This window comes from Callospermophilus lateralis, unplaced genomic scaffold (assembly GCF_048772815.1).
Source record: "Callospermophilus lateralis isolate mCalLat2 unplaced genomic scaffold, mCalLat2.hap1 Scaffold_43, whole genome shotgun sequence".
Lineage (NCBI taxonomy): Eukaryota > Metazoa > Chordata > Mammalia > Rodentia > Sciuridae > Callospermophilus > Callospermophilus lateralis.
In genome coordinates, this window is record NW_027514380.1 from 13,260,810 (window position 1) to 13,332,898 (window position 72,089).

General features: G+C 41.2%; 2 pseudogenes; both read left to right on the top strand.

The window, feature by feature from the left end:
• The first annotated feature begins 8,740 nt into the window (after positions 1-8,740).
• Positions 8,741-43,780, top strand: LOC143389035 (CD5 antigen-like; annotated as a pseudogene).
• A 16,080-nt stretch (positions 43,781-59,860) lies between these two features.
• Positions 59,861-65,204, top strand: LOC143389036 (Fc receptor-like protein 1; annotated as a pseudogene).
• Positions 65,205-72,089: the final 6,885 nt, after the last annotated feature.

Genomic DNA, 72,089 nt, shown 5'->3' on the forward strand with positions numbered 1-72,089 from the left:
TTTATTTCCAGTTTTTAATTTGAATTAGTTTCTCCTTTGATTGACCATTCCTTTAGCATACTTCATCCCTTCACTGGTTTTCACTTTTTTTTTTCCATTTTATCTTCACGGAATACTTTGTTGGGAATATTCTGAAGTGCAGGCTTCTTGCTTGCAAATTCTTTTAATTTTTACTTATTGTGGAAGTTTTTGATTTCATCTTCAAATCTGAAGATTAATTTTGATGGTTATAGGATTCTTGGTTGGCATCCATTTTCTTTCAGAGCTTGGTGTGTTTTTTCAGGACCACCTAGCTTTGAGGTTCTGGATTGAGAGATCAGCTGAGATCCGTATTGGTTTAGCCCTATATGTAATCTGATGCTTTTATCTCACAGCATTTAAAATTCCATTCTTATTCTGTATGCTAGGTATTTCCATTATAATGTGCCTTGATGTGGGTCTGTTGCAATTTTGCACAAATTGGGGTCCTTACAGGACCTGTAAGCCTCTTGTATTTGATTTTTCCATTCTATTCTTTAGATTTGGGAATTTTTCTGATACTATTTCATTGAAAAGATCGTGCATTCCTTTGGTTTGTATCTCTGCACCTTCATCTATCCTGATTAATCTTAAATTTGGTCTTTTCATGTAATCACATAATTCTTGGAAGTTCTGTTCATGGTTTCTTAATATTTTCTCCCTGTGGTCAGCTCTATTTTCAAGATTATATATTTTGAAAGACCTAAATTCTGACACATGGAATAACATTAGGGTCTACCTCTACCTCAATTTGGTGAGCAGTTTGTTACAATTTCAGAGTTTTAATAAAAGTTTAAAATTTTTATGGTTGATTATTTCTTTGTTTTTTTCTTTTTCTTTTTCCCCCAGTACTAAAGCTTGAACCCAGAAAATAGGCATAATAGGCAAGTGCTCTGTCACTGAGCTACATCTCCAGCCCTTTCTATTTTATTTTGAGACAGTTGCCCACGCTGGCCTTGAACTTGGGATGCTCCTGTCTCAGTCTCTCAAGTAGCTAGGATTACAGGCATGTACCGACTGCTGCAACCAACTTCCATTTTTCAGCTAACACTCTTCATTCTCTTTAGTATTTTTGTTGTTAATGTATGGTAAAAATGAACATAGTGAATGTAAGCACAAGTTAGTATTGAAAGTGAATAGCAACATTCCATCCCATTTTCTTTAATTATTCCTGCCCCTGAAAAATCTAAGACAACAGGGTATATGGCCATATGATTAGAGAACACAGCACAACACATCATTTTTGAGAAAATGCCTACTGAAAATGGGCCTGAAACTCTGGATAAACGTATTCAGCATTTCTATGCCAGAAGTATTTTCAAAATTGTCAGGTTTGATAAACAGAGAAAAAAAGGAGTTGTTTGGCTTTTGAGCATATCTGAAATAAAGAACTATTATTTTTATAGATGGGCATTATAATCTGAGTTATAGAACAACACTGTTTACATAATTTATTGTGAAAGAGGATTTAAATAGGATGCCAAACTCTTTAAGATTAGAAATTACAAGCAGTTGTATTGATTAGTGTGCAGCCTAGTGTGGTAACCAAGCTACACTAACTCATTTATCACGGTACCTTATTTGTAATGCTTAAGCTGTTTTTTTTTTTTTTAATGTTCAAGATCACTATAGTGTTCTCTCATATTTCTGCATTTAATTTCTAGCTCAGGTATTAAGAGCCTACTCACCTCAAGAAGAGCTCTGATTTTCAAGTCAGGAAAATGCTTGTTTCAAATTCTTTAATCTCTGGGCCCAAGAACGCTCCTGTTTGGACAGTGTACTTGTGTGTTCGTATTCTGCTCACTATCCGATGTATTGTTAACTTTTAGTTTAGTAAGTTTGAGAATGAAAGAGTTTTACCTGCACTTCAGATCAAACCTTGAAGTATCTAAAGTACTTGAAGGGAAAGTACAAGGCAGTTTCTTGTGATCTTATTTAGAAAGGGCTATAAATTAAAAAAAAAAATAGATGCTACTGATTTGCACCTTCCTAAATATCACATTCAAGAGTATGTTAGCAGCTGTTTATAAATACTCAAAGAAAGCCAGAATCTGTTTTGTCTTTTTTTTTTCAAAATACTCTTTTTTTTCTTCCTTTTAAAAATTTGTTTTTGGTCTGCTTCCAAATACACATGCTAACATACCCATATATTAACTTAAGAGAAAACATGTTTTTAAGCAAAATGCTAAAAAAATTTGTAAGAAAAAATTGTAATGTGTCATAATACCTCATGCCTATGCAAAGAACACACAGGTCCAATATTATACAACTCCTGGCTAGGTTGAAATCTAGTTAGAGAAACTGGTAAGCACTTAACCAAACATTCCGTATCCTAAATCCCTAAACTTGGCATTTCTTGATTAAGCAATATAATAAGAGTATATATAGATATTTCAAGATGTTAGGACAATGGAATGCTATTTTCAAGTGTTATATACTCTAGTCAGATCTCCTGTACACAGATTTGTTAGAATGATTGGAGTACAAGGAAAGGCAACACTAAGAAGATCCTATAAGTAGCATATCAAAATTTCCTATACTCACAAGTTAGGATAAAGTGTTATTCAGAAATGTTTAAATCCATCTTTGTGATTGAATTTTTTTTCTATTACATTTGGAATTTTCAGTACATTTAATTGGAATAAATATGGGAAGTCCAACAACTTTTTATAGCAAATCACACTGGATGACATCATAAGTTCCTGCTGCAGGAATTAACATTTCAAAATTTTATAGTTACAGATGAGTACACATATTTTAAGACCTGTTATTCTGTGAAAACGAACTCTTGTACAGTTGCCACTATGGCAGATATACACATTAGTAGTTCATAATTCTTTAGCAAACAAATCATTTCTGGCTACAGTGTGTGTTGGTTTTTTAAAATATGAATACTAAAACCAGCTGTTTCAAATTTTCAAAAAAACCAAACAGTACATTAAGCACTATGTATTTTATTTATGTCGTCTCTCCCACTAGAATATAAGTCTCCCATAGGCAAAGACTTTTCTCTTCTGTTTACTGTCAGATCATGCATGCATCCTAGAGCCCCGGACACACAAATGCCTCTTGCTGGTGGAAAGAATAAACATTGTCAGTGTATGAAGGTCCCGTCTTATTGCAGCATCACTTTGTGGATTTGCAGAGGGATCACAGCTCAGCTTCAATCAGGCTCCATGCGCTTCTTCAGATCTGCTTGGGAAGGGCTCTGGCTCTAGAAAGGAAGAAAAAAAGATGGTGCAAATCATTCACTGGCAGAGAACAGTGCAGCCTATGCAGAGGAGATCCACAGGAAGTCAATATCTGGTACAGAATCAGTGCACAACTTCTGTGGTTCAGAACGAAGCTGCCGTGGCTTCCCAAAGGGAGAGAAAAACTTCTGAGCTGAGAGAGGCCAGCCCTGAAGGGGAAGCCAAGTAACCCTCCTCTCCCTTTCTCACTCCTGGGACAGAAGGTGGTTCTGAAGATCTTACAGAAGTACTGATAAGTCTCCTTTTAGTCTGTCATCCAGGGACAGAAACCACGTTAGGAGAAGTAGCAGTAACTAGTGAATGGGATTTCCAGAAATGAGTTAGAACACTTAAAAGAGTTACTTCTCAGGCAATTATCACCGACTTTCCTTCAAGGGGAAATAATGATTAAATGCTGGATGCTGGTATACAGTGTCTGTTTCTATTAGCTCCTAAGTTAAAAGCCTGAGCTATCGCCATGTCCTACATGGAATTCAGAGTCCCACTCGTGCTAGGCAAGTGCTCTCCCACTGAGCTACATCCCCCAGCCCTTAACTTTTGATTCTAGTGAAGGATGGTGAGTCTCTGAGGCTGAAGTAGTGTGGGGGCATGGGACCTGAGACTGTGTATCGATAACTGGTTACCAGAATATGGGGAGAAGGTGAACTTTCTGGAGTGCAGATCTTGGAAGCTCAGGGAGACTAAATTGTTCTCCAATCTCTTTTTTCTTCATCTTCTACCTACTATTTACCTTTGCTTACTCCTGACATGTCCAACTCATTGAGGCAAGTTTATCTGGCTCTAGATTATTCTCCTGTGCCTGTATTGGGGCATATGATCTCCATCAAAAGTCTTAGGGAGGAAAAATGATTGAAAACCATTCATTTGTTTTAAATTTGCAATTCAAGGCTCCTCATTGGGAACAGGGAGCTACCAAGGCTAAAACAAATCTATAAACGACTCTTGGGTGGGTCACACCTGTTGGGAATAAATGGGTCCTGGCTTTTTCCTTCTATTATCCATTGAATCTTGTTTGCCTCTATTTTACAAAGTGAAAATGTTTTATTTATTTTTTTCTTTAGATTCTGGGCTGCATCCTGATGTGTATGTTTCATAATGATTTTGGCTGTGACTCTGATGTGGTATTTAAGACATCCTCTGTTACCTCATGTCACTGTACACTGTTTCAAATATCTTTGTACATTATGACATTTATTTTCCTCTTGAGGGTATCTTTCTAAAATGGGATTACTGAATCAGAAAGAATTGGAACAAATCTTTTTATATATTGCAAACATTTTTTTCCTGAAAACGATATTTTTTTTGATGCCACTAGTAATGTTCTTGTTTCCAAATGACTTATGATCATTGCATTTTATCATCTACACTTATTTTTGTTGATTTAACTGCATTGTGCCTAGGAAAGTACTGAAATGTAAGTATACACGCCTCTCCTCTTGTTCCTCTCTCTAAGTAGAATCCTTTGCTTGCTCTGCTCAATGTCTGGAACTGATCAAGACAATAATTGGAAGAGAACTAGAAACAGAGCTGAGAGTGCAGTGATTGATTTCCTTGAGAAAGGGTACAGAGGTAATGGTGAAAGAAAAAAAATTCTAAACAAAAGAGTGAAGCTGGTTAGAGATTGAAGAGGTGGTGGAAAAATAGAGCTAGGGGAACTAGGTTTTTTAAAGAGCTTTTTTTAAGTGTTGGAAGGAGTAGCTGTTGTGCTGAGTGCAATTTTAAGAGAGAAAGAAAAAGGAAAGGAATATCAAGGAAATTTGGCTTTGCATGATTCAATGAAATTTCTTCCTTTATGGAGAGTTAGAAAAGAGATATCCTTCACCATGACTACCGTGGCCTCTCATTTATATATAAATAAGTAGAAATATGTACCCATTGCACTGTTATGGTCTTTAACGTACCCTAGAAAAGTTGAAGGGATATTGTAGAGAAAACTGTGAGATGTTGGTAATAGCCACGGAAGACACAGAACAGGGTGGACCTGGGTGTGGTGGGTGAAGAGCTGGGGTAGTATTGTTAGGTGAGTTCATTGATGTGAAGAGAAATAACTCCCTCTGCAGGTCAGATGTTTTGTGTTTAAACTTGACTTCCATGGATATCCAATTTTGTAAGGAATTCAATCTTTCTTAGAAGGAGGATGGTTCTGGGGATCTGTGATACTGTGAAATATACTTGTGTTTACCCTCACTTCCTGACACACCACTCATTGACATCTCTGTAGTTATGGTGTTTTTTCATAGGCTAATGCATTGCTTGCTGGCTGGCAGCCCCTAGGTAGCTTCACGGTGGGGCAGGTAACCTGAAACACCAAGCCAACCAAGATTGTAGGGTTGAGACATTCAGTCCCACATCCCAACCTCAGGGGACAGGAGAGGGGCTAAAGGTTAAGGTGATTGCTAATGGCCAATGATTAAGTCAGTCGTGCTTATGTTTGGAAACCAAGGTAAAACCCTCAAATAACTAGGTTCAGAGAACTACTGCTTAGCTAGGCACATGGAGTTTCCTTGAGTGGCACACCTGAAGAAGGGTATGGTAGTTCACCTCTTATCTCACACCTTGACTGTGCATCTCTTTATCTGTATCCTTTGTAATATCCTTTACAAAAAACTAGTAAATTTAAGTGTTCCCTGAATTCTGTGAATACCTCAAGAAAATTAATCAAACCCAAGGAGGAAAACCTGATTTATATTCAAGTAGTCAAAGCACAGATAAAGTGACCTGGGGGTTGTGATTGTTATCTCTAGTGTGTGTGTGTGTGTGTGTGTGTGTGTGTGTGTGTGTGTGTGATAGTCTTTGGGACTGAACCCTCAACCTTGAGATCTGACAGTATCTCCAGGTCGGCAGCATCTGAACTAAATTGGATTAGAGGATACTTAGCTGATGTCTGCTGCTACAGAACTGCTTGCTTGCTTTCCTGTGGAGAGAAACCCCTATACCTTTTAGGGTCATAGAAGTCCTCTGTGTGGATTGAAGGGTGAAAACAGACTGCATTTTCAACACAGTAGCCCTTTGCCCCAACCCAACAACTAAGACCAGTCCCTCTGGGGACTGAGTGGCTGTTGTGAGGTGCACCAATAAATTAAGTTTGGTTCTGTATTTATTGGTCATGTGTTACCCTAAACAGGAGAAGCTCAGTGAATGTGTAATAGAAAAGGAAGAAAAAGGTCCCAGTTCTGAGTTTGCCCCTGAGGTTGACAGATTGGCCAAGATGGGAATACTGGGGATTAAGTTAACCTTCCGAGGTTCAGTTGGCACCTTCAATGTACCCACCAGTGTCACAGACTTGGTAACAAATCCAGGACTTCACAAGATGTGGGAGGGTGAGAAGTGTGGAGAAGAGCGACGTCTGCTGGCCCACACTGGGAATTCAGCTCTGCGAACACGCCATCTTGCTGAGGACAGAACAGATCTCATTTCTGTAACAGCAGCCAGATATTCCAGTTAGTGTGTTTTTTCATCAAGACTGTTACAAATTTCCAAAAGCTAAAGTTGTCTAAAGCAAATTTTGCAGACATTTCTAGGCCAAGTCAGTCGAAATGACAGCAAAATGAGGCAGGAAAGAGTCAGGTGGACCCACTAAGAACAAGATCATATTAAAGATGAGGATGAAATTAGAAGTTGAAGGGACCCTAAGTGATTCCATTTGATTTTGAAAAGTGACAATAATTTCAATGTGTAAGAAGTTAGCAGAGACAGAAACTAATACACAAAGTATTCATCCTTTTCCCCCATCCTTGCTTTTTACAGAAAATTCATTTTCTTTTTATTGCTCAGTTAAGGTGATCAATATAATCCAAGGAGAGTGTGAAGTGAGTTTTGTAGTGTATTTGAGGGTGTCACAGGCAAATATACAGGATTTTCAGATGCTTATGGAATAAATGTTTTCAATGTGTCGATTAACAACAGCAATAAACAAAACGCAATACTTAAAAATTAAGTTTATGTTAATGAACATTTAATAAGTACTTATAAAGGGGCATATTTATAGCTTAGTTAATTAAATTTCCTAGACAGCTTCCCAGTATATTTATAAATTTAATGCACCATATTTGATTTCTTCACCAGCAAATTGTCTAACAGATCTTTTCATGTACTTAGGTAATCACAAATCAAAGAAATTGCATTTATATAGTGACTACTAAGTTTTTCTCATGATGTTTGCAAACAGTAAAATTCTTTTTATAATTTTCAGCTTAAAAATCACAATTCTGTTGGAAAAAAATTCCCTGCAAGTATCTCTTGGTTTAGCGTACTTAATTGGTCAAGAGAATAGATGATTTCAATAGTGAGACAGATATTCGGAGCATCATTTAGATGGGCTGGGAGAAGACTGTGCTGCTTTGCAGTGTTTGCTCCACGTTTACCCAAAGAAGTTTCCTATCTGAGCTTTGAAGCTTTGACTCCATTATGATATGTATTTCTCTAAGGGTCCTTTCGCTTTCTGCTGTTCAAAACATCTAACAAGTCGGTTGTCATACATACCATTGGGAATTTGTATAAATACAGAGATAAGATTTCTGCCCCCATTGAATTTGGTTACTCTGTGGATTCTATTCTTTGTGATATCAAACAGAAAAGAAATAAGAACTTGCATAAACTATTAAATGAAGGGGAAAATGAGAAATAAATCGAAAGGGAAAATAAAAAATAGGAGTCCTCATTTCCATATCAGATTGAACCCATGGAATATTAAAGAAACTAAGCTCTCTTCATGAAATATGCCAACAGTTTAGAGTACTGGGGTCTGTTTCCTTAAAGTATAATGAAAATTTCTTCTTAACTAGCGAACTTTTGGAGAATCACGTGTAAAACATATATTGGAGCTTAAATAAATATTAATTTTTTTTTCTTTTAAAAACCTCCGAGAATTCTTTTCTTTTTTTCCCCCCCTCGGTGCTGGGGATTAAACTCAACATCTCAATTCTTACTTCTATCTTCATTGAACTAGAGCCCCTTCATCACTAAAGGAAAAATTTTTGCATTTTGATATAATTCAGAGTCACAAAATATCAGGCATTTGCTAAATTGGTAGTTACAGACACCTAGAATAATGATGGCTTTGAAATGTTAGAAATGCGTTTTCTTTCAACTAAAAAGATCTATTTCTGCCAAGATTAAATCTTTCCAGAGAGGTTCACAAAATCTAATTGGTCTTGCAGGTCTTTTCCGCTTGATCTACCTTCTACTGAATTTGACATCAGTCTTTCTCTCAATGTTCTGGGCTCCTCTTAGTTTCCTTTTGTGTCTTGCAATATCTATCACATTTTACCATCGCTCCCCTTTGCCACTGCCTCTAGAGTCAGTCTTTAAAGATCTGTGCTACTGATCAATACTTCTGAGGGTTGCTTATCTGTACTTTTCCAAGGAGCTTCCTTATGAAAATTTTTTTTTATTTTTTATTTTTTATTATTTTTATGCAGTTCTGAGGATCCAACACATGGCCTCCCATGTGCTGAGCAAGTACTCTACCCATGAGCTACAACTCCAGCCCCCGTAAAAAGGGTTTTGATGAGAAAGCAGAGATCTACATTATTGGCATTCAGTTACATCATGACCTGTGGTTACCAAACATCTGCCCAACTGAACTAAGTGATGACACAGCTGTGGCTGGTAGGCTCCACACAACCTCCAGATAAGTTGTAGGAAATACAAAGCTCATGCCTGTTTCTTTTCTAGAGCTCTGGGCAGCGACAGACTGGCAGAAGTTCTCCATTTGACCAAGGCATAGTAGGTTAGAGGTGGCACTGTAGGGACATCAAAGAACAAAGAGTCCATTAGTCAGCAAACATTTATCAGAAAAATATTGCAAGTATTATTCTATATACTGGAGGAAAAATGGTGAGCAAAAGAGATAGCATCCCTCCCCACAGGAACCTTTATTTAGTGAGCCCATGGCAGCCCCATTGCATCTCCTGTGGGGGCCACATTGAGAACAAGGAAGCCAATTTGATGGAGGATGACCTGAGGCCTATGAGAATATGGACCCCTTAACGGATGTCAGCACGGAGGGGTGATTTAGCTGCAGTTCAGAAGCCATGATCCAGAAGCCAACATGGATAGAAAATGACTCCTGAAGACCAGGTCCCCAATTTATTGCCCTCTTGCACTGCATAAATGCCCCTGATCTTGGAGTCATCCTCATAAGTGAGAAGGAAAACCACTGGATCAAGCCAAAAAACTAAGAGATAGCTGAAATTAACTTGAATTGGAAAGGTGAATGTCTATTTACTTATTTGTCAATAGGTCAGATGGAGATCAGAGATAGCAATTACCTTATCCAAATACTAAGAAAGTTGTCATTGTTGAAGACTTTCATATATTTTTACCCAGGGCATCTGATTAAAAATCTCATTGGACAGGGATCTTCTAGAATAACCTTGAGGTCAGTATATTGCCTGGTAATTAAGATTAGCATTTGGATTGGCATTAACACAGATTCTAAGCTATATTATTATTATTATTATTATTATTATTATTATTGGCAGTGCTGGGGACAGAACTCAGTCCTTTTCATGCTAGGTAGCACTGCACTACTGAGATGCACCCCAGCCCCAAGAGAGATTATCAGGATCATCGATTTTCTCATGTGATTTTGGATTAGATAAGTCTAATATTAGAAAACTTACTTTTACATTTCTGCTGACTGAAGGATCACTGCAGATGTAAGAAAGTGGTTCTAATTTTTCAAGGTGGTTTAGGTGAATTCTAATAATAGAGTGTGATTACACTTATAAGGAGTTTTAGAGGTAGCATGGGAGCTAGATCTAAGTATAGAAAATGCCAAAGATACCCTTGCTTAGGATTGATGCCTTGACATTTGAATATCTTAAAAAACATTGGCTTCAATTTTAAGGCTAAGAATGGTATCAGGTGTTGATTCTTTTAGGTTTATAGCAACAGTAAAAATGTCCAGATGCAAACGTTCACTTTATTGTCTTCTTGGTGTTGTACTGAGACAAAGAGAGCTAAAAGACAACTTGTCACGCAACCAAATGTCCAATAAGTTGGGATCTAGTTGAGAGAGTGATTCGAATTGCCAATCATGGTTTCAGGCTTACAGATGAGTAAACTCGGGCTGATAAATGGTGGAAGCAGAAAGTGTGTTAGAAAGTTCAAGGAATTAAAAGCTGTGCTCAGATGTCTCGATGGCAGCATTCAACATTTCAGAAACAGAGCCGTTCTGGCCAAGGACCAAGCCCAGGTCGTGAGACTGGGAGAGGGTGAAGGTGGAAGTTGCAGAATTTAAGGAAGTGAGCAGAGGACAGCACTGAGACTTGGCCAGCTAGAACAGATGGCGTGGGACTCAGTGGGAGGTGGTGTCCCAAGCTGTGTGGAGGTAGACACTTGCCGAGACCACAGTGCTATCTGACACACATCAGTGTGGGAGGCACTCTGCCGGGCACTAAATTATTTGGCACCAAGGTAAACTCCCATCCACAACAATATTTGATTAGTTCCCAAACTTCTGGTGATAGGAGTTCCCCCGGCTCACACCTGGGTGAGATGTTATGCTCCCAATCACCACCCCCCTCCCCATTTGATTGTCCTACTTCCAGTAACCTAAAGGAAGTGGGCAACTTACAGAGCCCCCTAAGCCTCTTTCCTTTTACCTAAATTTCTTTGGATCCCATATGTCAGTTACTAGGCTGTGGGCTCCAAGGGAGGAGAAAACCATCTATCTTAAATGCTCCCCACTTATATTCCTAGCACTTGGCCTGAAATACACAGTTGCTGAATGAATGAATGAATGAATAATGTGTTCACAGCCAGAGAACCCCACAAATCTTTAGAAACCCTAGAAATGGCATCTCTTGACTGTGCTCCTTGTCTATTATGGCCACATGGGCTAATATGGGCTGGGGGAGAGAGGTAGGGTTTCCAGGAAGTGTTGCCACGTGACCTATTAATTGATTCTGCATTATTTATGATTAATTGGCCGTTATTAATGATTTTTTTAAAAAAAATCACTAAATATGAGAGTTGCTTATTGGAAAAAAAAATCTCATTACTCACGGGAAAGACATCCTAAGGAGACTTCAACTTCCACAGCGACCCTGTCAGTCAGGGGGCCCTCGTGGATGCTGAGGAGCACACAGGACATCTGAGCTGTGACCTCCTTCAACCCGCAACAAAGCCGTAATGTTCTCCTATTCTTCAGGTATCTGCAGTGAGGGATCCAAAGAGGACAGGCAATGGCAGCCCAAAGAGTAGAGTCCACAGGAAGAAACCCTGTCAGTCTGGCTGCCTGTGTGTATTTATCTGTCTGTTTATGTCCTGCTGGTCTGTCAAGGTCTCCAAGGAGACAGAATCAATAGGATGCATGGAGGTGAGATGTGACAGGTAGGTGACTGATAGATGATAGATAGATAGATAAATGGATGACAGAGGGCTTATTAAACAACTTTGTTCACATCGTTATGGGGGTAGAGAAATTCCATGACAGACTGCAAGCTGGAGACCCTGGAACGCTGGTCGTACACCCAAGTCCAAGTTGAAAGGCCCTAAAACCAGAAAAGTTGATGGGGTCATTCTCAGTTTGAGGCCGAAGGCCTGATAACCCAGGAGGATGGAGTCCCAAAGCCAGAAAGCCCAGAGTTCTGATGTCCTAGGACAGGAGGAGAGCATTCCAACTCTGGGACAGAAAGAAAGAGAAGAAATCCTTTCTTTCCTTTTTTGTTCTATTTAGGTCCCCAGCTGACTGGACGATGCTCACCCACACTGAAGACTGATCTTCCCAACTTGGTCCACACGCTCACAGGAGTCTCCTCTGGAAATACCCTCACCGATACCTCCAGAAGTAATGTTTACCAGTTAGCTATCTAGGTATTCCTTAATCATGTAAGGGCAATGCCTAAAATTAACTTTTAAATAGCTGCCCCTATGGTTCAGGGGTGCTCTGCCCTGGAATTTCACCCTGTGCTATTCTGGACTTAATTGGAATAATCCTTGAACAGAAGCATTAAGGCTCAGAGGCCCAGAGCCTGAGCTCTGGAGGTGGGCAGACCCAATTTCAGTTGTGATTCAGTCACTCTCTAGCTGTGTGACCTCCAACAAGACACCTGGGCCCTTTCTCCACATTTCTTTGCATAGGATTCACCCTTCCTTTTCCCATGATGATCAGTTTCCATTTCTGCCTCTTACTAAATACACATTGAACTAATTTAATCTTGCTTAATCCACCTTTGTGTTCCTCTTTTCGATGGAAATTCAAAAGTGGCAGCAAAGCCAGTTAATATGTTGACATCTCAGAGAAGCTCCAAGCAGGGGGGGCCTGGCTCACTACCAAAGTGACTTGGCCTTGCACAGGCCCGGCCCCATGTGCTAAACTCATGAAAGAGGTCTCAGAGAGCCCCGGTTAAGAGTTCACATTCTGATCATGTCAGAATAAGTGGTTCCGGGTAGGGCCATGGGAAGAGAGGAGCCTTCTGGGAAGCTGGCCCCAGACTGGGAAGTGTCCCTGAAGTTACTGGACGTCACTGCACTCTGCTGCCCCTGCCTTGGGGGAGGGGTGTTGCAACAGTGGTGACATGAGAGTCCCCTAAGGAGTCACATGCACAGCTCACTCCTGGTGCTTCCTCCCCAGCCTTGGGAATACTGAGACGTGAAATTCCAGTCCCTCTTCTTTGTCCTACCCAACCCCAATGTCTCTCTTCATGAGGACCTGCCAATATTTTGTGTACCCACATGATTTTGTCCCATGTTATCTGGGTGTGAGTGTCTGCTTCCTTTTCTCGGGGCCCTTGTTTTTCTTTTATCAACTGGGATATGCCACTCTTCCTGGAAAAGAAGTTGGGAATGGAATAAAGAGATGATCATTGTGAAATCTATCACAACTATTGCACTTTTGTTAATTTATTAAGTCATGTATTTTATTACAGTTTCCCCTCCTGGATCCAGTGGAGGATACCGTTTACTTCTCTAACTGTTATGGCTCCTTCAATCTGGAGCATTTCCACAGTGTTTGGTTTTTCCATATCATTGGCATTTTAAAAACTATTATCCCCTTGTCTCCATTTTCTTTTCTTTTTTTGAGGATGCGTCTTATTGTTCTTTTTAACATTTTGTTTTAGTTGTAGTTGGACATGATACCTTTATTATATTTTTATGTGGCGCTGAGGATCAAACCCAGCGCCCCGCATGTGCCAGGCGAGCGCTCTACCGCTGAGCCACAACCCCAGCCCCCAGGATATGTCTTAATTTGAATCTGATGTTTCACATGAATTCTCAGCCAGAAAACTATGAAGGTGATGCTCTTCTCCATGCTGAGGCCCATGACACCCAAGTGCTCCTCAAACAATGTCGATTTTCATCATCCAGTTCAGGTGATGTCGTTTCCCCTGATTAGTCGTTTCAGGGGAGATACTTTAAGACCAACAAGCCTCGTGCTCTGCCTCACACATTCACTCTGCTGGTTGCCTAAGCCCATCTTTACCATGAGGGTGAAAATGTGATGATTTCCCGTCCTTCGGCAATCTCTGAACATTTGCCACTTGGTATTTATTCAGCATTTACACTGTAAGCAAGAGTCTTTCTTTTTCCGTCTTATGAACTTTGGTATCAACCTAACTCAATGATGAGACTTCTTAACCAAAAGTGTGGTTGTCTTTCCATGTACTCAAGTCCACTTTTGCCATGCACCAGAGTTGAAAAGAATCCTGTATTATGGAGAGCCCTGTGGAATGTGGCTGCCAGGTGGTTATACAGCTTTATCTTGGATACCTGTGGTAATGGGGGACACAGTTATGTGCTGTTAGAAAGTTCCTATGTGAGTAAAACTCTCTGCTCCCTGGGACCTACAGATGCTCATGTGTGGCCTGTGGTTTGTATGGAAGGTGCAGTCCTGGGGCCTGGGGACACACCTGGGCTTGTAAAGTGTCTGTCAACTTCGACGTTCACAGAGGCACTAGAGGAGAGCCAGGTGCCTTGTGGAGAGCATTCGACAGAGCCCAGGCCTGTCCCTATCCGGGTTGCTCACCTGGCTCACTGGCTCTGACAGACCACTTGGAAGTGCCAGAGAAACCTGCAGAGTTACCTGTGATGATGGTTCTAGATTCTGGAAGGATAATAATATCTACACCTGGATCTTTTTCCTCCCTCCCTTCCTTCCTTCCTTCCTTCCTTCCTTCCTTCCTTCCTTCCTTCCTTCCTTCCTTCCTTTCTTCCTTCCTTCCTTTTTAATGGAGAAGGAAGGGGCAGGGCTAAGGGAACATAAAAGCTCATTAAACTTGAAGCAGTGAAGTGTTCCTAGGAGCACCTGCCTGGTATCAGAAGACCTGGAATTCCTCCTGGCTCTTTCAGTCCCAGGGTAGAGGATGCTCTCACCACTGCCCAGCGCTTCCCGGATCTCTTTGCGTTGAGGTCTGTTTAAAAGCAGGACATGAAGGGGTAACTGACCTGGGTCCTCCGAGGCAGGGGTCCAGCCCCTGGGGGCTGCTTGCTGGAGGGAGTGGCTCAGTGAAACCGGGACCAGCCTTAGCTTGTGGGAGAGGCCGGACCCTGACCTCGGTTGCCTTCTACATTGATTCCGACACCCAGTACTAATCCTTTCATAAACCCTCCATTTCACAAGGATTCTGCTCCTTTTCTTTGACCTAAAAGCTCAAGACCCTTTAAATGAGGCCGGAGACCCTCCACCCTGTGCTGCAGAGGCCCAGCCTCCGGGCCCCCTGGCCTTCACCTCCCTGGGCCTCTCCAGTCCCCTGCTCCTCTGTCCTTCTATCTCCATTCTCACTTCCCTCTCCCAGACGGTCTCCTTGCTCTGTGGTTCTTGACTCTCGGTTCTTACTTTTTACCCACCTTCCTTCCTTTTCCTCCACAGTTCTTCTCTCACGGTCCCTCCTTCGGTCCTTCTTGGACGGCAGGAGCAGTCCCAGGGAGGGTCCTCACCTGCATCTCGCCCCGGTGCAGAACAGGCTGGGGCTGTGCCCAGTCTCTAGGGAGGGGCCTCAGTCACTGAGACACTGCCTCAGAAGCCACTAGGAATGTGGGGACATGCCCACCCCAGACACCTCCTTCCTCACTGTCCTTTGTCTCTTCAAAATACAGGGTGTGGATTGGGGATCTCAGGTGCTCTCCTTCAGGTTCTTCTAAATTAATTTTCTCTCCTTCTCTCCTCTCTCTCTCTCTCTCTCTCTATCTCTCTCTCTCTCTCTCTCTCTCTCTCTCTCTCTCTCTCTGTGTCTGTGTGTGTGTGTGTGTATGTGTGTGTACTGGAGTGTGAATCTGGGAGTGCTTTACCACTAACCTACACTCTCAGCCCTTTTAATTTATTTTATTTTTTTAAACCGACTCTTGCTATGCTGCCCAGACTGACTGGCCTTGAACTTGCAATACTCCTGTTTCAGACTCCCAGGTCACCAGGATTACAGGTGTGTTGCCACTGCTCCCTGTCCTGCCTTGCATTGAGCAAGGCACTCTTCCTGATTTTAGTGGGACTGCTCTTAATGCTTCCTCATTACATTTTGGATTTAGGTAAATATTTTTAACATGTTAAGAAATTACCCATGATTTCCTATTTTCTCAAGAGATTTTGTGCAGAATGGATGTTGTTTCCTCAATGGCTTTTTTTTTATCATCTATGAAGGTAAATCACATTTATCTCTTTTAATTCTATTTCTATGCCAAATCACATTAATCTATTTTTCAAAATAAACCATCTTCAAATCTCTCGTATTAGCCTTGCTTGCTTGGTCATGGTGTATTTAGATTATTTATTAATCTCGATTGCTTAAGCCACTCCCTGTGCTCCAAAATGGATTGTTTGACAGGCTTTGTTCTAAATTTAGACCTTATATAAGATTATCATTTTCATATTAAGTAAAGCTCCTGCTCTGGTTAATCCAGAGTAAACTATTTAATTCAGGGGCTTATGAGAGAGAGGGAGAGAAAAAGTAAATATGGATCTGCTCTGGGATTGAGAAATGTACCAGGGTATTGCCATGTCTTATTGGCAATATCTTGCCCCTGCAGTGAAGGAATTCATTAAAAGTGGCTAAATCCATGTTCTGTGATGAGATGTATATACGGGAACACAAATATACAACTTACCTAGCAACTAAGTATAAGATTTAGTTGCTTTTTGATGCTTAATTTAGTGTTTCCTTTCTTAGAAAATGTTGAATTCTTCTTAATTAGTTTGACCAATTACTTTTCATTACAACTTTCTTGGAATTCCATTATGGATTCTTCTGATCATCTCCTGTATGATGGATGGCCATTCTCCTTCCACACTGTGTGGACTGGAATTGTCACTTCCCTTAGGTCACGACATTTACTGCTATTTTCAGAGCACATTGCTATCTTCTAGAAGGAGAATGGAATGGAGTAAAAAGATGAAATCATATGAGTTAAAGGCCCCAACTCTGTGGAGGAGTCTTCAGTGTTTTGCATCCATTATTAAAAAGATAAAGATAGAATGGAAGTAGAGCCTTTAAATACAAATGACTAAGAATGTGTTCGACGTTCCTAGTTATTTCCACACTTAAAATAGTCTTTTTTTCATTTTTTATTCATACACTATAAATTTAGTCAATATTATGTGTCTTACTTAGTCTGTGTTCTGTTGTTATAACAGAATATCTAAGGCTAGGTGATTTATAAAGAAAAAAGTTCATGGTTCTGGAGAGAAAGTTCAAGATCATCTGGTGAAGCCCTCATTCTGTGTCTTAACATGTCAGATACTGTCACATGGGCAAAGGGCATGACAGAATGGCAAGGGGTGGTTAAAGAGAGGACCTTGCTTAATAACAACTTGCTCTTGAGAAAACTGATCCATTTCAGTGAGAACTAATACAATCTCACAAGAAAAACATTGATTACTCTTAGAGGCCTAAGAACCTCTTAAAACCCATCCCCAGTACTGTATATTAGCAACCAAAATACATGTTTTGACAGGAGCAGACTACATCCAAATAATAGCAGTGTATTTGCAGGTTAGAAACTGTCTGTCAATCATGGTGTTAGGTTCCATGTAAAGACAGGTATGAATAAACCCTGACTTTTGCCAAGATAAATAATCATTAGGGAAAGGCAGAATCTTGGCAATGCTATAGTTTAGGTGACAGGAAAAAAATTATTTATAGTCTCCTTGTAATTTTCAGTGTAATAAAGAATTCATCCTTCTTTAATATGCTTGAAAATATTGCACTTATTAAGGGCATGTAAACCTGACTTATCAGTTATCTATCGGCATGGAGCCAATCACTTTGAAATAATCACTGTTTATTAACTCTTGCAACAACCATTGTTTATTTAGTTCATAATTTCATAGGTCAGCAGCTTGGACCGGGCGTAGCAGAACCGTTCTTGTATTAGCTGGGCTCACTCTGCATTTGGCTGTAGGACAGATAGCTACCTCTGATTCTCATGAGTTGGCTGACTGTCAAGGGGGGTGGGGCAAGAGTGGTGAGCCACAGATCTCTCATCATCCATCAGCCAACTCGATCTCATTTCCACACAACAGAGCTCCCCAGAGCAGCTGTAAATATGCAAGTACTTTCCAAGACTCTGCTCACAGCAGCATGTTTGCTACCATTCATTGGCCAAAGCAAATAATAAAGGCAGCCCAGATTCTGAGGGTAGAGAAAAACGTCATTCCTCAAAGGGAGAAGGTTTCAAGACAAATTACCCATGATATCTGAGCAGGAAAATTTGTGGCCATTTTTGAAATCTGTAATAGGTGACAGAGCTGATGAAAAATATACTTACCACACATTCATTCATTCTCTCTCTCTCTCTTTCTCTTTATCTATCTCTCTCTCCATCCTTCCTTCTACCTACCTATCATCTATCTACCTGAGTCAGGGTGAAGGTCAAGGCTTATTTTCTAACACATTGTAAATGAGAACATTAAGGAGAAGCAAAATGTTCAAGGAATACTTATTTTGTCTTTTGTTGTGGGGGGGAAGTGATATAATTTTCTTCTCGATTTTCCTTACTATACAACTAATAACACCTACTTTGCTTGCATAAACTGTCGACTATGATTTTACCATGCATAGTATTGAGGTTTTGACAGACCTGGGAAAATAATTTTTGGTCCACATGTGAAGGAAAATAAGTCACAGACCATTTATGTAGGAAATGCTCAGAGATTGGGAAATTGCTTTCTGCCCTCGTGAAATTCTAGACGTCTAAGATAAGGCCAAGAATTTGCTAAAAATGGATTAGTAGTAAAGAACTCCTTTTAAGAGGTTTTTATGTGTTCCATTTTCCTCCACCATCTCTCCTCAGACTAAATGACGGAGGCTGCAGAAAATCTCTTTGTGTACAAAGATGAACGTGTTCTTTCTGGAGTTGAGAAGGCTTGGAACTGCTATCTGACTCACATCTGAAATTGTCTGAACATGAGCAAATGGCTGGAGTTCTCTGTAATAACAGCCTGAAAGCACAGTGCTTCATTAGGAATAGCCGGTTCATTCAGAGTTTGGCAGGAAAGATACATGTTTCCTGTGGTCACTGTGAACCAGATGGGACCATCTTGAAGGTGACCTTGTGCACAAGGATGCATAGAGGATGAGGTGACCTCAACAGAGATCTTATCATCAGCTTTTACCTTTATTATTTTCTTCATTCTGTTATTTTGACTTTATGTGAACTTTTTCTAGGTTAAGATGTAAGTAGAGATATTGAATTATAGATCTTTATGCTTAAGCATTTCAAGCTATGAAAATTTCCTCTCAGCTCCATGATAGCTGCTATCCACAAATTTTGACATGTTGTGCTTTTAATATCTAATTCCCTTGAGATTTTTTTCTTTGATCCATGGCTTATTAAAAAAGTGTGAACTTAATTCCAAAATATCATGAATTTTTCATTGATATTTTCACTCTTGATTTCTAATTTAATTCCTTTGTGGTCAGAGAATTTTCTTTATGATGATTAAAATCCTTTGATGCCCATTTTATAGGCCATAAAGAGAATGTGACTTGAATATACTCTGTATACGCTTGAAAAAGGCATCCTGCATTTGCTAAGTGCAGTTTTACATAAAATCTATTAGATCAAATTTATTGGTTGAGTTGCTCACATTTTATACATCCTTACTGATTACTTCATGGTTTTTTACATGCCGTAATTAATTTTGTGGAGGTGAGAGGAAGGAAGATGAGCCCGCAGAGGGAATTATGTAGGTCCCAAAGAGGAATGACATACGGAAACAGACTTCTGTCCAATCACTCCATCGAAATGCTGAGAAACTGAATCCCACCAGTGAGGGCAGGTTGACTTCTCAACCAAGAGATTCTTCAAATTCTGTATACAATCCAGCTTCTCCACAGATACCTACAAGCTCTCTAGTCTTGGTACACATAAGCAGAGCTTGAGATAGGTAGGTCTCCACCCTTTATGTGATCTAACAACTCTGTTTAGGTGCCTGTCTCATTAGAGACAGGACCTCATCACACTCTCCATAGAATTGCCACATCTTGGCATAATTGAGGGTACCTAGTAAGTGTTCAATAAATGCTGAGTGAATCCATGAAACTCTGCTTATTTACCTAAGTCATTGGCCATGACACATTCAAACTATTTGACTCACCCAACATCTTTATCTATTAAGAGAATTTGGCCAGTTTGTCAGGCCTATCAAAAGGCTGATTGAAATGAAACTAAAATATAATTTTAAGCATACATGTTCAGTTAGGAGAGCTTGGACTCCAAGCCTTACAAAGAATTTGGGCCCAAGTTGTAGGAGGTACATGTGGAAGATTCAGGTGGAACTAGAACTGACTCTCAGATCTTTTTATCCCCCTCCTGCACTCTAGGGGCAGCCTTGGGACACTATATACTTTGGTGCAATCTGTCCCCTGTGCATCTCCTGGGTGGGTTGGGTTATGCTCAATGGGATTGTCTCCTTGGAGTTGTGCTCTGCAGGATGCTTCTATATGGATGACCCAGGAACAGGAAAAAATTACCCTGCATAAGCCTTGCCTGAGTAGGTCAACAGCTAGGCTTTCTCCTTCAAGGGAAAATAAAAGGTTTTGTGTATACCAGTAGAGGGCAGTGTACTCTCACCAATCTTTGAACTTAGGCAGAGCCAAGTTTAGAAACAAACATATCATCCTACCAGCTATGGAAGATTTAAAGTTGATTCAGAAATATGTGTGTGTGTGTTTCTACAATTGTGAAAAACTTCAAACAATTTAAATTATATTTATTTGCTAATAAGTTACATATTTATATTGTTTTTAATTAAAAATGGATAAGATGGCATGCACTCTTATCTTGAACTATTAAGTTCCCATCTTTGGGAGCAACCTGTCTTACTAATTGCTTAGATAACATTTTGAAGAATTTTTATGCATAGGCAACTAAGTACACACATTTGCTTCTCTTACCTTTATAAAACAGTAACATGTTACGTTAATTGAAAAAATCTCTGGGAAAAACCCATAGACATTGTAGTGCATCTAGTTTTCTTTAAATAGTAGCTCTTAGAGATCATTCTAATTTGGTATACAAATTATGTATTCATTTTTATAGTAGTATACTATTCTTTATGTCTTTTTTTTTTTTTTGGTACCAGGGGTTGGACTCAGGAGCACTCAGCCACCAAGCCACATCCCCAGCCCATTTTTGTATCTTATTTAGAGACAGAGTCTCACTGAGTTGCTTAGCACCTCACCATTACAGAGGCTGACTTTGAACTCGGGATCCTCCTGCTTTAGCCTCCTGAGCCACTGGGATTACAGGTGTGTGCCACCACACCTGGCAAAAAATACTGTTTCATTTCATAGGTGTAAGAAAATTAACCTTCCCTCTTCTGACGAAAATAAAGATTATGTCTAGTTGTTACCTGTTTCAAAAAATGATGCAGGGAATGAGTTTGATTATTTGCTCTCTGTCATGTGATCTCCATTAGCAAAGGGGTTTTGTCTGTTATTCATTAATGTATCCCAATGCTCACAGAAGTACCTAGTGCATAAGTTGGATGATCAATAAATCATTATGGAGTGGACCCATTATTTCAAATGCTCACACATGTACACACATCCATAATCTGTCTACACTTGGATCTATTTTGACCACAACGTGCCTATTCACCCTCTAACAGAGAACTCGTACCTCACACCAAGAAGTTCTCTTATATTCTTTCTGTCCTGTACACATTCCTCACCCTAGAACAACTTCCTTCTGGTTTTTATACTCTTTCTGATACTATAAATCAATTTCACCTGATGCTGGATATCATATAAATCAAACCATATAGCATATTCTCATTTGTTCTGGTTTATTTCAATGGATAAAAAATGTGAGAAACATCCATGTATTTGCATATATCAGTCATTACATTTTTAAAGTTGCTGGATACTTCATCGCTGTATGAATTTATTACAGTTTATTTATATCTTGTTAAGCATTTGGGTAGTTTCTAGTTTGGGGCTATGATGAATAAAGTCATTGTAGACATTCTTGTACAAGTATTTTTTTTTTTTAGTTGTAGCTGGATGCCATATTTTATTTTATTTATTTTATTATTCACTTTATTTTATTTATTTATTTTGATGTACTGAGGATTGAACCTAAAACATTCTACCTCAGTGGTACAACTCCACCTTGTACAAGTATTTTTTTAATCTGTTTTTATTAGTTACACATGACAGTACAATGATCTTGACATATCATACATTTGAATTAGATGGGATATAATTTCTCATTTTTCTGAGTGTACAGGTTGCAAAATTACATTGGTCGTGCATGTACAAGTATTTTTGAAGACAAAATGTGTTTATCTGGGATAAATATTTGGGAAGGGGATTTTTGGGTCACAGAGTAGATGCATCTTTGACTTTATAAATGCTAGAGAATCCTTCAAAGTGAATGTACCACTTTATTACCATTAAGCAATGCCTGAGCATTCCAGTTGCTGCATATCTTCACCAACACTGTTTTCAGTCTTTTTAATTAAAGATATTCTGGTAGGTATGATGTATATTTCATTATGACTTTAATTCACATTTTCCTGATGACTAATAATATTAAGGACCTTTTCATTATTGACTATCATATATATTCTTTTGTGAAGTGTTTGTTCAACGTTTTGCTCAGTTTTAATTGGATTGCTCATTTCTTATTCTTGATTTGTAGGAAATCTTTATATAGTCTAGGAACAATTTTTTCCCTATTATGGCTTCTCTATTTTTTTCTAAATTGTCTTCTTTTTTAACATGGAAAATTTTGTAATGAAGTCTAATTTATCAAATTATTTTAAATTATTAGAACTTTTTTTTCCTGTTTAAGAAATCTTTGATTACCTTTAGGTCACCAGGACATTTTCCTATGTTTTCTTCTAGAAGCTTTATGGAACTGTGTGCTTAGGTCTGTGATCCATCTCAATTACTATTATTATTGTTATTTTTACACAATTTACAAAATGTGGTTGTGTTAATGGCCAAAAAAATCTGCATCTTAATTGTTATGAACTGTTCAGACATGATAATGGGAAACATATATAGCTTACATAATTGAAGTACATGTTTCTCAGAATCCATCTGTTCATCTCAACCTTTTGTTAGACCTTCATACGTATCACAAATTGGCTGGCTTGAGTGTCTTCATAACTGTTTCTTCTCCATCACACGGTGATGGGATTGCATAGTACTGTTGGTCAGTTCTTAGAAATTTGGTTTGGGTAATAGTGGGGAAGTGATGCAGGCAACCTTCCTGTTAACCTTCCTGAACTTTAGTTTCCTCTTCATAGCTCTAATGCTATTGCTACTATTTTTATGATGATGTTGATGATATTAAGTGAGAAAGAGACCAAGGTTCCTGTTTTCCATTCAGATATTCAGTTGATCTAACATTCTTTGTTAAGAAATCTCTCTTCTCCTTAATGCATTGAGTTCACACCTTTTTTTTTTAATAATCAACTGATGGTATTTCTGAACTCTCTATTATGTTCCATTGATATATTTGTTGATCCTTGCAACAATAACTCATACTGTCTTCTTTTCTCAAAAAATTATTTTGAATATTGTAAGCCTTTAAACTTATATAAATTTTAGAACTCACTGTTTGATATATTCAAAAAAAGCATGCTGAAATTTCAATAGGGATTGAAATGAATCTTGATAAATTTAGAGAGAATAGACATTTTTAACATTGTTGAGTCTACCCATCCATGAGTATAGAATAACTCTTTATAATTTAGGTCTTTAATTTCTCTGAGAAATTAAAGTAGAGGTTTTGTACATATTTCATGAGATTGTTTCCTAGATACCTGTCATTTGATGTTATTATGATGATGTTGTTATGAAATGTTATCTTCAATATCTTTCCTAATATTTTGAGAACCATATGATTTTGTATTTTGGTCTTGGTTTCTCCAACCTTGCTAAATTATTTATTTTAGAAGGCTGGACTTCCTATGAACATAACCATGTTGTCTTCAAATAACAATACTTTTGCTTTTTTTTCAGTTTCTATGTCCTTTATCATTTTTGTCTTATGATATTGCAGTGTTAAAGCACAGATGATACAATGTTAAAGTACAGATGATACAATACCATAAAGGCAAGTAGGTAGAATTCTTTGATTCTTTCTTGATATGCATAGGTTAATACAGGATCACATTGTTATTCTTTATTAACTTAAGGATAGGTCTTTCATTTGTAGTTTATTGAGAGTTGTTCTGTTTTGTTTTAATCATAAATAGAGGTTGAATGAGTGATCAAGAAGATTCTACACTCTGGACTTTGTTCCCCTAGAGTTTGTTAGAATAAAAAGTGCTTAATTTATGTTCCATGAACTATGTGTAGGTTATCTATGTGAACAATACGACTGGGGGAAAGAGGTCAACAGACCTTAGCAGAGTGAGTTTTGCTTGAGTTTTTCTTGTTCTTCATACCTGTTATTTTTCAAGTGAGAAAACTGGGCTCCCGTTGAGATTTTCTAACTTGTCCCAGAGTACTCAGTAAAATAAATATTTCCATAAAATAGCTGTTAATACTTGGTATAATGTCTTAGAGGAAGCAGTGTAAAAGCAAGCAAGACTGAAATACACACAGAGGAGAGGGTCAAAAGTGGATATTTGTGGTCACTTTCTCAGAAATCTGTACCAATGCTCCACTTTCCCTCTACGTTAGAATTTGGCTGTTTACTGAGCAGTTAAGGCAAAGCCAGGTAGATCCATTTGTGGTTGTGTGTTGTGTACCAAGTTGTGGGTGATTACTACCATGATTTGCTGGAGAGAATCAAGATCCAGGGCTCCAGAACTGTGCCACCATATCACTGTGTGACATCTGCCAAGTCACTACATGTCTCTGGACCAGTTTCCCTTTGGAGATAAAGGACTTGAATTAAACCAAGAATGCTTAATCCATGAGTCACAGGCTAGAAGCCACAATCAGGTTCCCTTCAAGGGGTGCAGAAGAGTTAGAAATGGGCAATGGGGAGAACTCTTTACCTCAAAAATCCCTTACATTTTTTTTCTCTCTTCTTCTTCCACCCTCCAAATATCAACAGTATTTTACTTCATTGAATAATGAACCTTGTTCTTCTTCACATGGAAAGATAAATTTTTTAAATTAATTAATTAATTTTACAGTAGAACGTATTTTGACATAGAGTACACAAACGGAGCACAACTTCTCATTCCTCTAGCTGTACATGCTTTGGACCAGTTGATTTCTAAGTTTTCTTCTCCAACCCTGAATATATGGAAGGATCTTCCCTCTGGGCCTGTTAGAAGGCTAGAAATTCTCTTGGTCATTTCAGTAATTTTACTTACCTTAAAATAATAAAGATGAGAATAACAAGTTAAACACATCTAATCCAAAATTCCCAAAACTGTAATGCTCCAAAGTCCAAAACTGTTTGAACTGTGACATGATGCTACGTGTAGGAAATTCTGCACCTGTTTTCAAGTGACAGGTTGTATGTGTGTATGCATTTTGGCTGCAACCTGTCACAGGTTTTAGCCCAAAATGTAGGCACACTAACAATATTGTATAAAATTACCTTCAGGATATTAATTAGTATAGGGTATATATTCAGAAAAGAATTTTGTGTTTAGACTTGAGTTATATCCCTGAGATCTCTCATTATGTATATGCAAATATTTTAAAGTGCAAACAAATCCAAAATCTGAAACACTTCGGGTCCTAAGCATTTCAGGTAAGGGATACACAACCTGTATTGTGAAGTTTAAGTGCGTTGATTCATGCAGAGCTTTTAGAACAATGTCAGTCACCTGTTAAGGACTTGACAAATATTTGCTATTTCCATTACTATCTGCTTCACTGTGACAATGATTTATTGATCAGTTTACGTTCCAGATTTACCCTAGAAGAAACAGAAAAGCCAAAGAAGGAAGTCTACTGGAGTGGGTGGGAGCCCAACCAGTCCTTGGGGACACAGGTTTTCGGATCTGAGCCTCCATAGCTGGATCCTGCCCTGAATGTGGCTCCAACTTTGCTGTGTGTCTCTCTAGGTGGGACTCAGTAGAATGCATTTTTCAGTTGGTAAATGGACATTACCAACTCAAGACATTATTATCAAAGCCTACAAATTTGGACGGGATGTGGTCAGATCTGAGGTCCACTTGCTGGCTGAATTATGCAAGGTGAGCAGCCTAGAGCCTTTGTAATATTCTCCATACAACTGGGGGAAAAGACTGCCCTGTTGTTACCAGCCACCACAAAAACATCAATACTAATTCATGTGCATCTACAATTCAAATCATCCTTCCCTGAAAAGATAAAAATGTTTTATTTCTTTGAGTAGAAAGTTCCCCCAAGATTTCCCTAGCAGTCGTTGTTCTGTTTAGTTGCAGGAACATGTAAATCATGCTGCTATTCTTAGTTACCCAGATGAGAAGACAGTGTTCACTGCGGGCTTGCTCTCTGACTTTCAGATCAGAGCTCTGCAGATGTGGCAAAAATGGTGAAGCTTTTGATAGTGAATCAGGCTTTTGCCTTTTCTTTCATGAATAACTGGTGTGCACAGTCCCCACTGCTAGCTCAAACCTGGAAAAAGTAAGTGTGTGGTAAGAAAGTTTTGTTTCTAGACCCTCACTGAGTTATGTCTCCCCCAAAAGATATGCTAAAGTCCTGACTCCTGACCCACAGGCTTGCAAAAGTAATTAAGATATCATTAGTGTGGAGCCTAATTGATAAGAATGGTGTCCTTATGAGAAGGGGACACGTAATACAGATAGCAGGGGAAAACACCAGGTGACAATGAGGCAGAGACTGGAGTGGTACATTTATTTATAAGCCAAGAAACTCTTGGAGACAGCAGATACTGGAAGAAGCCAGAAAGGATCCTCTAATCCAGAGACAAATGGCTCTGTCAATACCTTGATCTTGGACTTCTCTGGGGAGGCTGCCAGCATCTTGCCAGGGGGTCCTTCTTCCTGCCCAGGAGGGTGTAAGCCACTGGAGAAAATAAATCAGAAATAATTAGTGAAGAAAAAAAGACACAGAGTCAGAAAAATAGTTTTAAAGCAGAGCCCCTGATAGACTCAGCCCAGCGGGAACTGGGGTTGGACAATTAGAAAATGGCTCCCGTGGTTTATTTAAGGGGGTATATCAAAGGCAGAGATAAAGTTTCAACGGTGAAGTCTTGCTTTGTGATGTGTTGCAGTCAGCAGGTTGATGGAAATCTTGGCAGGTCACACCCATCACTGAGGGGCTATGTGGCTACAGCAGGTCACCCCATCTCCGGCGCTGTGTGGGACCAGGCAGAGCTGAACAGAAATTCACGTGTACGTGGGACTGCCACAGGAAGTTCCCAAACACCAGATGTTCCTATTCAGTAGGCTGTGGTGCCAATGTAATCCACACACCGCCCACAGATGGCTCTCAACAGACTTCTAATCACAGATCTGAGAAATAATAAATTTCTATCGTTTTTTTAAACCACTCTAGTTTATAGTACTTTGTTACAGCAGCCACACAAAACTAATACACACACTGTCCTCATTCTGGGTCTCTTTACTTGCTTAGTTATTTAAACCTTTCTTTGAAAAACTCTTGTCTGTCCAAGGCCTCAGAAAAGAATGGAAACTAAGCCTCATTTATACTAAGGTAAGTGAGCTGGAAACGGTGTAAAGTGGAGCTCTCTCAGGCCACTGGCTTCCTTTCCTATAGTAAAGGAATCAGTGGAACAATTGACACATTGCCTGGCTAGGAATCAGTTTACCCCTTTTGGCACCTCAGTTTCAGTCAAAGCTACATAAATGAAAAGATGATATCTTTCAGATTTGACACTTGTTGATTATTTGAGTCTATGAATGAAGCTCCAAGGGTGGAGTCTCAGATTTGTATCTTGATGGAGACAATGATTTTGCTTTATCGAGAGCCTTCTGGCTCAGTTGACATCCATTTTTTATCAATTCAAGCCCTCAGTGTCTCTCTCCAGATTGTTATATTGTTCCTTAAGGACATCACTTCCTTTGATCCCCCCTACAATCTGCCAAAGTGATAGTCTGGCTTAATTTGCATAATTTCTCCTGTAAAGTCTAGCATTAACGACTGCAGTCAAATCAACCATCAGAGCCCTTATGGAAGACTCCATGGAACTCCCACCACATCCTTCACTTGACTCACATTTCTCACCTCCTCACTCCCTAAGAATACTTGAGCTTCTGCCCTTGTGTGATTTTGATGAGGCCCTTCCTCCAGTGTGAAATGCCCTGCCCTCAGGCAACCCTGTTGCTGCTCTATCCATCCTTCAGGGACCACTCCTAACCAGACTCCATGCCCCTTTCTCTGTCTTGCACAAATACTTTTTAGCAGTGTCCCAAGTTTTCTTTTGCTGTAACCTGTTATTTATGAACCCAGTTTTATCCACTGTTCATCACCTTCTTGAGGGCAGATTTGGTATCATATTTATCTTTGTTCTTTCTGTTTCCTACTCTACTGTCTGGTACATGGCGTTTTAAATCAACCTTCACTGATATGCATTGAATTTTCCAAATGCGATCAGTTTTTTCAGGTAGTCAAAAGAAATGTTCTCATTGGCCTTGAAAACTGGTTATTGTGTTTCTTACTTTGCTAAAATCTGCCAACAGTTAAGTGGAAATAAACACAAGTGGGTCACAGAGGTCATAGAGTTGCAAGTCTATTTTCTGTACCTAAAATTCACTTTTTGACTTTTCCCTGGATTTAAAAATAGGAGTCCTGCCTCATCATCTCATTACCATAAGTCTGTGTTCATGAAGCTTCCTGGTGACTCTTAGGACAAAGTTCACCTGAGCTGGGGGACAGACATGGGCCAAAACCCAGCAATGATGTTCAAAGTCCCTGAGCATGGGACCTCTGAATATTTCTTCAATGTCTGAAAAGTTACTTTTGTTCTCAGCTCTCCTTGCTCTACTCTTATGATATAAAAATATATGGTTGGGGCTGGGGCTGTAGCTCAGTGGCAGAGCACTTGCCTCACATGAGTGAGACATTGGGTTGTAACCTCAACACCACATAAAAGGTAAACAAATAAAATACAACTAAAAAAAATATCTTAAAACTATGGTCAATTTATCCTATAAACACAGAGTAGCTGATTTTCTCAGATTAGTTGGATTTTCTAGAAGCCTGATATTTGTCCCTTTCTACTTGGGAACCCTGACTTATCTAATCTGTAAGACACACAGAGCAGAGTAGGGAGGAAGTGTGATGAGGGAGACGCCCATCTTTTCTATCTTCACCTTCCCTTTCTTTCCTTCCATCCCCACCTCAGGCCTGGGGAGGCTTGAACTCTGGAAGAAAATGTATTTTTCTCACTAGGCTCCTAGCTGTGTGCTCATCTAGAACACATTAAGGTCTCACATAGTCTCACCCAAGGAGATGACTGTCCTTGCCACTCCATCATGGCATCCACAAGATAGCAGGTACAGAGGAGGATGCTGAAAAATGGGCCAAGGCAGAGCATATCAGAGACCCAGGTCTTTCCAGAGATCCAGTAGCAGCACAGAGAGAATGAGAAGGCCTGTGCCTGCGCAGAAGCCTGTGGTTTGGATGAAAAGTCTACAGAGTATAAAACAAATTATAATTTGAGGCACATGTAGCTATAATAGATATGGGCCATGGGTATCCACCAAATACCCCAGAAAAAGACTGGACAGAATTATTCATAACTAAGCAGGAACCAATCCAGTGAGTCCAGTGATAAATCCAGGCTACCCGAGTCCCAGGGACACCAGGGAGGAAGCTCACTGCCCAGAGGTCCTTCTATTCCAGAGGAAGGCAGTCTCTTTCCTCTGGTCTAACTCTCGAGATCTCTCTTCTACTTTCACCTGTCATCTTAAGAAACAAAATAAAGATAAAACAGGGCTTTGGGGAATTTAAATTTGGAATTCACTGAGTATGTATGCAAAAGAGGCTGAATTTGGATAAAAGAGATCATTTAAAATTAGACAAGTCTCAGGCCTATTTAATAGGCCATCATTTCCTTTTATTTATGTATTTAATTGCATACATTTTCTTAAGACATCAGCAAGGGTAGAAACTAAAAAATAAGATATACTTGGCCACAGATAAGAATGAAAGTGTCAATTCTTTGTACATCTGAGTTGTGATAAGCCTAACATAATTTTACTCTATCTTCCACATACACCTGATATTAAGACACTTGATGTAAGCAGTATCAAACCACAGATGTCTGCAAGACAAACATTTATTAGCCTAAATAAGTTTTATTTTTATCTCGAATGACAGTCAAACGATCATCTTCTTGTACTTTGTCTCCTTTGCACCTCTATCTAGCAACTCAGGGAGACCCTGTCTCTAAATAAAATACAAACAAAAAGGCTGGGGATGTGGCTCCGTGGTCAAGTGCCCCTGAGTTCAATCCCTGGTACCCAACCAACCCCCCCAAAAAAGAAAGAGAAAATAAAAGAAAGAAAGTCAAAAGAATAAGCCTGGTTCATTCTAAAACTTGGCCTCCCCATGTGACAGTCTTCCTTGTCGTCTCTTAGCTCAGGGCTGACTTCTTGGAAACCTGAAGCAAGGAAAGAGGGGGTGGCTTCTCAATCTTCCATCTTCATTCTCCACTCCCCTGGTTTCTAGCCTAATACAACCTCCCTGGCTCACATGAAGCGACTTACTGCCCATTTCACCGCCAGACACCGCGACGGTTGGGCAAGTCTCATACCTTCTGATTGAGTTCTCCTCTGCACCTCTGGACTGGTACAGAGTGCTCTCCTCCTGAGTCTCTGTGACTCACTAGGGTCTACCTCCATCCCACATCCTCCTTCATGATGTATAGCCACATCACATGCATAACACCCTTTAGTGGCTTTATGTCCTCTGGGATCATGTCCTTTCCAGCTGCAGAGGCTTCGTTTCCCTTTCTTAATGTTCTCGTATAATAAATAAATAAATAAATTATATATATATATATATATATATATATATATATATATTTTGTGCTGGGGATCGAACCTAGGGCCCTGTGCATGCAAGGCAAGCACTCTACCAACTGAGCTATATCCCCAACCCCTGTAAAATATTTTATTGGGGCAAAATGCTTTATCTTCCCCTCCCACTTCTTTCACTCAATTGTCCAAGCAAGAGGGGGAGAAATATATTTCTGTATCATGAGACCTGTGCTCCCCAGTGGGCTTGTCAGCTCACAGGTCATATGAAGGCTTTCATCCTTTAAGTGTGAAGTCAGTTGTCCACATCAGGCTCCTAAAGGATGGAGCTGAATGCATAGGATCTTGGGTTCCAGTTGCCGCTATTTTGAACTTCTTCTAAATTCTGCATCTGCTACTGCATCGCTACAGAAACTAGAGAGGGAAGAATGTTAGTAATTAGCATTTACAAACCCATTCATAATAGATCTTCCATAACACCACTATACCAGCAGGATGTGATCCATTCATTCCAAACCACTTGTCATTCCTTAAATGGATAATGCTGGTGTGCTAAACTATACCTCATTCATCCATATACTCCCCATACCCAGCATGTCACCGGGCACTCACGGCTGCTCCAAACTTTTTCTTGAACATAAGAGAAGTAAATAAGAAATACAGGCTTAAAAATGAATGCCTGCAACAAACCAAGCATTGTGTCAAGTGACTTGAGTATTATAAAGAACCTAAGATATTCCACTGTAGAGGGACAATGACTCTGCTTGAAATAGCAGGGGTTGTGTTAGCATGTGACATTGAATGTTTAACTAATGGAGTTGAATCACTTTTCAAGCTCAGCTTAATAATACAACAAGGCAGAGGGGCCCTGGCAACACTGAGGGTCTTGCTACTCAATCTCTGTCCATCATAGATGTAAAGAACACTTGAGGGGCTGAGTTGTGGCCCAGTGGTAGAGCGCTTGCCTAGCTAGCCTGTGTGAGGCACTGGGTTCCATCCTCAGCACCACTTAAACAAATTAAATAAACAAAATAAAGTTAAAAAAAAAGAACACTTGAGCCAAGTTCAGTTATCAGGATGCCCATCACCACAGGGACCTGTTGCCACTCAGTTTTGAAAGATGGGCACAAGCACAGAGGCAGAGCAGACCTGTTGGACCCTCTGGCCAGCGTGGGGAAGCCGGTGGGAAGGTAAGAAAGCCAACTCTGCAGGTGGACATCACCACTTTGACTCTACTATGGCTCCAAGGGGATCTCTGCATTTATTCTATGACCTCTGGCTTCCATATTCTTTATGAAATAAATCTAAATTCTCCTACTTCACCCCAAAATCATCCTTAGAGACTAAGCATTACCTGACCTTCTAATGAGAGATGGCCACACTTGGGCACTCCCCTTTTTCTATGGAAGGGCAAGTGGCAGGAGCAGAGATGGTTGGAGCTAGACTTGCAGCAGAACCAGGACATGACAGACTGGTTTGTTTGTTTGTTTCAGCATCTTTTTTTGCCAGTTATAGCCACATTCCTTCATCTAGAACATGCTGAATTCAGCAAGTCCAGCTCTATCATTTCTGACCCTTGAGTCCACTGGCTTCTGGTCATCTGATACAGCTCTTGCAGCACAGGGGACCTGCCTCTCTTCCTACTCTGAGCACACTTGTGGCCCAAACTGAGCACTGCTGTCTGGGGGCTTATTACCAGCCTTGTTTCTGTTCATCAACTTCAACCCGAGTGATGGCTCCGCTATTCTCCTTGATCCTTGGTGAGTACCTTTGCTTCCGTAGGTTTAGATTTTAGGGTTTTTCTGAAAATTTCATTAGGAGAATCTTTTCCCTGCCCAGATTCAAGTATCTTTGAAGGATGGCTTTCTCCTTTCTTTCTATACCTGGCAACTATTCTAAGCCCTAAAAACCCCATAATCCATACCCAATTTATAATATATTTTAATTGCCAGATTTTTTCTATTGCCCCACAGTTATGCCAACAGATTTATGACATTTTTCCCCATTCCTCTTTTCCATTGTTTCCCCCAAATATACTATTATAAGAAGACAAATTAATGAGATGCTAAGTAGCAACAGGTAGAGCAAGGAAAGAAGGTACTGATGTAAGACAATCACTTTTCATTGGCTATTTTGTCTAATTTCCTCTGAAAGGTTCTTCACATAATGTTTCTCTCATTTTCTCCAATTTCCTGTTGCCTAGGTGAGTCTACAAATTAGCATAATGATCTGGAGGTTTTAATCCTGGCCCCTGGATTCCTTTCTTCCTTCCTTGTACTGGGACTATGAACCAGGGCGTTAGGCATGCTGGGCAAGCACTCTGCCACTGAGCTGCATCCTCAGCCCTCCCGGCTCTTCAATTTCTTAGCTTTATGAATTTGCAGATTACCATATATCTCTGAAATCTCCCTAATCTATACAGTAAGACTAATGTTATGTTTCTCAGAGTTTTTTTTTTTTCTTTTAAAGGAGGTGTTTCATAAGGTAACTATTACAGGGCATCTAATAGCATCGGATAAACCTCTATCCTAGTTGATCACATTCATTTTTATTGCCTTGATGGCCTAGGCATTGCTGAAGCCCATACAGTCTTTCAATGTAGCACTTGGGTGTCCCATGTAGGGCACTTGCCATATTTAGCATTTCTGCATTTCCCACTGCACCCTACAGCTGATGCTGCCTCTCAGGGTGCATTGCTGGCTCTCCTAAGCTCATCTGCAGTCCCGTGGATTTTTTCTGGTCTGCAGCTGCTGTTGCATCTATTGACCCTGCAGAGGAGCTCCCAGTTCTCACTGGCTACCCACCATTTGCACCTATGCACCAGGCTTTACACTTTTCTTTCCATGTGTAATTTTGTGGGGGGTGTTATGCAACAGCTCGTCACATATGTACAATATTGCCTTGAGTCTCCCAGAGTTGTAGACAAGACTTCACTGAGTCTGAGAGTAGCCATGTGAGAAAGATGGAGGGCATGGGATTCATGAGAAAGAGTCTAGAAACTAAGAGAAGAAAATATTGCAGGTTAACCACTAAAATATTTGGATTTGCCGGGAAAGCCCTAGGATGGAGTTCCAAAGACATTCAGTCACTCTTTCAGAAACATATTAGGGGGTGGCAGGTGAGTTCTACAGTAGCAAATACCAAGATCTCATGGACTACTGAAGGTCACAGGGTTCACGATTCCTTACAGCACTAGGAGGGAGCCTAATGGACAAAAGAATCCAATTATACAGAGATCTTATAGGAAGAAGCCCGATGTTCCAAAGATGTACTGGATACTTAAATGTGGAGATTCCAAACTCAACATTGAGTTGCTTCTGACCTGTTAATCTATAATCAGGTGTCAGTAAACTACAGCCTACAAGTTGAGAATGGCTTTTGTATTTTTTAACAGTGGGGGAAAATTTCTTTAAAAAAAATCTAATATTTCATGACACATGAAAATTACATGAAATTTAAATCTGTGTCTCCATAAATCAAGGTGTATAGGAACACAACTGTGTTCATGTATCCACATGGACATGGATACTCTCATATTATAAAGATAGAGCTAGGGGAGGGGGGATAATAGAGGATAGGAAAGGCAGCAGAATACAACAGACACTAGTATGGCAATATGTAAATCAGCGGATGTGTAACCAATGTGATTCTGCAATCTGTATACGGGGTAAAAATGGGAGCTCATAACCCACTTGAATCAAAGTGTGAAATATGATATGTCAAGAACTATGTAATGTTTTGAACAACCAACAATAAAAATTTTTAAAAAAATAAAGATAGAGCTAAATAGCTGTGTCAGAGACCCTATGGCCACAAAGCCTGAAATATTTAGTATCTGGCCTTTGACAGAAGGAGTTTACCAACTCCAGTCTGAACAGTGGTGGTGTCCTTGAACACTGGCAGATCCTGCCACTCCCCTCCACTCTCTGCACTGCCCCTCTGCTACCTTGACTTTCCCCACCAGGGCATCTTTCCAGCCCCCACCCCCCACTCCTTTCTGCAGAACCAAGAAATCCTTTCTGCATTACCACACTTCTACTTCAGCAGTTATGACCCTCCTATCCTCACCTGGGCTGAAAGCAATGCCACTGTAGTGGGAGAGGGCCGGGCCAACTGTGACAGAATTGGTCTCTGGTTTCTAGTCAGTGTCCAGTGTTCTCTGAGGGCGGTCATCAAAGGACACTGTGACCCAGGACGAGAAGGTGACAGTTGGACGGATTTTGGAGGTTCTCTATCTGTTGCCCTAAGTTTGGCAAGGGCCTTCTAGAGAGTTCTATTTTTAAAAAATAAAGCCCTAAAGAGTTCTATTTTTTAAAATTTACTCAATGATCTCACTCACTTCCTCTTTTTTTCTCCCCTCAGTCATTTGCGCTTGGACCTGGCCTCTTAATTAAGACTTCAAAGGGGTGGGGTGGGGGGAAGAGTCCTGACAGGAGGCCTCTAGGATTAGGAGAGGGGAGATTTTGAAGGTTCCTGGGCTATGAAAAGAGACTATGGTCCCAAACAGGCCGAGTACCTTTCTTTTCCTATCCCACTCTGTCAGTCTTGTGTGGGTGGATTTTCATTCCAGAGCACAGAATGGTTTGAATGGTTTTTATCCAGCCAAGAAACCTCTCTCCCCACTTGGCCTCTGTGGCCAGAGAAGTTTGGCCAGCATCCAAAAAATGAGACAGCTTCATTTCAAGCCCAGAGGCATTTCACTGGCTGGGGTGTAACTCCGGAATGAACTTCTTGTGCCCTGGTGGGTTCCAGCAAATCCAGGTCCTCCTCCTAGACTTCCTGGCACTTTTGAATTAGAAATGCGTCAGCTTCTGTGAAGTTCATGACTTCACCAGTAGAGGGCAGGATGGAGCTCGGCCTCTGCCGGCTGCCTCCTGGAGGAATCTGGGCGATACACCCTTGTGCACCCAAGGAGAGCAAGGGAGCGTGGAATAAGTATGCAGGAGTGGAAGGCTGTGACCGTCCAAAGCCAAGGAGGTTGTTTGTGGATTATCAGCTGCTTTTGCACCGTTCCTCCAGTCTATGCTTTCACTGGATGGTGGTGGCTTTGCCAGAGAGAGGCAGCTACAAAATCTGCTACTGGTGTGGCAGATCCTCTGCCCTGATGGATGCAATTTGATTCCTTAGAGTTCCCCTTCCGGGATCTTGTCCAGAAACTTAAATTACTTGCTCTTTTTTCTTGGTCTTCAGGGCTGTCCCTCACTGCCAGTGTGGGAGGACAACTGTTTTTGTCACAGCCTCTCCCTTCCCAGGGATGTTGCTCTCCCCCCCTGGGTCTCTCTCAAGCTCTGTGCTGATAAAGCAGGTTGGTGTCAGCACGCCACTCTGGGGAGCCCTCAACTCTTTCCTTTCACATCTTTTCCCAGCTCTTCTATTTCCTCCAGCTGAATTTCTTTTGTTGTGGTGGTTGTTGTTATTACTATTGCAATCACTGCTTATTTCTTCTTTCCTGGGAACTGCTCTTGTCTATTTCATAGAAACTGAAAATTCAGGCAAGGCGGGGTGGTGGATGCCTGAAATTCCATTGGCTTGGGAGCCTAAGACAGGAGGATTGAGAGTTCAAAGTCAACCTCAGCAAAGGCGAGGCACTAAGCAACTCAGGGAGACCCTGTCTCTAATTAAAATACAAAATACGGCTGGGGATGTGGATCAGTGGTCGAGTGGCCCTGAGTACAATCCCTAGTACCTCGCTCCCCCAAAAAAGAAGGAAAAAAAGTGAAAATTCATTGAAAGTGAGAATTTTACAATCCAAAATAAAATGATAACCTGTGTATAATTCTGAAGGCAGCTTCTTTCCAGAGTACAAAATAATAACAATCCAAACTCGAATCTAAATCCAATGACCCAAAAGCCATTTCTGGGTGACTCTCTTGAATTATATTTTATTCAGATAACTAAGCTTTAAATTCAAATGTGTAAAAAGTATTAACCTTTTTTTTAACTTTTAAAAATGATTTTAAATTCTATCTCTAGTTTCTTTTTTCAGTACTAGGGATTGAACCCAGGAGTGCTGTGTCACTGAGATACATCTCCATCCTTGTTTAATTTTTCTTTTTGGTACTGGGGGATTGAACACTGGGGTGCTTTACCACTGAGCCACATCTTCAGCCCTTTTTAGTTTTTATTTTGAGAGAGGGTCTCATTAAGTTGTTAAGGGTCTTGTAAATTGCTGAGGCTTGCTTTGAACCTACAATCCTCCTGCCTCAGCCTCCCAAGCTGCCTGGATTATAGGCATGGGCTACTGTGCCCAGCCTTTTCAAAATTTTGAAATTGGGCTGGGGATGTGGCTCAAGTGATAGCGAGCCCGCCTGGCATGCGTGCGGCCCGGGTTCGATCCTCAGCACCACATACAAAGATGTTGTGTCTGCCGAAAACTAAATAAATATTAAAATTTTCTCTCTCTCTCTCTCTCTCTCTCTCTCTCTCTCTCTCTCTCTCTCAAAAAAAATCCTCCTGCCTCTGTATCCCAAAATACTGGGCTTACAGGTGTGTGCCACCGTTTCCAGCCAATCTTCATTCTTTATATCCCTTCCCCCACCACCAATTAAGGAAATGAAGCAAAAACAAATCAATAAACCAGACATAAACTTCTCACTGTAATTTAAAAATCAGTCAAATTGGAGTTTTCTCACTTAACCCCTCATCTGGGTTGATTTCATGTTCTGGGGGAATTTGTGTACAGTTAAGACAGGAAGTGGGAAACCTGCTCCTCAGGAATCATGTCACCCACATTGGCCCTTATTATGCTGTTCATATTCCATTAGGGTACAGACCACAAGTCCAAATGTGACATTTTCTAGAACCCCAGACATGTCTCTCAGTTAATGGTTTCATTACACAAAGCTGTGGCAAATTCAACTCTCTGCTCTCTTGCTTTGAGGCTACTGTAGACTTGGTGAGATTGTTTTAAGCCTCTAAATATAAGCTCTTTGAGGATAGAAGTCCTCTCTGTCTTGTTCATCACTGTTCTCTGAGTTCATAAAACAATACCCAAACATGGTAGGTGTTTAGCAAATATTTAATGTCTGATGCGTTCTTCCCTCATCACTCGACACAGCCATTTCTCTTCTACTTCTGTGCGGTGGTGGAAGGGAAAGAATTTCTCTTCATCTTTTCCATACCCAGAGTTCTAATTCCTCAGAACTTGTCCAGAGGTGCCTCTCTCCCACCTGGACCCCTGAAATCCTCTAGTTAAGTACTTGGAGCTGATCTGTCCTGGGATTTCACTATTGGACAGTGTGACCCCCGGATCATCACTTCCATGAGGATCCTTTCCCTCCTTTGTGGGATACAGGGGTGGACATGATGATCTCTGTGGATTATCCTGGTTCTGACCATCAGAGTCTAAAAATTCTGCTGGCTCTTTGACTAATCTTTCCCTTAATCTTCAGCCTGAAAGGCTACAGTCATGTCTGGGTCCTTGAAGGGGAATTTCTTGGTAGGGTGCAATTAAAGATGTGGTAGAATCAGAACTCAGAAATGGGGTCTCGAAGTGCCTCTTCCTGCCCTTCCCTTCTGACACCTCTTTTCTAGTCCCCTACTCCCCACACCTTCTTTCCAGGGTGTAAGTGTCCCTGAGCATCCTCTGCACTCCTCCTGGATCTCCAGCTAACATCCCGTCTCTTTGCAGAGACATCCAAAGTGCGGCTGGTGGGGGGTCCCCACCGCTGCGAAGGGAGAGTGGAGGTAGAACGGAACGGCCAGTGGGGCACCGTGTGTGATGATGGCTGGGACCTGAATTATGTGGCTGTGGTGTGCCGGGAGCTGGGCTGTGGAGCAGCCAAGAAAACCCCCAGTGGTCGTTTATATGGGCCATACACAGAAAAAGGGCAAGAAATCCTCATTCAATGGGTCAGGTGCAGTGGAATGGAAGACAGCCTGACTCAATGTGACCAAGATGAAGATGTTTACAGATGCTCACACGAGGAGGATGCCGGGGCAATTTGCCAGATTAAGTAGGGCAAGGCTCCAGGGCCCTCTTCCCGCTGCCCATACCCCGCCCTGGCCACTCTTGTTGGATTTTATTCCCTGTCATGGACTTCCACACAGCAATAACTGCCTCCCTGTCCTCTCGTCTCACCCACACTTCCTTAACCATCAACTCTGGAGATAGATCATCCTCACTTAGAATGTTACTATTACTTGGTTGTATTAGTGCCTTTTTTTATTTTTAAGTTTAAATAGGAATGAGAAGGTATTTCTCTTATTTTTAGAAATGAAAAAAATATGCACAGATCCTGCAACCATTAAATCCTTGTTGACTGGTGTATCTTATATCTGGGGCTGGGCCTGAGGTCGTGGGTGAAGAAATGAGCCCCCAAGATGTAATCTGTGCTTTTTTGATAGTTCTAGTTCTCAAGAAGTCTACCTCCAGTCAGGTAGACAGGGCATGCTCAGAGGAAAGCAACACAATCTTAGAGAGATGATAGACTGATAGACACATTCATGGATCTGTATTCCTTTATTTCCATACACAGAGAGAGCAAATATTTGCTTTCTATGTACTTTTAATATTTTCTGTGTCTCTGTGTATCTTTTCTCCTCCTGTGATTTATGAGAGGCAAGTCTATGTCTCCTCCTTCTTTGTCTCCCCACAGAATTTATCAGAGAAACAATCACTTTTTGCCTTAATACAATAAGTTAGAAAGACTGAGGATTGGTGAGGGTTGGAAGCACTAATCTGGAATACTTGGTTAATGTCAACATTGAACCCAAATGTTTTTTACTGGGCTGAGGCTGGGGCTCAGGGGTGGAGCACTTGTCTCGAATGTGAGGCACTGGGGTGAATCATCAGCACCACATAAAATGAATAAAAAAAATAAAGAACATGCCACCTTCCTACTTAAAAAACAAAGATTTTTTTTAACCTTTTATGTGTATATGCTTATGTATCTAATTACCTGTATAATGTATGTATATACACACATATATGCAGATACATGATACATATACATTTATATATAAATAGATAATACATATATTTAATATACAAACAACATATATAATATAGTTATAATGACATAGAATACACACATTATATACATTATATATTATTATAATTCCATATTATATAAAATGATCAATATTTATTATATATTAATTATGACATAAATGGATTATATCATGTGTAGTAATTATGTAATATGCATATTTTATTTATAATGTCTGATATAATATTTAATGTAAATTCATTATTTATACATAGATATATGTATAATAATGTATTAAAATATTTTGTGTGTAATTATAATAATATATGATACATTGTAATTATGTATTAAAATATATACTATATTTATTATATATAAAAAAAACTGTGGATGTAGCTCAGTGGTAGAGTGCCCCTGGGTTCAATGCCCAATACCAAAATACATATGCTATATTTTAATATATAATACATAATGAATTTATAACATGTAAAAACATTTATATTTATAATATATTATAATTATAAATATACTAATATATTATTATTTATGTAACATCATTATAATAATATAAATTTTACATATAATATAATTATACTATACATATAATATGATATAAATGTTTCATTCATATATATATATATTTATTTTGCCTCTGCCTCTTGTGAAGAGCAGTGAGGAGTTGAACGGGAAAACAATTTGAAAGAGTAAAATCCCACGATAATGACTCGCCCTGGGGTGAGCATGTGCTTCCTTGATCCGCTCCCTCACTTCTCCATGAGCATCTCTTGGTCAGTGTCTCGCACTCCAGTGCACAGGGTACTGAACACCAGAAACAGGCCCTGGGCAGTGAGCCCCCTTTTCTGAGATGACCATGTGCTTGCAGGGAGTAGACCCTTCCTGTTTTTGCTCCACAGACCCAGATTTGTCTCCAGTCCCAGAAAGTGTGCAGCTGGTCAATGGCCCTGGGCCTTGCAAGGGGCGAGTGGAGGTGCAGTATGAGGGCCAGTGGAGCACCGTGTGCAAAACGGGCTGGGACCTCCGGGCTGCGAAGTTGGTGTGCCGGCAACTGGGGTGCGGCAGGGCCCTGCAGACCCATAGCCACTGTAAGAAGGCTGCCCAGGGCCAAGGACCCATCTGGGAGACGGAGACATTCTGCTCGGGAAGAGAAGCAGCCCTTCAGGATTGCCCCTCTGGGCCTTGGGAGAAGCACAATTGCACCCATGATGAGGACTCGAGGACTCATGGGTGGAATGTGAAGGTAATGGAAGGTGATGCTCCTACATCCAGAGACCAAGATCATGGGTGAGGTTAAATGGAATTCTATTCAGCATTATTCACGAGAACTACTCCTGCACCAGAGGATCACCGCCAACCTACTGTGCTGACTGTCAATTCTCTTCTTTTAAAATGGCAATTACTATAACTGCCTTTCAGTGCTGGGCACGGTGGTGCACACCTGGAATCCCATCTACCTGAAAGGTGGAGGCAGGAGGATCCCAAGTTCAAGGCCAGCCTGGGCAAAACCCTGTCTCAAAATAAAAAGTAAAAAGGACTCCGAATGTAGCTCCATTGTAGAGCACTACTGGGTTCAATCCCCAATACAACCCCCCCCCCCAAAAAAAAAAAGAAAGTTTGTTGTTTTTTTTTTAAATAACTTTTTTGAATGTGAAATGCTTAAAATGTTTTAAGTGATATTATGTGCTATATTAATATGAACTGTTATCATACTGAATTCCATATGATAGAGCACAGCACATTACTCTGTATCTGTTCTTCAATTTTTAAAAACTACCAGAAAGCCATTCATAAATATTAGATTTATAAAATAGGTGGAGGAAGCAAAAAGATCCTAGCTGAAGGAACATACCTGGCCACAGGGGTTGAAAGTTGATGGAGCGGTGGAGAGCAACTGCAGTCACAGAAACACATGAAGGGTTTCTGATGTGCTGATGGGATTTGGTTGGGGAGGACGCAGATGATTTTTTTTTTTTAATATTTAACTTTTAGTTGTAGCTGAACATAACACCTTTATTTTATTTATTTATTTTTATGTGATGCCGAGGGTCCAACCCAGGGCCTTGCACGTGCTAGGAGAATGCTTTACCACAGAGCCAGGACCCCAACCCATGATCTTATTTTTTTCTCTTTTCCCTTTTTCTCTCCAATCTCCAACTTCCTCTTCCACCCTGCAGATGCCTTTGACCTGAGGTTGGTAGGAAGAGATAATCAGTGCTCTGGGAGACTGGAAGTGCTGCACAAGGGCGTGTGGGGCTCTGTCTGTGACGACGGCTGGAGAGAAAAGGAGGACCGAGTGGTGTGCAAGCAACTGGGCTCTGGGGAACCCCTCACTCTACCCTTCAAAGCCCGGAAAACCTACGGCCCTGGAATTGGCCACATCTGGCTGGATGACGTTCGTTGTTCAGGGCAGGAGGAGTCCCTGGAGCAGTGCAAGCACAGGTTTTGGGGGTATCATGACTGTACCCATAAAAAAGATGTGGCTGTGATCTGCTCAGGTAAGTCCTGTAGGGCTGCTGTGGAGGACAATGCAGGAAGAAGGGTTGATGGGGTGAAGTCTGGGGACAAGGGTGACTCTGCCTGTGCCACAGAGCTACTAATAGTTCTTCATTACCCTGTGACTATTTCTGGGGATAGGACTGAGGCTTTCTGATATGTTTTTTGTTGTTGTTGTTTTGATTTTGGTTTTTATTTTTTTTCCTAGAGGAATCGGGCTGGGATATAATAAAAAATACAGTTTGAATGTGTCTTGAAAATTATTGGATGAACATCTTTATATTAAGTGTGAACAAAAGTGTGAAAGGATATAAGCCACTTTTCAAAATCATCAAAATTGTTTTCAAATCGTATAGCAGAACCAAAAAGACCCAGCTTTCCTCTCAATTCAGGGTTAGTTCTCTTCAGTCCTCAAAGGCTAAGTCTGAAGCATGGCAGATGCTCCTACCTCTTCTTTTTATTGTTACTCCCCAGATTTTATTTCCAGTGGCAGTGAGGCTATGGGCAAGGGCACTTTGAGGATGTTCTTGGGAGTCTTTCTTTTAATTTTTTAAAATATTTTTATTTTCTAGTTGTAGTTGGACACAATACTTTTATTTTGCTTATTTATTTTTATGTGGTGCTGAGAATCGAACCCAGGGTCTCAAACATGCGAGGCCAGCACTCTACCACTGACCCATAACCCCAGTCCCTCCTTGGGAGTCTTATTGGAGAGAATAAGATCTGAAATAGACCCCTATAGGGAGTATGCAGGAAGAAGCCCTGTAGTGTAGCCTCTGGGTCTCTGGGTGGCTGACTCAAGAGAGTCACAAGCTGAATTAGAGAGGGGACCCACCGTGCTGGTCTCTTTGGCTTAGCTATAAAGCTGCAGCTAGGGAAGAGCTGATATTTAACCAAGAAATACGGGGAACAGTTAATGCCTAGGAAAGGACAGATTTAGTGGCAATAGGCCAATGCTTACATCTGCTGCTGCTACTTTGAAATTGTTAAATTTTATGCAGTCACTAAACTACTTTGAACTTCAGGGTTTTCATCGGTAAAATAGACACTGTCCCTCAAAGACTTTTGTGTAAGACATGAACACAGTTAGCCCTCTGTTTCCGTGGCTTCTGCATCTGTCGCTTCAACCAATCGTGAATTGAAAAAATGCATATTTGATGTGTCACCAACTTTATTTCTGGTACATTTTGCCTATTTATTCCATATTGATATTCTTTCAAAATAGAATAAAGGATTCAATTACTCTACTGAAAAAAGAAATCACATCAGTCCTGAACATGTACAGGATTTTCTTATCATTAACAGTTATTTATGTGGCATTTACATTGTGGTAGGTATTATAAGTGACTTAGAGATGAGTTAGAATATTTGGGAGGATGTGCTTCAGTTCGATGAAAATTTTTACAATGTCATTTTACCTACGGGTTTAGAGCATCTTTTTTTTTTTTTTTTTTTTTTTTTTGTGCTGTCCTTGAGGGTCCTAGCACCAATTTTCTGTGGATACAGAGGAACAACTGTACAGTTTGTGCCTCACATGGGAACTGGTTCAATTGGCCCCTGGGTCACTACACCAGATTCTGACCCAGGTGACATCCACCGGTATGGGATACCCATGTAGCTGAGCTCTTTCCTGTTCTGAGCACCAGTCTCCTTCCTTAGCCAATTTAGCTTGAATGGAATAATTCAAGACCTCTCCCCGCTCCTTACTACATGTTCCTCTTCTCTTTACAGGACAGTATCCGGGCCTTGATGCTTGACCTGGCTCCCACTGGCCCCAGGTGCCCCTGCTTGTTCCCCAGGCCCCTGATTATCCTGGTGGTCACACTGGACCTCAGTCTCTCGGGAGTCTGAGTGCTGTGGAGACACCTTGTTCTTGGGGTCAAGCATGCTCCCCGCCACCTGTCCTGAGATATAGTTGTTGATTTCCCTGCTGGGAAAGATGACCTTCTCTTGGCATCGCTTCTGACCTTGCCTGCCCCTTCCTCACCTGCCTGGAATCCTCAGGCTGGCCGCTCTGACCAAAAGCACAGGCCTTGCTAAGGCAAGATCTTCATCTGCTCATTACAGGAATGAAAAAGACAGAGGGAACATTTTAAAGGAAGCGTGTGGAGAAAAATCTTTGGAACTGGGGTGGGGGATGAGACAGAGGCTTTTTGAAATCTTCTTCTCAAATTTCAGCTGATCATAACAGTGAGCCCACACTTCTCTGCCCGTCCTCGAAGAGGGCAGTTTGCCATTTCAAGAGGGTAGCACAGTGGCCATCTGTAGTCCTGAACCTTTTCATAACATCAGAGAAAGATATTTCACCTTCTGATGGTTCCCAGGAAATACTTCTGTCGTCTACCCCAGGACAACCTGCCAACATAGTTGTCGTTTAACCAAAGGAATCCCAGAAATGCATCCAAAGAAAACTTTGATTGATTTCTGGAAAAAGGTCAGGAGAGAGGTGGACAGAAGATGGGGAGAGCTACAGTTGTGTCATATACAAATCAGAAAGTACCATTTTCATCTTATTAATGGAGACCTGTAAACCTAAGGTACAGAATGACACTAAGGAGACAATCAAGGTTTAACTGTAAAAATCAGCCACTCTAGACTCAGAGGCTAAGTCCAAACTTACGCTATGCTGAGGATTACACTGCATAATAAATCAGATCTTGCAATCTCGACAGTTGCTGTTTTGTGTGATGTGCTCTTTCCGCCAACAGGGAAGCAGGGATTGTGGTGGGACAGGTCACTCAGAACACACACCAAGTCTCAGTTTTGTACCAAATTGAAGAGTCTTTATTTAGCTGGCCAGTCAGTGACTGCCCCCCACAGGACCCATAACTATCTCTGCAAGGAACAGCCTGAGCCTGAGCATTTAGGATATCTAAAGACAAAAACCATATCTGGGTTGACACAGCTGCAAGCAAGCAGGCACAGAAACTGAATTGGGCAATTAGCGAGACAATGCAGTGGGCACCTTGGTATTTCCCACGGGACTTTCCAGGTTGGCACAGCAGCAAGCAAGCAGAAGGGAAGTGGGTCAAAATGACCCTAGTTCAGTACACGTTAGAGAATGGTTATTAATGTCTACACAATCAATCTCTGACAAGGTAAATTGCCCAAGAAAAATGGAAACCAAAGAGAACAATTTCACATTATATAAGAATTGCTCATTTGTGTTGCCAAGTATGTTGTGCTAGATAACTATTAATGGGCACAGAGGTGGGGCTTTCCTAATGGAGAAGTATTTCTTACATGCAGTCTGTTTGGTCATTGCCTGTATAGCCTGGCCCATAACAGGTATGTCTTTTATTTTACACAGGATTAGGTAAAAGAGAACCTGCCTGTAAATGCAACCACATGTGTAACATAGCTATCTCCTCTAGGTGGGGAACTTTCTTCCTATTTCCTACTCTAGTTTAAAACTAAAAGTCAGTTCTGCCACTCTTACACTTTTTTATGAAAAAAAATTCATTTTGATTAATGTGTATTACTTGTACTTATTTATGGTCTTCAGTGTGAAATTTCAATACATGCATGCAACATGCACTGATCAAATCTAACCAACTACTAACAGAGGGTGCTAGAGTCTTCCATATTGGTTTAATGATACTGGAGAGTGTTTCCACCTCCCAACTAGCTATTCCACTGTAGCTCAAATAGTTAAATGAATGGGAAAATAGGTAGAGAAACATTGTTTTTTAAAAGAGAAATAAGTCTTAACAGACATTATGGGATCTATCCTGTTTCCTCAAACATACTTTGCCTTTAAACGATCAGCTCTCACAAGTCTTCCTGATTTTCCCTAAGGACTAAGATTCTGTACCTCTAATACATGGGCAAGCTAAACTGCCTTGATTGAGTCATTTTGTTATGCCAGATTTGTGGGACCCCAATAGACCTCCAGGAGCCAAATCCGATGCAATCACACGAGTCTTCATTGCAAGCTCCAGCCTGGACACACAACCATTCCCAACACAGCAGTCCCAGGGAGTGAGTCCCGATCCTTTGTTTAGTGAAATTTTATAGGTTTTGGGGGGGATACTCTATGCGTCATAACATCACACAGCATATCATTCCATACCAAAGGAAAATCAAACAACAACTCTTAACACTGATTAGCACATTCAATGGTGGGAACAAGTTGGGTAGGGGTGATAGGTTAGTACAAGAGGGGGATTCATTTGAACAGATTGGTTTAGGCCACAAGGGGTGTACATGCTAAACTACATGGTTTCCCAACATGTTATCAACCACCATAGACTACTGGGGGGTCATCTGGCATCCCAGGTATTTTCCCTGTCTCATGCTGATTGGTGGCTGCTAGGGGGTTGCTATGGGCCCTTACCTAGCCTGACTGAGTCAGGGACACCTGGTGCCTCAGATCTCTCCTGTTATTTACAGACAAACAACTCAGCAGGGTGGGTATGTGCTTAGGAGTGCTCTGTGGGTCTTTCCAAGGACAAGGGTCACGCCCCCTTCCTTAGACAGGCCTTGAGGTAGAAGCTGCTGTTATTTATTTATTTTTTAAAATGGAGTCACATCAGTTTCTCAATTAAAAAGTCCCTTTATGCTTAATAGAGCAGAATAGGGTTAGAATTTCACAAAAATAACTTTGGTTTCTTCCTAATTTCTACAATAAAATTTGTTTTGTAGAATTCCAACCCAGTAAGACTACTCCTGGGAGCCAACCTTAAAAATGCTTGTGCCAGAGACCGAATGTTTTAGCTAATTCCCCCCCCCACACACACACACACTGTTATGACCAAAAGACCTGACAAGAACAATTTTAAAGGAGGGGAAGTTTATTTGGGGCTCACGGTTTCAGAGGTCTCAGTCCACAGATGGCCAACTCCATTTCTCAGGGTCCAAGAGGAGGCAGAACATCATGGTGGAAGGGTGTGGTGGAGGAAAGCCACAGGGAACATGGGAGAGAGAGAGAGAGAGAGAGAGAGAGAGAGAGAGAGAGAGAGAGAGAAGAAGAAGAAGAAGAAGAAGAAGAAGGAGGAGGAGGAGGAGGAGGAGGAGGAGGAGGAGGAGGAGGAGGAGACACTCCTCTTATCATGCACAAAATATATACCCAAAAGTAATCCTGATGACCCACCTCCTCCAGCCACACCCTCGCTGCTTACAGTTATCACCCAGTTAATCCCTATCAGGGATCACTGCACTGACCAGGTTCAAACTCTCATAACCCAATCATTTCACCTATAAACTTTCTTGCAATGTCTCACCCAGAGCTTCTGGGGCCACCTCATATCTAAACAACAACACAGAGCGATTCCCACACTGAAAGCAAGATCTGGTGGAAGTCTGACAGAGTGTTAGAAAGTCTAATAAGAATTTATCATCCTTGGCAGAGGCTTCCCTTCACCATGAACTCTCTCCCTGCCTGCTGACTGACTGGAGAAAATCCCAGGTACACATGAGAGAGGCTGAGTCCAACTGTGGAAGAGCCTGATTTCTGAATGGGAGGGTAGAACAGAGTCTCTCACCCAAACTCAGCCAACTGCAACACTAATAGAAAACAGATGTGGTTTGTATTAGAGCACTCAGAGATCAGGATGGTATATTTCCAGCACATGTAGCAGGACAAACACAGGAAGATTGTTTGAAGAAATCAATTGCACTGCTTCAAGGCTCACTAAAGTCTTTCTGGTTATCATTTGGCTTTCTTAAAAACCTCTAAACATATTTTCTGTGCTAATCAGGAAATGTGAGATTGTTCCTAATTATATTTTCACTACTAATTAGCTATATTTTTGATGCTTACTTTTAATAGTCTCCTAAGCCTTTTTTCCACTAAAAACTATCCCAACTATGTCCATGGAGAGAGCTTCACAAATATTTTTAAACAACACAGTCCTTCCTCCCGATGACAGTTATTTGGAACATCTGTCCCAAGCTGGATCAATTAGTCCTTTCCAGGATTTGGGAACTGTGACCAAAAGTAGATTAGTTTCTCCAAGTAGCTGATTGTCTAGTCAGTCAGCCTAGGACCTGGAGGAGGCACATACCACACGGATCAGAGAACCAGAGAAAGCCCTTTCACAGAGATAGATAATAATAAAATGTGTACAGGGAGCAGCATACATTAGAGACACAGACATCCTGGACAGCATTTTCCACTTCTTTTCTTTTCCTGGGCTCCGACAGCATTCCTGGCATTAGGCTCTGTGACAGACTGCTGGGAGTTCATAATAATTTTTAAAATGTTTTGGTTGAGTTCATCTTATTTTGGTTTTTGTGCTTCCAACCAAAAGAACCAAAGACAGTTTTCTTATTTTAAAGTTAATAAAGAGATGATTCATTCATCTTTTACAAGGTTGATTGTATCAGCTCAATTATTAATAATAAATAAATTTCCTTTGCATTCATGAAATCATATTTATGGAACTGAAAACATAGGAAACAGCCTACGCCTGAGGTACCACTTAGAGATACTGCTCTTGAGTGCCCCTGGCTGGATGAATGTCCAATCTATCTGTTCTCCATAAGTGGAATTTAAAGCTCATCACCTCCATATTAAAAAATAGATTAATTAGAGATCCAATGAATGTGGAGTATAGAAAATAGACAACTCAGAAGTGACATGTTTTCTGTGTATTTTATGTTGAAAAGGCTCTCTCTTTTTTTTAGTGAGAGAGAGAGAGAGAGAGAGAGAGAGAGAGAGAATTTTTAATATCTTTTATTCAGTTTTCAGTGGACACAACATCTTTTTATTCTATTTTTATGTGGTGCTGAGGATAGAACCTAGAGCTCTGCTCATGCCAGGCAAGCACGTTACCGCTTTAGCCACATCCCCAGCTCCAATAAGGCTCTCTTAAATTTTACTATCTGGTGAAATTTTAATCATTTTTGATGATTAGAAGTTGTAGTACTCTAAATCAGGTAATTAGAACTTGTTGTAATTTAAATCAGGTTACAAAACCTTGCTTAAATCCCTTTGAGAGCTTCCCATTTGTGCATAAGTTAAATGGAAATGTCTCATTCTGGCTTAAGGGGCTTGGCATGACCTGGCCCCAACCTACTCTCCCAATCTTATCTCATACAAGCATGCCTTATTTTACTTTATTTTTTTCTTTTTTTTTAATTGTTGGTTGTTCAAAACATTACATAGTTCTTGATATATCATATTTCACACTGATTCAAGTGGATTATGAACTCCCATTTTTACCCCATATACAGATTGCAGAATCACATCAGTTACACTTATATTGATTTATATATTGCCATACTAGTGTCTGTTGTATTCTGCTGCCTTTCCTATCCTTTACTATCCCCCCTCCCCTCCCCTCCCCTCCTCTTATTTTGCTTTATTTACTTGCTTTGCTTTACTGTGTTTCCCAGATATTGTTTTATTTATTTCTTTTCACAGATTGAAGATTTGTGGCAACTCTGCATTAAACAAGTCCATTGTTGCCATTTTCCCAACAGCTCAGATGATTGTTAGCATTTTGTGGCAATAAAGCATATTTTATTAAGGCACATCCATTGCTTTTCAGACATACTTTATATTGCATACTTAATAGACTACAGTATAGTGGGGACATAATTTTTATATGTATTGGGAAACCAAAAAATTCACTACTCAATTTATTATATATATATATATATATATATATATATATATATTATTATTATTATTATTATTATTACTGTGATCTGAAACTCCAATTCTCAATGTCTCCAAACTATGTCTTTCCTATCAGCTCATTCCAACCACATGGGTTTTCTATCCCTTCCTAAGACACATCAAACTTACTGACCTGTGGTAAATCTTCCAGAAGAACAGGTTTTGGGCAGAGCAACTATCAGAAGCTCTATTTGAACATATTGAGTCTGATACATACTGAATCTCCATGTGAAGAGATTCATTAAAAGTTTAGGGGAAGCTGGGCACTGTGGTGCACACTTATGATCCCAGTGTCTTGGGAGGCTGAGACAGGAGGATCATGAGTTCAATGGCAAGGTGCTAAGCAACTTAGTAAGACCCTGTCTCTAACAAAAAATACACAAAAAAAATAGGGCTGAGATGTGACTCAGTGGTCCAGCACCCATGAGTTCAATCCCTGGTATCAAAAAACAAAACAAAACAAAAAAGTTCAGGATAGAGGTTCGGCCTTGCAGATATGATCTGGGAAATTTTTGTATTTCAGAGCTTGTGAGGATAAATGCTTTGAATACTCTTTCTCTTTTTGTATGAATATGTATTTGTGTATAGGTGTGCGTGCCATAAAGGGAGGAAAATAAAGATATTTGACATATACACAATATCTCTGCTTTTTTCCCCATTTTTATTCCTTTATCCTATAACACAAAATGTATTACTTATTATGACAATATTTAAGTATAGTTGAATTAGCATGAAAGTAAACTGTGGGATAGAAAGAAGTTTTAACTCAAGGATTTTTACCTCCTCTTTAGAATTAGAGGCTAGAGTGTTTTCGGTTTTTTTGCAAGATAATTTTATCACGTTAGGTGGAATGAGGGCCTCGTTATTGTTTTTATTTAGAGATTAAGTGAGGTTTAAGGAGATGGTTGCCAAGTTGGCGAGGGGACTTGTAGTGGTTAATTTTACATGTTGACTTGCTGAGTCGTGAGGTGTTCCGCTGTTTGATTAAACATTATTTCTGGATGTGTCTGTGGGAATATTTTTGGATGGGATTAATATATCAACTGGAAGTCTCCATAAAGCAAATTGGGTTTCTTAAAGAAATCTCTTTAAGACTTCACAAATTGGTAAAGCCCTTCCCTAAACTCATGTTTTCAAAGATGTTTCTCCTGTCTCATCAGATAATCAGGGATTACTGTTGATATTTTCTTTCCTGTATTTTGACCTTGCCAGGGCTAATCTTCTGTGACTCTAGGATGAATTCACCATTCATGTACTAAGTCTCCTTGAAAATTTTCTTCCTGAGGTATATAGAGACAAATTCCTACCTTTTATGGAAATATGAGGAGCAGAAAATATGTACCCCTAATAGTACAGAGCAGAGAGTTTAAAAGACTAGTATTATTTTGAAAATAAAATCAAAGATATAGTGTATGTTAATGCTCAGCTACAAATGCAAAGTGCAATTTTGGTAAGTTTTTTTTGGGGGGGCAGGGAGGTGGGTACTGGGAATTGGACTCAGGAGCACTCCACCACTCATCCCCAGTCCTGTTTTGTATTTTATTTAGAGACAGAGTGTCACTGAGTTGCTTAGTACCTTGCCATTGTTGAGGCTGGTTTTGAACTTGCAATCCTCCTGTCTCAGCCTTGGAAGCCACTGGAATTACAGGCGTGCACCACTGCACCCAGCCGATTTTGGTAACTTTTTCTGTGATAATAAACCTCACCAATATCTCATGACTTACAATGTAAATTTTTGTTGTTTTGCTCAGGCAAATTAAGTGCTGCAAATCATCTGAAGTTTTGCTGGACTCAGCTGGCCTAAGTTGGATTTGGCTCTACAATGTGGGCTCTGTTTAACTTTTTTCCAACTATTTTATTGTTCTGGGGTCTGGATTGAAGCAGCAGCCAAGCCCAACCATGGAACTGCAAGTGGTGTCTTGTTGGATACATCAAATGCTTGAATTCTGACATCTTTTTGCCCAAAATATGTCACACAGCCAGGCCAAAGACCAGTGAATCAGGAACATATACTTCTCCCCCAAAATACTTGAGAAGATCATCTGACAATGAGAAAACCCATGTACTTCTTTTATAGGAAGGGAGCAATAATCTAACCTATTACAGTGCTGTGAAACCAGTTTCTACTCTGTGAGTCACATTTTATCCACTCAAAAAATATCAAGACTCTTCCTCTGAAAGTTTGTTAGCTTCTGTATTAGGGTTCCTTGGAGAAACATAAACAATAGAGTATATTTTTACAATAGATCCCCTATACCCATTGATTCTTCAACCACAGATTGAACCAAGCTGACTGTTCCCTAAACAATACAATATATCTGTTATTATTATTCATAAAGTATTCATATTATAGACAGTATTTTAAGCAATCCAGAGATTTTAAAGTATAAAGGAGGATATTTATATAGGTTGTATGCAAGTACTATGCTATTTCATATGGGGGATTTGAGCATCTGTGGATTTTGATATTCATACAAGTCTGGAATTAAATCCCTGTGGATATTGAGGAAGGACTGTATATTTAGGGAAGATTTATTTCAAGGAATTGGCTATGTGGATTATGGAGGTTGTTAGGTCCAAAATCTGCAAGGTGGGTCAACAGCTGAAAATGAGGAATGAGCTGATGTTGCAGTTCAAGTGTGAAGGAAAGTGTGCTGTCACAGCCAGGGGAGGGGGGTGCCAGTCTTCTGTTCAGGCCTCCAACTAATTAGATGAAGTTCACCCACATTATGGAGGTCAATCTGCTCTATCCAGTGTCCAGCCATCTAAATGCTAATATCAACTGAAAACACTGTCATGGAAACATCTGGGATGTGTGGCCACATATCTGAACACCATGGCTCAACTGAGACAGCATATGAAAGTCACATCACAGCTACCCCTCTAGCAAGCAAGCCCAGCTTGTGAGACCAGGCCAGTGGTACCTTATTCTCCAGACTCTGCATCTCAGCCCGGGTCTCCTCTGTGTTCTCATCACTGCTTCATGGAGCAAAGGGTTCTGCTTTTCCATGGAGCCTTCAGATACTTCCTGTGATGAGAATTCTTCTCCTGATGGTGGGTCCCAGGGATGAGCTCTGACACATTCCTCTGCCCTATGTGATACTCTTCTCCTGATGACCCCCAGAAGCAGATTTAATCCCCATTTACTTCATCAGAATCTCGAGCATCGTGATTTCCTCTTTGTGTAATTTATTTCATTTTCTCTAGAAACCTTTTATCCTGCGTGAAAGCTAGGATGGATACACTGTCCTCGAACAAGATAGCCACAATATAATATGCCATGCTCTGCGGATTCTTGCCTCTGGCATATCCCTTACTGGGTAAAACTTTTTGGCTAAGTTTGTGCTATGCTGTGTGTGTGTGTGTGTGTGTGTGTGTGTGTGTGTGTGTTTCCTTCTTTACATTTTCTTTAATTGCATGTTTTCTTGGCATGTTCTACTCTGTGACAAATCCTAGCTCTATGGGCCATTTCTTTGTGCTCCATTTTGATTCCAAAGCCAGACCAAACCAAACCAAAGCAAACAAAATATTACAAGAAAAGAAAGCCACTGAACAAATTTATTTTTATGAATAGCTATTTTTAATTTTTAACATAATGCTGTGGTTTGAATACAGTTGGTCCCTTTTAAAAGTCATGCTGATTTTTAATCCCCTTCAGACAGTAGGAAGGAGGTGGAAATGCAATCTAACTGTGCTGTTTAGAGTTGGGGTCTTTGGGAATCAAGGAGTTAGATAAAGCCATCAGCATGGAGCCCCTTGGTGGCTTTGTAAGGAGACAGACCAGAACACACACACCTGCATTCTCCATCTCTTGCCATGTGATACCCCTGCACTGACTCTGGGTTCTATCAGCAAGAAAGTTGACACTAAATGCAGCTTCTTGACCTTTGGGGCTAGAGAATTGGGGGTCAGAATAAGCCTCTTTTCTTTATAACTTGTGCAGTCTCTGGTACTGTTATTAGTAGTAGCTAAAAGACTAAGACACACATTTTTTTTTTTTGTGGTGCTGGGGATTGAACCTGGTTCTTGTGCATGTGAAGCAAGCACTCTACCAACTGAGCTACATTCTCAGCCCTAAGACACACAATATTAACAAAACAAATCCAACAGTGCTTAAACAAGATAGTGTATTAAGTCTAAATTACAATTATTCCAGGACTGCAAGGTTTGGTTGATATTTCAATGTCAATATAATTCACTCTATTATAATAGGCTGGGGATGTAGCTCAGTGGTAGAGGACTTGCTTAGCATGCACAAGGCCCTGGGTTCAATCTTTACCACTGCTCTGAGAGAGAGAGAGAGAGAAAGAGAGAGAGAGATTATACACACATGCATCATACATACAATTCATCCTATTACCAAAATAAGAGAGTCAATAGATACATCAAAAATATTTGACAAATTTTAAAATTTATTTATGATAAGAACTCTAAGTATGAATATAAATGAACTTCCTTAATTTGATATTTGAAGCATCTATGAAAAACCTACAGTCTATATCATACATAGTGGTGACAGATGAATAAATTCTGCCCATCTTTGGGACAATGCAAAGATGTCTACTTTCACATCTTCAATTTAACATTGTGATAGAAGACTTAGCTCAGCAAGGAGACAAGAAAAAGAAATAAAAAATGCACAAACTATAAAAGAATAATTAAGGCTCTTATTGTTTATAGGTAGTATGATCATACATGTAAAGATCCTGATGGAATTTATCAAAAAGCTACTTTAAGTTAACGAGATGGGAGGTTACAAAATCAATGTACAAAAACTAATTGTGCTTATACATACCAGCAAAAAATAGAAATTGAAATTTATGAAACACTGTCCATTATAATAATCAGATAGGAATGGCCTAGGGCTCTATTTGACAAAAACGTGAAAAAAAACTGGACATCCAAAAGTGCAAAACACTGTGAGAGATGTTAAAGAACACCTGAATAAATAGACAGCCGTGCCTTGCTTGTGGGTCAAAAGGCTCAAAATTGTTGAAATGTGAATTCTCAGCCCAGTGTGGTAGGACATGCTTGCAATCCCAGTGACTAGGGAGGCTGAGGCAGGACCATGGCAAGTTGAGGCCAGCCTCGAAACTTGGTGAGACCCTCTCTCAAAATAAAAAATAAAAAGGGCTGGAGATGTAGTTCAGTGGTAGAATCTTTGCCCAGCATGTACAAGACCACAAAAATAATTAATTTAATTAAATTAGAAAGGCTAGCAATGTAGCTCAGTGGAAGGGTTCTTTGAGTTCCATTCCTAGTCGGGGGTGGGGGGGAAGAGAAAACAGAAACAAAATAATAAACACTGTATTTCTATTTATTAGTAGAAAAGACAGATCTAATCTATATGAGATCTGATCTGAGTTGATCAAGAATTATATTGTTCTGGGATGTTCGGGGTGACTACATACACACAAACACAAACACACACAAACACATGCACACAGCATGTTGATATGACATGTTCTACTTACGATTGTGATTGTATTTTCATCAATGTATACCTTTGTCAAAAACCACGGCATCATATATTTATAATGGGTTCACTTTAATGTACATTCAACGTATCTCAATAAACTGATTTTTAAAAAGCCTTTCAGTCTGTGGAGAAGGAGGAAAACATTTTTAGCTGAAGAAGTCATGAGGTCACTGGAGCAGGACATGCGTGACCTCAGGGGAAGAGACACAAAGCAGCACCGTGTATGCAAAAGCAGCTTTACACCCCGGGGCTTGCACTAAGGACTCCACCATCTCAAAGAGGAGACTTCTGTGTTGTCCCCGACACTTTAACCTTGGCCATCCTTGTCTCCACATAGGCTTTCTCACGCCTGGGAGCAAAGGTGTGGGTCCACCGTCTGGTTTCAGCCATTCCTGGGGACCATTAGTCTGCTTCCCCACATGCTCTCATTTTCTTTTATTTGTGTGCATCACTGACCACTCTTTTTTTTTTTTTTCCTCCGTCTTCCTCTTTGGACTTGATACCTGGACGCAGATGTCAGTATTGGATGGCACCTTTCCACATTTCTTAATGGCTCAGCTTCCATTTTTTTGGTCTGTCTATTTGCAATCCTAAATACTGCAAGATTGAAAAAATTGGAAATTAAGGTACTTTATTCTCTAATTCATAATCTGAATTACACACAGGCTTCAGGTACCAAGAACTAGTAGTTCAAAGTGATAAGGAAACCCATGAGAGGGGTTCTAGATATCCAGACTTGGGATAAAGAAAGAGAAATATCACAAATGTCAGTCGGGGTAAATGGCGAACTCCTCCCTAGTATTCGGGGGCTGATTTGCATATGCCTATTCTCTCTATTTTATTTCCATGTACTGTAACATTTTGTTACAAATTGTAATTTCTCATGATTTTGTTTCTCAGCTGTTTTATGCTCATTTGTTGGCACACCAAAAGTTCCAGTATGAAAGTTTGTAAAGGTATGAATAGTTGAACCCTGTGCAGATCAGCCTATGAGACAGCTGTCAGACGTGACCTGGTGACTTCCCCATCGACCCATAGCTCAATAATGTTTGCCTGGCATGACTTTTCTAGAGACTGATGGAAAACAGGGGTGTGTTGATGAGACCGTGGAAGGGACAAAGATGAAAGTGTGCCACTTGAATTTCAGGAGGTCTGTATCATGGTGAGACCCATTGAAGTCAGAAACTGTCTTTGAGAGACCAGAGTTCTTAAAGGAGGCCCTCGAATATTTGCGCAGTGTCTCTGAGTTGTGGAATGGCAGCAAATTACAGAAAGGAATATCTTTGATTTTTCTCAGCCTTCATAGGAGAAGAAATTGAGCCTGGCCATTGGGGGGAGGGGTTCTTCTTCCTTCTTCTATTTCTATAAACGTGTGCTGAAGGGTGAAATTCCGGTCCTGACTTCCTCAAACCTGAAAGCTGTCACCTCTTGACCTGAGGTGCATTATTTTTGTGTAAGAAGCATCTTCATTTAACCATCTTCAATCTGGTACTCATACGGCCGGGGCTCTTGCTGTTTATCTGTGGTGAGTTGGACAGCTGGGAGCAGGATCTGGGGAGCCATCACACTGGGGTCCCACTTGCTGACAATCTATGGGGACTCCTAGGGACTAAGTCTCTGCCTGGCGAGGCTCAGGGGTGCTCGACACATCTCAGATCTGTACTTCCAACTCAGGGCTCAGAGTCAGGCAGAGTTTTGAGGAAAATCATCGTTTCAGTTTTTATCTAAGACGTGTTCACTGCCCATCTCTCCTTCTACCCTTAATTCTGTCTTTGTTCTTGATGCTTTCAACAGCCAGGCCAAAAAAAAAAAAAAAAATCTGCACGACAGAAATAACTTTTCAGTTCCCTTCTTCTTATTATTATTATCAGCATTATTTTTTCTCAGCCCTCTTTGCACTCCATTCCTACTGTCAAGCCTTAGAACTCATCCTCACCTCCTTTTTCAGGATTCCTCCCCACCCCAATGTAACCTGGGCCACTTTCTCTAACACTGACATCTCCATTTAATGTGGGACCCCAAATTTCAGGCAGCTCTCAGCACTGCCAGGCACTTTTCTGCACTCTGACGGTCCTCTTCTCCTGCCCACGATGACCACCATTTCACACCTTCTTTCCCCTAAATGGACCCCTTTGATTCCCATCTATACCCTTGCTTCATGCCACGTTGATAAAATGAAAACCACCAGAAGAAAATGTCCTTATGCTTCTGCCACCACATCTACCCACTCGCTGTCCCCTGCGGTCACCTATTCTGCCTCCTCTCCCACTGTCCTCAATGTCTTCTCTCGCACCCACCCCCTTGCCCCATCCTTTTACTGTCTCCCTTTACAAATTTTCAGTGAGTTACGGTCTTTGTTTCACTTCCTTCCATCTTTTTCTTTAAACTCCATATTTGATCTTTAATTGTATTAAGATCTGCTTTTTTGAAATAGTATCTGGGATTTTTTAACAAAGGTTTAGGGTCTCATGGCCACCAGTACATTTCAAAAACCCATTTCCCTCACTTCAAACATCCTCTCCCCCTTCACTCTCTCCATGTCAGATGGTCCCCTCTCTGTAACCCTTGACAGCTGATAAAGGGCTTTAGGTCTCTGTAGTCCTTTCTTTTTCTTTCTTGAACCCATTTTAATTGGTCTTTCACTCACTGCTCCACAGAAACTGCTTTTGCGGATCAAGTCCACTACATCCATGTGGCCTCACCTGGTTTCCAGTTTCCATTCCTCAGACTCTTGGGGCATTCAACACTGATGATCACTCCTTCTCCTGGACACATTTGCAACACTTGGCTCCCAGCAGAGTATATTCTGCCAGTTCTCTTCCCTAAATTATACAATTCTGTTGCTCCATGAACCATTTTCAGCTTAAATTCAAACTTTCTTTCTCCAGCTTTGACTCCTTCGTTAAGCACCTTTTATGTATCAGTGGCCACTCAAGTATCTAATTGCCTCTTTCCTTCCTTTCTTCCTTCCTTCCTTCCTTCCTTCCTTCCTTCCTTCCTTCCTTCCTTCCTTCCTTCCTCACTCCCTTTTTGGTGCTGGGCATTTCAAGGACTTCACACCTGCTCGTCAAGTGCTCTGCTGCAAAGCTAAACCCCAAGTCCCCTAGTGACCATCTTAAACTCAAACAGACCTCTTGACCTTCCACCTCTACCGGCTACCACCAACAAACCTAACCCATTTCTCCCCACATCTTCTCCATTTCAGTAGCTATCACACGTTTCTTCCTGTGGCTGTGGTCAAAATTTTGAGTCATATTTAATTCATCTATTTCTTTTGTACTTTCTATTTCATATTAATTCTACTTTCAAAATTCATGCTAACACATGACCACTGTGCAGCATCAGTGCTGCCTAAGCAAGCCATCATCCCTGCTCTCCTAGATTCCCACTAACGTTCTCCTGAGCTCTCTTGAATTTCTATAGCCTGTTTACTTAACAATGTCAGACTGAACTTGTAAATGTAAATTGACTCAGAACCGTCCAGGGGTCCCCATCACATCTAGATTAAATCCAAAATTGCTCTGAAGTCCATAAAGACCCCCAGGACTGGCTGGCTTCTGCCTGTTCCTTTCAGGCTGCTGCTCTCCACTGTCCCCCACCTGCTCAGGTGCAGGACTTGCCTTCTCCTTCCTCCCTAGACAAGCTCATCCCCACAGCCCCACAGCCTGTGCATTTGCTGTTTTTATCTCTGCTAGATGCACTTTCCCAGATATTCAAAAGTATTGCTTCCAAATCTACTGAGACAGTCAAGAACATCCTAAGACATTCTGTAACTTATTTCTCTGCTCTGTTTTTCTTGTATCACCAACCACTCTAGGAAACCATCCTACATTTATTTTGTCATTGTCTCCCTCCCAGCATAGGGTTAATTCTTGACACCACAGACTCTTGGTCATATTCCCTACTGTAAACCTGGTGCCATGCACAATGCCCGGCATACAGTAAACCCTCAAGATTATTTTTTAAAAGACCCCAAGATTAAATAAAAATGTGCACTACAACTTAAAGGAAACTTGGATTTGTCTTACAAGGTTTCAATAAAAATGTAAATACCAAATAATATAAAGCAAAAACACAAAACCTCTGATATTTTAGAATGCAATAGTGCATCAAAGATTTGTATAAGGGCTGGGGATGTGGCTCAAGTGGTAGCGCGCTCGCCTGGCATGCGTGTGGCCCGGGTTTGATCCTCAGCTCCACATACAAACAAAGATGTTGTGTCTGCCGATAACTAAAAAATAAATATTAAAATTCTTTCTCTCTCTCTCTCTCTCTCTCTCTCTCTCTCTCTCACTCTCTCTTTAAAAAAAGATTTGTATAAAATGAAAATTAAGGCATTGAAAAACTACTCATTCTGGATGGATACCTAAAATATGTTTCGCTCCCCCTGCTTTAGAAACTAATAATTCAAATAAGAATTTAACCTAAAACAATAAGCACCTCAGACTAAACAGAATAGTGATACGACAATATTTATTGGATACTAAGTAAGTTTCAGGCTCTATTCTAAGCATTTTGTGGGTACCAACTCATTTAATCCTCACAAAAACTCTGCCAGGCAGGTACTATTATTATCTCATTTTATAGAAAAAGAAGCCAAAGCACAGAGAGGAGAAACATTTTTCCTAGAGCCACACAGCTTGTAAGAATAAACTAAAGATCCAAATCTCTGCCTTTTGGTTATAAAGCCTGCATTATCTCCCCAATTTTTTCCTTCTTGACTATTGTGACACAATGCGGGGTGAAATCCTTGCGCTAGAAGAGAATCAGGAGAAATGTCTATCCATTCTCTGGATCTAAGCTTCTTCTGATCTCAAGTTGGTAAAACAAGGGACTCCAAGCCTTAGCCATGAGACCCTTACCCCCTTGCCTGAGTGTGTTGTGGTCCTGACACAATGAGTCCTGACTGGATCATCAAGACTTTTGACAGGAGGAGGTGGAAATGGGAATAAGAAGTCTGAAGAGGGATGTTAAGTAATTAAAAGCAAAGCTTTAATGGAGAACGAAATTGATCAAATTACGTTCTTAGATGGTGGCAAGTATGAATATGAAAAAAGGAATCCCACCATTATGTATATTGTAATGCACCAATTAAAATAGATAGATTTTTAAAGATAAAGGTTATAATGCACTAATTTAAAAAACTGTAAGTAAATAGGAGAAAGACCATTAGAGGAAAGGGAAGCAGGGGAGGAGGGGAGGGAGAGGGGAAGTACTGGGGACTGAATTGGAGCAAATTATACTCCATGCTTGTAGAATTGTCAAAATGAAGCCCAATATTATGCATAACTATCATGCACGACAAAAGAATTAAGAAACAACAAAGTTACCATTTCCGAATCACCGATGACAAAAGTTATTGGAAATTATGATCATGGGAAAAAAAAGTGCTTTGGGGGTGGGTGTTCTGTGGGTGATAAGGAATGTTGGTAAAGGAACAGAGAGAAGGAAAGACAGAAGGAAGGGGAGGGAGATAAATGAGGGAAGTGAAAGAAGGAAGAGGCAGTGACAAGGAGGGAGGGTCTAGTGCTGGAAAGTCCTAGAGGAGTCACATTTGTCTGCCTGTAGGACTTCCTGCTCTGTGCTGATGTCTCCTGAATTTTCTTGCAGCTCTGCTTTGCGAACCTGACGGTGAGTTGCACTTCCTCTACTTCCTCACAGTCTGTCACTCAGCTCAGATCGGGAGACCAGTGGATGGCCCTCTGAGCAGCCCCTACCTGTCCAAGATGCACCTGGTGATAGCTGCTGAGGTGTACGAACATCAGTGGCTCCCCTGAGCCCAGGCTGCTGAGTCGTGTCTGCCCAGCTGGGTGATCAGGTCTCGCCTGGCCCACTCCTTCCTATCTGGGAGGTCTCAGCACAGGGATGAAGAAGCTATTTGCACAAGAGAGGCAGAGGGTGCCAAAGGCTGACATTAGAAGAGTCTCTGTCCTCCCTGCCCCAGGGGCTTCAAGTCCCCTGGGGACTCTGCCATGGGTGATGGAGGAAATGCTGAAATCACAGAGCCATGGAGAACAGCACTGAAGTCCATCCAACGAAGTGGTCCTGTGCCTCCTGCCTATTTTTAGCTCCCCTCTGCAGCCACAATTGTTGCCCCAGTTCAGTTTCCTCTCTCCGACTGGTTTATGCAAACATACTTTATTGCTCTGATCCTGATTCACAGTCTTGCCTTTCTCAGAAGAGGGGGGTAAAAAGTCTTCTGCCATGAGAAATCTCACTAAAGCAGCTTCCAATATAATATTTACTAGAACTGCTGTCTTGTGCATAAGGTACTAACCTAAAGGTTAAGAGAGGACGTTGTGCTACCTCCGGGGATCAGGGATTCCTGTGACCAGAGAGATCAGAATCACCTTGGCGCTCTGAGTTCCTTCCCTAATGTTTGTCCAAGCCCAGCTCCTGCTTGGTGTTAATGTCACACGAGCTTTGTTCTTGGTCTTTCCTTTACCCTTAAACTCAGGGGCCAAATTCTAGCCTAAGCAAAATCCATAGTTACATCAAGGATAAAGAAACAAAATTTCCAGGGAATCTCTGCTGCCTGAGAATTATTGGTGACAAGCTTGACCTGCAAGTCTGAGCTCGAGGCTCTTGTAGTCAGCCCTGTGTGGCTTCCAGCTCCACCTGCTTCCCTGCCCTGGATAGAAGCTCGAGTGGACTCCGGGTGCCTTAATGCCTTTTTTATTCCTTCCTCTATTCAGCTCCAAAAGCTGTAATGCTCCTGTGTCCTCTGGGGACCAGCTTTCTGAGGACAAAAAGAACAGGGTATTCCATGCCTCAGGTCAGAGGGAACATTCTGGTAACCACAGATGAAACTGAGATTTTAAAAGACCTGGGGAAAAGCCTTGTGGGAGGGGGGCGGCGCAGAATTGGAAATGATAGACATTAGTCTAGGAATCATCTCTCAGTGATCCAGAGTACTGATCGCTCGCATCTGGTGAGGAGAGGAAGAGGTTTCTTTCAGGGGAAAAAAAAATTAAATCTCCCACATGTCAGAGGCTCTAAGAGTTGGATAAACACGTGCCCAAAGATTTGTGAGATTTCATAGGCTGTTTCAACTGGGAGTGCTAAGGGGAGAGGGGAGAGTATAATGCACCTTTACCATCTTTATTTACCCAGAAAACTAGTCCCTAAGGCCCCAAAGGATCTACCCCTGAGGCTTAAGGCATGGACTAAATTTTCTTCTCCTGTGGCTGCAGCAGAGGTCTGGGTCGAAGTCCCAGATCAAGGGAATGGGGCTGTGTGGATGTCCACAGGGCACTTCCCAGCAATGGGACTAGCGACAGCAGGGACCAGACATAGTCGACACAGAGGGGTTTGAGTTCCTCTGTGTTGTTCCCACCCTGACTGATTCTTCAGGTCCACATTCTGTCTTTGAAACAGCATGTGTCTGAGACGGGAGGGGTAAGAGAACAGAAGAGAATAACAACCATGTGATAGAACATGGTCCAAAGAAATGTATTGGCTTTTATTAAAAATCGAAGCTTCCCCATTTCCAATGCCAACTGCAGCGACTGTCTTCAATATTCCTGCCCTGGCTTCCAGAAAGGGGTTTTCAGTTCCTGGGTAGAAACTTCAAGAATTATAAGATCCTAGTCACAGTGTTGCCTTCTGGAAGTGGCTGCTGTGGCCTGTGGCAGGATGTGTGAGGATGGACAGGGTGGGTCCATGGCAAGAGGAAGCCCATGGGCCACTTTAGGGAACATAGGGGTATTGTGTGGCTGAGGATGGAATGCCTCTCACCAGGAACTGTGAACCCCATGGCCCGGGACTCTATCTGTTTAATTATTCTCTCCAGAGCTGTTTCTACATCTTGTGCTGACAACCAGGCCTTCCAGGCCCATAGAGGGGAGCTCACTGACCCTGACCTGTGAGACCCGGCTCCTTCGTCAGCCGCCACCTGTCCAACCCCAGTTCAGCTTCTTCAGAGAAGGCCACAACCTGGGATCAGAATGGAGCAGCTTCCCAAAACTCCAGATCCCCACTGTGTGGAAGGAGGACTCGGGGACCTAATGGTGTACCATGACGACAGCGGGGAATAACCCCCACAAACAGAGCCAGAGTTCCTAATTACAGGTGCAGAGTGAGTATCTAAGGACTGTGCTTCCAGAGTCCGCTGGGGAGAGGATGGCAGATGACCTCTCCTGTCCCTGGGATGGTAGACGTGGAGGGCAGCTTCAGCTATCCTGGTATCCTTCCCTCTCCAGGGTCAGCTTGACCAGGTGGCAAGACAAGGCTTGGCAGAAGTGTGTGTAATAGACTATTGGAGAAGACTTGTGGTGGTTTTGGTGGTGGGGCTTGATTTTGAAAGAGTACAAAAAGAAAATTTTAGTATTATGAACCATGTCATACCATATCAGACTGACACTTCTGACATGATCTCCTGCAAAAACCCAACATTTAGTTAGGTGCCAGGGTTCACGCCTGTAATCCCAATTACTTCGGAGGCTAAGTCAGAATGATTGAAAGTTTGAGGCTAGCAAGATCCTGGCTCAAAATAAGAATTAAAAAGGGTGGGAGGTATAGCTCAGTGGTAGAGCACCCCTGGGTTCAATCCCCAGTACAGAGTTGGAGGTGTGGCCGGAGTATGACATTCAAGTCTACTACCTCCAGAATATTAGGTAGTCCCAGACTTCTAAAAACTCAACACTAGTGAAACAAAACCTGCTATCTCCACCATGGCAAAAATTATTTAACAGCTCGTACACAGCAGGTGTCATTTTAGTGCTTCACATATATGTTTAATTGAAGCCCCACACCTGCAGGAGATAACTATCATTGCATCTCTACTTACAGATGGGAAATTGAGTCTTATAAAATAATTTGATAAAGCATGCACCACAAGCAAGAGTTGGAACCAGTATTCACACCTAGGCAGACTGACTCACAATTTGGATTTGTAATCACTATACTACTGTGCCTTAAAAAAAAGAAAGCTTGAGACTCAGGGGAATGAAAGTCACATTGTCCTAGGCAAAGAGGAGATGCCACATTTTCCATGGTGATATTATAATATCTTTCTAACCCTATCTTCACCACCAAACTAGAAGTGATTCCAAATCAGTAGAGCTTTCTCCTCCAGTCAATACATCACGACTTTGCCTTCAGCTTTGCCTTCAAGACCCCATACCTGCTCCCTGGGCTCCAAACACTCCCTACTCGGGTTTCTCCCACATTATCTGGTGTTTTTTGCAGGAATCCCTGTCTCTGACGTGAGCTTGGAGACTCAACCTCCAGGGGGACGGGTGATGAAGGGAGACAAACTGGTCCTCATCTGCTCGGTGGCTAAGGGCACAGGAAACATCGCCTTCGTCTGGTACAAAGGGCATTTGGGTTTAAACCTGGAAAACAAGACCCAGCATTCACAGACAGCAAACTTCGAGGTCGCACCAGTGACGGAGAGTGATTCTGACCAGTACTACTGTGCAGCTGACAACGGCTATGGCCCCAGCCTCAGCGGACTGGTGGACATCACTGTCAGAAATGAGTTCCAGTGTGGTGTTAATGGGCCTCTCTTGGGGTGCTGGGGTGCCTGCAGCTTGGCCAGCTCGGCTCCGTGTTCCCCTGGGGTGCCTTGGGGAAGTTCCATGGGTGGAGTCTCTGGGGACAGGCAGGTATTATGGGTCTAGTGCACCAGTGGAGACACGTCTCTGACAGTCCACTGTCTCTGTCAGTTCCAGTGTCCTGTCCTGTGCTCACCCTCAGGGCTCCCAGGGCCCAGGCTGAGGTGGGAGATGTGGTGGAGCTTCACTGCGAGGCCCTGGGGGGCTCTCCCCAGGACGTCACCCTGGGGAACAGCTCGGCGCCCTCTGGGGGAGGAGCATCCTTTAACCTCTCCCTGACTGCAGAACATTCTGGAAACTACTCCTGTGAGGCCAACAATGGCCAGGGTGCCCTGCGCAGTGAGGCGGTGACTCTCAATTTCATAGGTATAGCTTTGGTGGTGGGGTTGTCTCCATCAGCCTCTTCCCCAGCACCCCAGGAGAGGCCCATTGACACCCCAGTGCCTCTGCTGCTCTACTCAGGACGAGGGTCCTGTGGAAGGAGCTGGAGGTTGGGTGCCTCTCTTCTTGCATCAATGTGAACAGCTGCAGATCCCTAAATAAATAAGTAAATCGGTCCTGGGAAAGCAGCCGTTGAGCAGAGCCTGTACCAAGAGGTCTGTCCCAAAACTCAATTCCTTCCTACAGCAGCTTAACCCCACGTCTCCCCCTCAGTGCCTGCTGAACCCATAAGCGAACATCTTCAAGTTTCGTTGAGGGGCTGCTCGGCAGCGTTGGTCTCATCACTGTAGTCCTGTTATTTTGCTACTGGCTCAAGAGAAAAATAGGTTAGTATTTATAGAGGTGGGTATTTTGTGACCTCAGATTTCACTGAAATAGGCTGGGAGGATAACATGTATACTGCAAAGGATAAATATATGCTTTTAGCCACCGTACTACGGATTTTAAAAAGTGTAATATTTTTAGTAAAATTCTTTATCTTTCCATATGTCATCAATTGAGGTTCAGCTGATGTCATATTCTTCTGTGATTTAATTTATTATAGAGAAATATAGTACTTTAATTAATCAGCCCTTGGAAGGAAAAAGCGCTTAACAACTCCAGCTAGCCTGCTCCTCTCCTAGCTCTAAAGTCAGTGCAGAGAGTCTTATTTATCTTTCGGGTTTGCCAGATACTTTTCCTACTCCCCCAAAACCACATTCACATATCCACATGTTCTAATCATTGCTGGAACTTTTTCACTTGTCAGTGGAAATGCCATTTTCTCCAAGACGCTTCAGCGGGTCACACGGCCTCCCATGGTTCTCTTCCGTTATGAATTCTGGGTGACCCAGCCTCCCACTTTATCATCAATTACAGTTACGTATTCCTTGGTGTATTGAGCTCCAGGCTCTTGTTCTCCCCTGACTGAGTGGAAGATGGAGCAGGAGAGGACAATGTGAGATTTTCATTTAAATTCTAGGCTTTCCAGCATCTTTGCGCACCTCAACTATAACATGGCTGTGGCAACACCTGCCTGTGAGGATTTGGGGCAGGATAAGATTTTCATCCTCACATCATAGACATGAGAGTTCAGAGACCTGGGCTCCACTCCTAGCTCCAGTATTTTTTGCTTGGGGGCAGCTCATTTATATTCTGGACCTGAGCCGCCTCATTTGTAAAAGGAAGGCTCTGCAAATAATTGCCTGGATGTTCTCTGGGCACAGGATGGCATCCACAGTGGGCATTCTGGCAGGAGGTGCATCCCTGTGTACCAAGGCTATAAGGGAGCCGAGAAGAAGTTTCCTCCATTGACAGGTTCACTCATTTGTTTGACTTTCAGAAAGATGCTCAACCAGGGACCCACACAGGTAAGACCTCTGCTTTCTCTGTAGGTGCTACTAATGCAGGAAAACAAGGAAATTTTTAACTCTGAATTGACCTTTTTTTGGGGGGAGCTGTTTTTCTATCTTCTCATACCTAAAAATCACACCTGAGTTCAATGTACTTTAATTTTCTACTTCTGATTTTTAAGTTTCATATAATAACTAATTAATCATTTTTCCTATGTCTATCCCTTTCAATACATCTTCACAATAAGAAAGTTACAATGCTTTGACCAGGACTGTCTATTTGTTCAAGCAGTCAATGTCTCAGGCAATGTCTAAGGGTCTGTAGGCTGCAGAGACATATGAACATATGGAAAGATCTAGAGAGTCTTCAAGTATTTCAGGGTAGGTGAGATATACACCCATTTCTGTAATGTTAGACAGGAATAAACATACTGAAAAATTATTGATGACATTCTTTAGAAGTTTAGAGGAAGAAAACATTCTCAAATACTTCTTTCTAGGGTTCCCAGTGTTTCTTCGATGTATTTTATAGTGTTATTGTTTATGCCAACAATAGACGGATTTTTTTTTCCAAATCAGAGTGACCCTCTTTCAGGTGTACATTCCACAGATGACTGTTTAATTCTGCCTTTTCTTCAAGTTCCTTATTCTTGTCAGCTACCTGTTTTCCTCTGGGGTGAATCATTATTTCTCTATCCAGGATTTAGTGAGCCTTTATAACATAAGTGACATCATTTCAGGTGTGGGCTGTCCCACAGTGAATTGGTCAGCTAAGACCTGTGGAATACGTGCACTAGGGAGACTGCAGTGTCTGCACTTAGGGCCACAACTTATACGGTACAGGCATGCCTTCCATTTCCCTGGACTGATATTCTGTCCAGGACTCTTCCTTAAAGAGCTTTTCTCCTTTGCTGTTTTACAATCTCAGATAGATAGGTCAGGGACATCTTGAATGCTATTCCAGACAGCTCACATGTGTTTCTGTTTGTAGAAGCCCTTCCAGTCCTGAACCCCAAGAACCCAACTATCTCAACTCACCTGACCCAGTGCAGCTACTGCCTGTATACGAAAATGGTAAAGTTTCTCAAATGACCTGGGCCAAAGTAGGCATAGCATTTGAGTCAGTTTTTCATCACTGTGACCAAAAGACCTGACAAGAACAATTTTAGAGGAGAATAATTTATTTGGTGATTGCAGTTTCAGAGGTCTCAGTCCATAGACGGCCGGCTCCATGCCTTGGGCTCAAGGTAGGCAGAAAGAACATCATGAAGAAGGGCGTGGTAGAAGACAGCAGCTCAGGACATCACATCAGGAAGCAAAGCCAAAGTCCCCTCACCAGGGACAAAATATATACCCTAATGGCACAGCTTCAATGACCCACCTCCTCCAACCATACCTTTCTGCCTACCGTTACCACCAGTTAATACCCAGCAGAGGACTAATGCACTGGTTAGGTGAAGACTCATAACCCAGTCATTCCACCTCTAAACTTTCTTGCATTGTCTCACACATGAGCTTTTGGGGGACACCTCATACTTAAGCCATAAAAACCTAAGGAGCTGAGCCATGAGCTAACCTCTGCTGGCCAAACAAGATCCTGCTGTGTCCCCACCTCCTCTACAAATAAACATTCAACAGCCTCCAGGGCTGGGACAGGCGGTAGACACACAGAGTAAACTGAATGATAGGAAGAAGGGACTTTGTCATGATATCAAAGCCATTTATGGTCCTGCTACCTGGGCACAGCATAGCAGTTGGTGCTATAGAACACTTTATGTGCTAAACTGGATAATTCACCTGCAAACTGTACTGGAAATTATTACTAATCAAACTGCTACAGCCTTTGGCCACACAACAGACCCAAATGTGAGTGCCTATCTATCAAAACCACGTGGCATTAGATTACCTACTAGCTGAGGAAGGGGAAGTACGTGAAAAGTTTAACAGTTCAGACTGTCGCATCCAAACAGATGACCACGGACAGACACTTAAAGACATAGCCAGCAATATCAGAAAACTAGCACAGGTGCCCATCCAAATCTGAAAAGGCATTAAAGATTGGAATCCAATCTCACTATTTGCAGGATGGTTTTCAGCCCTTGGTGGATTTAAAAGCTTAATTGGCATAGCAGGTCTTCTGCTGTTAACCTATTTATTATTCCCACGTTTGACTTCCCTGTGCATTAAAACTATTGGGTCTACTATAAAAATAGCTGTTAAAAGAAAGAAAACAACTGAGATCATGACATTATATAAAGCTTTAAAGCCAAGAAGAAGATGATGATCCTTGATTGAAATAAAAATAATCAAAGGGGAGAAAGAAGCAATCCAGAGACCTCCCCCACATCCAGAAGACCCTTGCCATAATAAAGCTTCTCCTCTTGTCAGATCAGCAGGATGCCTGCAGAGGTTACTGTGGTGGGTATTTCCTCTTTCTTGTATATGTCAGGTGTGCACACAAAAGCTGTGATAGTCAAGTCAGCAACCTTGTTGTAAAAAAAAAACAATATTATCTCTGTTTTCTTGGTAAGAAAAAAAAATTTGTGAAACCTGTGTCTGGTCTTGGGGATGGAACAGAGAGAACTTGTCCTGTGAATCTCCAAGGACCTCCTCCCACCACCACTGGGTATAAAGCTCAAAGAATTTCCAAAATCTTTGCTCAGAGAAAGAATTCTTTGGAGAGAGCCACCTCTGAACCCTGAAGTCAATAAACCTGCTTCCTGAAAATTCCTCGGGTGTCCACTCTTCTGTCCTACTTCAAAGAGTCCTTTCTTCTCTTGGAGTGAATGTCATGCGTGGGGATGATGTGTACTCCCTGGTCTATCATGTCCAGCAGGAGCAGGAATCGGGAGCAGGAGAGACTTGAGGCTCGGGATGAATTTGCCTCTGACCTTTGTCTCTCATTCTCTTGGAACCAAGAAGATAATCATTTTTTTCTTTGGATACTAAGGTAGTCATACTAGATCGAAAAGCAAAATAATAGTAATAATAGTGATGAAAATCAATCTAAGGGAAATACCCAGAAGATGAAGAAGCCTTAATTAGTGGGCATTTATTGAAAGACTTTAAATGTAAGTGGAATCTCACAGCATGCACTTTTTCTTTCACAGCTCAACACATGAGGACACAGGTGGAGAATAAGGTGAGACGGGTTCCTATTGTTCATTTCTCCATGCACATTCTCTGTTTCCCCTGAGGACAGTTTGCAAACTTCTTAAATGATAGACACTTTGAGGAAAAAAAATGTCATGATCTCTTATCTACCATGACAATGGAGGAATTTCTGTACAAGGAAGGAAGTTTTGGAGTCTTACATGTTCACTTGCTTTAGCAATAGGCATATGGGTGATTTGTAGTTCAATTGGTGCTATTTCAGCCCTGTAAACAAAAGACCTGACAAGAACAATTTTAGAGGAGGTAAAGTTTATTTGGGGCTTATGGTTTCAGAGGTCTCAGACCATAAATGGGCTCTATTGCCCGGACCAAAGTGAGGCAGAACTTCATGGCAGAAGAAAGCAGCTCACGATATGGCCATCAGGAAGCAGAGAGAGAGCTCTGTTCACAAAATATATGCTCTGAAGGTACCCCTCTCCCCTATGACCTACCTGATCCAGCCACACCCTCCTGCCTACAGTTAAAATTAATCCATTGAAGTGGATTAATGCAGTGATTGGGTTAATGCTCTCATGACCCAATCATTGCATCTTTAAAATGAAATTGCGTTATATCACACGTGAGCTTTGGAGGAACACCTCCTATCTAAACCATACCAAATTTTTAAAAATTCTATTTATTTGAAAATATTTTTCCTAAAATACTGTTGGAATGCACACACACACACACACACACACACACACACACAAACACACACACACATATATATATCACTTAGTGCTGTTAAGGTCAACAAAACAGTGTGCGGCAAACTAAATTAATATTGAACAAAACTAAGCTCATAGTGATTTGTGTTATGAGATATCAATGATTTGCAAATCTCAAACAATTCAAGTTATAACTGATGACACAAAGTCACTTTCAGAAAATTGTAGGGTATCCCAACTGCACAAAGAGTAGGTGCTTAGCATTTTTGTGCAGTGCACTCTGGCAGCCAGATATCTCAGGACAGAATTCAAGTCCTTGGGAAACTTTGGTGCTATGCTAAATTTAGTTTCCAATTCTGAAATCTTTAAAAATGATAGCCCATGAAAGTGGCCCGTAAGGACGCGGGAAAGCCTTATCTGTTTGGATCACTTTGCAGCCCCTCTGTAAACTTCCAGTGGGCAGCAGGCCATCTGAAAGTGCTCATGGGTAGTCACCATCTTCTAAGAGGCTCTTATTTACATGCTGTGTGTGCACCATAGTGGGAGGTATTCAGATGACTGGGGAGGAGGGTTGGTAGGCTTGTTTTTTATTGCAGAAAAATATACATAACACAAAATTGCTGTTTGTATGTTCTCCTTGTCTGTTGTCCTCTGATCCTTTCCATGTGACTTTGCTTTCAGGTCTCTGCAGACATCTATTCTAGGCTGAGGAAGGCAGACATTGCAGATGTGGACTATGACGACACTATGTAAGGTGATGGAAGACTCTGCTCTTCAAAACCCATCCATTCCCGAGCCTCAGATCAATAGGATCTTCACAGATTCTCAGGACTCAGATTTCCAATCTACCTCATCCACATCATGCTTTTTTTTCTGTGAAAAAATCCCTTCATCGACTGTGAAGTAAAGTTGGCACAAGTCAGGAGAACCAGCATAGACCAAGGACAGGGAAGGATTCTGTTACCAGAAACTAACTCCTGTTTTTTTGGGGGGTAGGGGTCAAATTGTGAATTTGTCTCTTTTTTGTAAGAGGAAACAGGGTGAAATAAAAGAAGTGAGCTATTGGAGAGGAGGACAAGAACACTGAAATTGGATGCCAAGGTGAGCGATTTCGCATGACTGCTCTGTAGAGAGAGCTGGTCTGTTTCATTCTGTACAGGAGCACACAGTACCAAGCCTCCATAGTGCTGTTTGCCCCAACCATCCTCTTTCCACCTAAAATATCATATTCAGTGCATTTTGAAGCACCATTATCCAATTAGAATTAAAACATTTACATAAGAATTTATTGCATTTGCACTAGATTTTAATGCCATAGTTTGTGTAACAGGCCAATCTCAACACCACCATACTCATAATAGTCTTTGTGTCATAGTCCTGAGTTCTGTCTTTGTTGAAGTCTCTAGATGCTTTATGAACACAGTGCTGCTTCTTCCATCTTCACACTCTTTGAAAACATGGTAATATACCTTGGAACCTGTTTCAATTTTTGAATCAAGCATGTGCTCATCCATAAATTTAACCAATATAGAGATATACAAAGTAAAACAATAGAATAAAATGAAACTTGCTCTATAAGCCAATACGACAAATGGCAAGTTTTGTTTTTGTTTCTTTTTATTTTTGTCTGAGGTTCTGGGGATTGAATCCAGGGCTTTGTGCATGCTAGCCAAGTGCTCAAGTCCAAGCCACATCTTCATGCCCACAAATGGCAAGATTTTTTTTTTAAAGCTTATGTATGGGCTGGAAATGTGGCTCAAGTGGTAGCGCCCTCGCCTGGCATGCGTGCGGTCCGGGGTTCGATCCTCAGCAC